The sequence below is a fragment of the Argiope bruennichi genome, chromosome X1 (assembly GCF_947563725.1).
Source record: "Argiope bruennichi chromosome X1, qqArgBrue1.1, whole genome shotgun sequence".
Taxonomy (NCBI): Eukaryota; Metazoa; Arthropoda; class Arachnida; order Araneae; family Araneidae; genus Argiope; species Argiope bruennichi.
In genome coordinates, this window is record NC_079162.1 from 127760922 (window position 1) to 127833010 (window position 72089).

Here is a 72089-nt window from a genome sequence, read left to right on the forward strand (position 1 = left end):
ACTGGTAGAGCAAATTATAAATTCAATTATAATTTTGAGTAGCGTTTATTTGATAAAGTGATGGAAAATATGCGGTTTCGTTTTCAGATGCAGTATTTCTATAAAAAAAATTACGTAACTTGAATTCTATTATTCGTAAAAAAATGAAGCAAACACAAATGTGGAGATCCAAATAAATAGGCTGTAGAACAAAACAATAAAAAAAAAACCCAAAACCAAAAAATGAAGCAAACACAGATGTGGAGATCCAAATAAATAGGCTGTAAAATAAAACAATGAAAAAACCCAATCTGCCTTTTCAATGCAGTAAGATTCCTTCAACCCTCGATTAGGCTTTAACGCTTATCCAACAGCATAGCTGCGGGAGAAATCAGCACCACGATTGCGTATGATGACTTACCTACGAATAAAATAGATTCGCCCATCCAATCATAACCGTGATGTGATAGCAGCTAGTGAGGAGATGCAGCTGTACTAGAATTGAAACTTCTGAAGGCGATTACGAACCAATTAACGGTATCTAATTACAGAACTAATATTATGATGCCATATTGTTTGTTTCTAATTATCAGAAATATCCTAACTATGATACAATGGATCGTTTTGTACTCGCTTGCAGAAACTCCGAAGTTGTGTGGTTTTCTGAATCGGAATTGCAAAATGGCGAATGAAGAAACATAAGCTGATGTTATGATTCCATTGTTATTGGATTCGCTGTTCGTCCAGCTGGTACAGACATAACCGGACGTCATCAGTATGTCCTAACTGGCCAATCTTTGCTAAATAATTCCAATGACTCTATTGGGGTAAGAGGTCAAAAATGCGAGTAATCCTTATTGGACTGTCCGATGAAATTATTTTCGGATTTATAAAGTGTTCACATAACATTTGAGACCAATGTATATATTGTCCATATGTAGTACCGTTGGCAGTAGAGATTCCGAATTTGTTTTTTGAAAAAAATAAGCTGATGTTATGATTCCATTGTTAATTCTTTCTGAAACGTTTATAGTTATCAGAAATATCCGACTGTTGGCAGTAGAGATTCCGGATTTGGTTTTTGAAAAAAATAAGCTGATGTTATGATTCCATTGTTAATTCTTTCTGAAACGTTTATAGTTATCAGAAATATCCGACTGTTGGCAGTAGAGATTCCGGATTTGGTTTTTGAAAAAAAGAAGCTGATGTTATGATTCCATTGTTAATTCTTTCTGAAACGTTTATAGTTATCAGAAATATCCGACAATTGTCAGTAGAGATTCAGGATTTGTTTTTTGAAAAAAATAAGCTGATGTTATGATTCCATTGTTAATTCTTTCTGAAACGTTTATAGTTATCAGAAATATCCGGCAATTGTCAGTCGAGATTTCGGATTTGTTTTTTGAAAAAAATAAGCTGATGTTATGATTCCATTGTTAATTCTTTCTTAAACGTTTATAGTTATCAGAAATATCCGGCAATTGTCAGTCGAGATGTCGGATTTGTTTTTTGAAAAAAATATGCTGATGTTATGATTCCATTGTTAATTCTTTCTGAAACGTTTATAGTTATCAGAAATATCCGGCAATTGTCAGTCGAGATGTCGGATTTGTTTTTTGAAAAAAATAAGCTGATGTTATGATTCCATTGTTAATTATTTCTGAAATGCTTATAGTTATCAGAAATATCCGACAATTGTCATTTGAGATTCCGGATTTGTTTTTTGAAGGGAAAAAAAAATAAGCTGATATTATGATTCCATTGTTAATTATTTCTGAAACATTTATAGTTATCAGAAATATCTTGACCGTTGGCAGTAGAGATTCCGAATTTGTTTTTTGAAGGAAAAAAAAATAAATAAGCTGATGTTATGATTCCATTGTTAATTATTTCTGAAACTAATAGTTATCAGAAATATCCTGATCACTGACTATAAGTGACTGCAAAAACTTCGAAGTTGTTTTCTGAATGTAAAAAGGTGAAGTATTCATTTTTTCCCTTTAAAGCTTCTTAATCAGTAGTTGATGAATCTAATATAAATTCTAGTTGCATGTTTTAGAATTTTATTTTATTTATTTATTGCATGTGTGAACTTAAGAAAACATTAGTTTAAATGCTTGTTAATTTTTTCATGTTTTATTTTATTTTTGTAATATCTATCTTTGGTTACCATCTGGTTCAAGCATTTTCTGAGATATAAAATTTGAAATCTTTTTAAAATAGTCATTATTGATTTATTTTGTTAATAATTTAAAATTGTAGCTGTCTGTTGACATAATTTTCAGTAGAAATTTCTGAATTTAAGGAACTATAGTTTTTGAGGAAAATGATAAAATTGAAGATTTTAACTAATAGTCACTTTAAAATAAATAAAATGTTTAGGGGAATGCGAGTTTTCAGATGGAAGAATTTATTTCAAATTAAAAAAATGAAACTCATTTTTTTAAAATAAGAATAAGAAAATAAATCTTTTGAATTGCATCTATTCAAATAACCAAGTTTTCAGTAAGTAAATTAAATATTATGTTGACAAATATGGAAATGAATGTATTTATCCACTACTACTTTTCAAATATTGTTTTAGAATTCTTATTTTATTGAAAACATTTGAAATATGGAAAAAAAAAATACTGCAATACTCCTTATAACTTGAACCAATTCTAAAGAGATTTTAAAGGATAATCTTATGCAAACAAAAAGTGTTTATACATTTATAAAAGAAAGCCTTTAACTGCGGAACAAATATATTTAAATGTTTCTTTTATTTGATGTTTCACTATCTGTTTCAATTTGTAATATTCTTATTGAGTTTGTTGAAAGATTACCTTGGCATATTATTTGATACAATATTAACGGTTTTGTATAAGATCTCACTAAAAGTTTTTGTTCCATTATGATTAATAGCAATGGAGACATTTTTCTCTGCATTTTAAAATGTATACCTCTGAAGTATTAGTGCACTAAGCATCTTTTTGATCCTTGAAATACTTTGTATAATTCAGATAAAAAAAGTAGATTTAGAAATAAATAAAATGACAACATTGTTGAATTTGTAACAAAGGTAGTAAATTTACCTGTGTAAATTTAAGGATGTGAAGGAAATAAATATTTTGTTATGTCTGGAATTAGTTATTATGACTTGCACCAAGTCGTGTTATGTTGTAGTTATAACTTTTTTTAAATTTAAAGCCTTATTTTTATGATAAAAATGGAATAGGTTAAATTAAAATCAAAGTGTGAATGAAGAGCTAAACTTTTGTAGGTAATTGCTTATTGAATCATAATTATTATATATATAATATGTATGTATATATATTCTTCTCGACGAATAGGTATTGGTGTTTCTGAGTGATTTTTTTTATTATACAAATTATTTCTATGATGATCTTTAATTAAACCCTTTCTAAAAATAATTTGACTTGAAAATTTCAACATTAAATATCTTTAACCTTTAGCTTATGGACGGTACAACTGTTATACCAGATATTTTTACCTTTCCTTCTGGTGTGGTACAACTGCTGTATCTGCAATGAGTTTAAATTTTGTTCTCTCACTTGAACTTTCCAGCTGAACCCTAATTGCCTCCTAAAGTCCCTTCCCCTTTGTGTCGCACCCCATAGTGTCAGGAGATTTCATCCAGCAGTTGTTATAATCATTGTTGGTACTAGTAAGTCTTGTGAACCCTGCTTTGGCAGCATTTTTTTTTAAAGTAACATTCCTAAGAGATATAGAATGAGTTTGCATAATTTCATTTGTGAGTAGTGCTTGATTGAAAACTTTTGTCTTTTCACCTGTTTCTTAATTTTTTTAACTTTATAATAATATATGTTTATAGTTGGGTTCATCCAGGAATAGGGTTCAAATATTTAGGGATAGATATTTAGACCAACTATTCATCTAAAAATTTGAACCATGAATTAAATTGAAAGAATTTATTAAACATTTGAACAAGAAGAAATACTTGAAGTTTCATTTCTGATGGAATGGTATTATGAAGATAATCGACACCTTAGACAAATTGTTACTTCTTCGCTCCCATTCGTCACAAATAATACAGAAACTCTAAATGGAACCTCGTTTTTATTCTCATTCTGTTATTGCATTTTACAGTGAAAAGTGACAATACACTTTGTTTTGTCTTCATGCTTACCTCCCCCCTTACTGGAGCCTTGGACCTATATACTTTCCTATCACTAATGTATTTGTCTAACACAGTATTAAATAATCCACGACTTACAATTTTTTCAGCTATAAATTTTAATACTTGAACTGGATATATTCCTGCTAAAAATGTGTTTTGATTTTGAAGTATGCTGTCCGTTTTACCGTTAATTTTCATAATTTATGAAAGCGATTGATTTAATAATTTATACTTAATTATTCATTAAAAGTTATAATTCTAATTTTAAAATGTTGAAGCAGGTTGTTAAAATATATCAAAAATAATAATTACTGGTTTTTCTATATCAGAAGAGAAATATTAAAAAGAATAATTAATATCTTCATTTCAATCCACTGAGAAGTTACTAGGCAATTTAAATTATTCCAGAAATATTTATATTGAAATAAAGTGAAGTAATTGCATCAAAAAGTTAAGAATTCTAGATTTAATTTTAAGCATTTCTGAAAGATAATCTAAATCGGCTGCTAGTAAAAATACTTGTATTTAATAACGATTGCTGATCATTTAGAATGCCAGATATATTGTTTTAAATTTTTTGCTAACTACTTTTCAGCATAATATCGCAATGTAATCTTATGTATCGAATTTTAAATAAGCCATATCTAATCTTAATTCTTAAAAATTAATTGTCTTACCTACGTATTAGTAAATTTTTCTGCATAAAAATAATGTTTTGTTATAATTCAGTTACTGATTGTCTGCAAAATTGAGCATATTTTTCAAAAATACTACACTGCAATGAGTAATTGAAATTCTCAGGAAAAAAAAAAATGCTATAAATTGTAAGAATTGACAATAGAATAGGAAAACTTTACTATAATTATATTAAAAACCGCTCAAATATTTTAGGAATAAAAATTATATTTGATTTCTGTGAGCGCAATATATTAATACTAAAACATTCAAACATATTTTAATCTACAAAACAGCAGATGATTGTTATCTGTGTTATGCACAAAGAAATGGGAATATTTTTAAAAAGGAATATAAACAATTAGGATCTTTATGCGTGATATATAAATTGTCATGTTTTATCAAAATTGATGAGTTAGAAAAATAACAAAATAAAATTCACAATGTGTTCAAGCTTTATAAGAATTAAATTTAAATTACAAATATGATTGAAAAATTTACAATATTTTGTTTAATGTGCTAAATAACAATACAGCAGTTATCCTACTTACAATTTGTTTAATATCATAATATTTAATTCAATAATTCCTCCTACAGAATTAGTAAACTAATGTTTCTGAAGAAGAAAAAAACTGCGATAAAAAGTTTTTCCCAGGGTTCACACGTGGTAAAACCGCAAAAAAGCAACCTGGTTACGACGGAGAAGGCAGATGACCAGTTATCACTACGGGTTGTCGAAATCGGAAAGGTTATTTCCAACAATCGCCTTTAAAAGAAGGGGAAAGCATCTTCAAGCTTTTCTCACTGAATGTCCGTATTCTAAGTAACTTTTCTGATTTTGGGTTCCTGAAGCTTAAAGGTTAAAATAGAGTTTGTAGTAAAATTAATACATTATTTCAGAAAGGATTATCATTAAATGTGAATGTACCCAAAAATATTTTCATGAAACATGAATTTAAGTATTTTCTCTACAAAATATATAAGGGGGAAAAAAGAATTAATATTGATGTATTTTATTCTGGAGGAAATGAGAAAATTTACATTGAGTCCAAAAATAAGTCAGATTTAGCAAAAATTAATTATACAAAAATGAAGACTGACATTTTCATTTTTTAAATATCTAATTTCACAAATTGCTTCTGTTTAGATACTGCTGTGCTATAGATATTTAGCATGTTAAGCATTAATCCCCCCACCCCTTTTTTTCTTCTTCTGTGAAATAATGAAGTTTATAAGGAAAGCTTAATTTAAAAAAATCTCCTGTAGATATTTAAAGTGAAAAAAATGTTGGGTCAGCAAAGAATTTTTTTTTTTAATGAAGAAAATATTTTGATAAAAAAAAGGGGGGGGGGGATAAAGAGTCATGTCTTTGCTTCTGGTGATATTTTGCTTGCCTTTATTGGTTTAATGTGCTTCATTGATTGATTGATGGAAATGTGATTTTCGGCAACAAAGACCGTTATCCCCTGATGCCAAAAGAGTGCATTCAATAAATATTGACAAACTTCAGAGATTGGAGAAGGATCTGAAGACGCTGCTTATTAAAAACAGCTTTTAGAATAAATGCTTTAAATGAAGACCAGTATTAAGTTTTACAAAAAGATTTGACCTACAAGTTGTGTATTTGGAACAAAACGAGATGATATGTTCAATGTTTTTTGCAAGATTACAATTTTGGCAGTGAGGATAATTTCATAGATTAAATCTATTCAAAGAGCTGGATTCATAATCATCTGAGTTAAAAGACATACAGTAATGATATCTTGTCTTCTATTTTTGAGCCATAGAGTAAGGGAAAACCAGATGAGAACATTGCCAATAGACTCTTGATATTTGCTATTATGGAAAATGTGACTTGTTTTCTGTTAATTAGAAATTAAATCTTCTGAAGCAATCCAGTTCAGCAATGAGTGTGACTCTGTGACTGTTTATGTGAGAATGTCCTGGAAACCATACCAAGCATATTTTCTGATTCAATTTTCCCATGCTTGAATTTTGCCAACTAATCTGTGAATGATTTTTGTAGATATGATTGTCAGGCATTTTAAAGCTTGAAGGATCAAATAGCTGTCTGTCAACAAAAGCAGATTGTTTCCCATTGCTGAAAGTTCATTCAGAACTTGACAATGTGCCAAGGCTTCTGCCGTAAATATGGAATTGATGGTGTGAATTGTATAGACGAAGGATTGCTGCCTAGTGATACCTGCAATAGAAGTGAAAGATTGAGGTTTGGATGTGTCTGTAGCGATAATATAATATTCTTGAAATTGTTTGCATGCAGTTTCTTCAAAGAAATCCAATCTATAACTAGGTAGAGCTCAGAGAAATATCTAATTGTTCATATAACTAGGTAGTTTTTTATTTTGAAAACTCTAATCTGAAAGATGAATTTCACAAAAATTGCTTTCATTAGAACAATATTTGTGGTCCATCTAGGCAGTACGAGTGCTATTCTAAGAGCTATGGTTTGTATCGAATTGAAGTTTTTGTATTGGTATATGCTGTAAAAATATAGACTTGAAATGGTTTTGGCTATGTTTAAGAGGTCCATTGTTCTGGAGTCATAAAATGTGCATCATATTGTGTCTAATCCCATTCTTTCCCTTTTAATGTTTGATTAAACTGCACATTTTCCCATTTATGATCATAAAGACACAGTTTTGAATTAAGTGTAAGATAAAGTTGATTTGTTTATTGTTATATAGTTAATTTCACACAATTAATCCAGGCAAAGTTAATTTTCAAAGATCAGTTCTGCTATGTATATGTAACATCATATGCAAGATTATTGGCTACTACACTATTTATTATGACATTTTTTTATCAATGCATAAGTTATTTATTGGTAAAATCTGAAAATATAAGACTAGATTTATAAGATTGTCCTCTCGTATATCTCACTCACAAATTTTTCCTCCTAATTTGTCACTTCAAAATGTTGAAATTCAGTTTTTTAGCATTCCTGTCATTTAATTGCACTGTTTTCTGTGGATTTCGTTTGAGCTCTATATGCTTTAGAATTTGGAAATGTATCAATGTGTGACTAGATTTGCAAGATATCAAAAACGAATCTGAGCATTGTTAGTAAATATAATATAGTGACAGATCTTAATTAATTCATTAGAAAATTTTATAAATTGTTTATATGAATTTTCAATGCATTTATCATGTAATGAAGTCTTTCCCTTTTTATTTACAGGCATTGCAGAGAAAGGAAGAAGGAATACGTCATATGTTTGTCGAGCGAGTGAAGGAGGAAGAAGCTGAATTGATAGATGCTTTGAGAGAAGTAATTGTTTATTTCATGTTTGAATTTTTGAAAACATTCAAATTAAATTCTATGCAATTTTTGCAAAAAGAATTTAATCATTAATAAAATTAAGAAATGGCAGCCTATTTTCCGTGCGATTCATATTTTCTCAAAGTATTTGCACAATTGCTATCTGGTTAAAAAATAGCATTAAAAATAATTTTGGGTAAAAAAGGAAGCAAGGCTTGTCAATTAATATATAAAAATAGAGAAAGTAAAAGTATTTTGATGACTTTTGAACTCTTCCAATTGACTCTCTAAAATTCTGTAGGCTGCATTATTTATAGTGGGATTGTTTTTGCCATATTTATAAATCTTTTGCATTGTTGATCTTTATATTATGAGAAGGATGAGAATTGGTATAATTTCACTATAATTAGCTAACTATTTTGCTTCTAATTTCAGTTATAAGTCTATAAGACAGGCATATTTTTAAATTAAAAAAAATAGAGATTACATTGTTTTTGGATAGTGAATTGTTAATATTCTTATCAGTATTACCTAATGTGAGATTTAACTGATGAGTAATGTCTCTAACTCAATAAAAAGAAGTGAGCTGTAGTTTTGTAAACGGTTTATTGTGAAACTCAACAAAGATTTATCAAATTATGATTTGATTAATGCTAATTAAATAATATAAAAGCATTATAAATTGTAATATTAGATCACACCCTTGCTTAAAAGGAGGTAAATGTCTACAATAATAAATATGAGAATTTCGTCTCATGCTTAGTAAAGTAACATCTATCTCTTCGTCCAACTCGTACAAGAACCGTGTCTGAAGAGTCAGGGGTTTCCTCTTTCGCCACTCGGGAAGGGGGGCACTGCAATTGAGCTTAAAAAAGTACCATATAAGAAATGTTTATTTTAACCTCAAAATGCCAAATAATTTAACCGAAATTGTTTTATACTTTAATTGTACCAATTTTGTCAAAAATAAGAATTGTCATATATTAATTATTGTTCCAAAATACGAATTGGAGCTTTTTTAGGTTTGTCTTATTTATTATTCACAGTTGTATAAAAGATTCACATTTATTTGCTGTATATTCATTCTCAAATATTTATTCAAATAGAGCCATATCATTTACTAGAACAAATAACTTGCAAGTCCACCAACAAAACACTAGAATGCAAATGCATGTTTAATGAGTTTGATATATCTTCCAGCTTGAACATTGTTATTGATATTTTAAATGATGGTTTATATCATTGAAGGAATATTCTAGTAGTTTATAGCTTTACGTTATTCTGGTGATATATCCAACTTTGCTGCCATTCCTGATGATTATCAAATGTTCATGTATGGTATTTGGCAATAAGACATAAGCTTATTTTTGAGACGGCATGCATTACAAATATCATAAAAAAATCGTTTTAATTTTGTAATAATTAATATACCATATTCAAAATTTGTGATATTTCTTTTTTATTGTACACTTGTTTAAAAAAATGTTCACTCTTGTTTCATTTTTTAATTATTTTGAAGTATGCATATCATTATTAATTTTTTACTTATAGCATGCATAGTTTGGTGGTTTGAAGAAACAGCATGCAGAAGAGAAGAAAAATTGGAAGAAGACAGAAAGAAATTAGATGAAGACATTATGAATTTTCTTTAAAAACTGGGAATTAAAATTTTTCAATCTAAAAATTGTTGATTTCTTAATACATTGTGAGAATAAAAGATAGTGGCCTCGCTCTAAAAACAAAATAACAGTATTTAGATTGTTAAACTACAAAAATTCATCCTTTTCCTTCTGTATTGATCGATCTAAATTACCCCAAAACTGAGGAAAAAATAACGATTACAAGCTACTTGAACACTAGTGGAATTACTGAAACTGAAAGAAAAAAAAGACACATTTTAGCAGTATTTTATGTTTGTGAAGGATAATAGAATTTTTCAAATAATACAAACGTTTTGTGAAAATTAAGAATTTTTTTTATCCCCCCCCCCTTCTTAATTAAGATGCCTAAAAGAAAGCAAAACTGTTTTGCATTAATTGCAAAACTAAAATGAAATAAATTAAAAAGCGAATATCCATTATCTCTTTATTGAAAGTATCAATCTGAAACTGGTGCATTAATATTTTTCACGATACAAAATTAAAAAAAATCCTTCTTTCAATGAACTTGAGTTGAAAAACACATTTTAAAAAGTACATTAAGCTAAAAGCTCGAGTAAATGAAAATAAAATTGTGAAATCATGTATCTAACTGCTTTTAAAAAAAGAAAATTATGTAAACCACAGGTAGAACAGTGGGACAAAATGATGTAATTAAACGATTTGATGGATAATTAAATTAATTTTATTTCCAAAGTATTGTCTCCAGTTATGAAAAAAAAATTATTTATTAAAATTATTGGAGAAATTTTATGCCAATTTAATTGATTTCAATTAAAGAGATTATTTTTAAATTGTAAGACAGTATAAAAATTTTTGTTGGAGTATATTTTTGAAAGATATCACAGATAAATATCAAGATATTAAATAGTTTTTTATTAATTGCAATTCTATTCAAGTTTTGAAAATTGACAGGTGTGCATCTTGTTTTAAATAGCCTATAAGTCCTAAATTTAAGCAAGATGGGGCAAAAAAAAAAAAAAAGGAAGTTTTTTTTTTTTTTTTTTTTAAATCTATACTTATAATAAAGCTACCAAATTTGGCACATGCATACCTTGGAGGTTGGGAATGGGCACCTGGGGTCCCCCTTTTTTTTTGAATTTTTAATTAGAATTTTAATCATTAACTAAAAACTAACTTTCCCGCCAAAAATTCTTTTCATTTCCCCACCGCCAAATGAGTAAAGCTTCAGTTTTTCCTGCACGCTAACGAGGATAGGCTTAACATATTTTCGGCCGATTATTTCAAACAATTCTGTTTATTTTCTTAGTGTTTGATGCATTTAAAATTAAACATTGTTAATGAATCGATTTTTCAGATTCCTTTTGCAGTACTTTTGAATTAAAATAAAACAGAATAAAGGAATTAAAATTTTCTAATCTGCGTAGCGTTACCCCAACTGGCGTAGAGAATTCACGTATGCGCATTTGTTCTGATTGTTGACAACTCTATTTTCAACGGATAAGGACTTTGTTTTGAAGGCATAACATGTCTCCGACCTATTATTTCAAACGATTCTGTTTATTTTCTTAGAGTTTTATGTATTTAAAACTAAACATTGTTAATTAATTGATCTGTTCATGATGAATCTGAGAAAATTTTGTAGAAAACGTATTGAGATATTACATAAATGAAGAAAAATATTCTTTAGTGCCCATAAGGTTTAAATACTCAGCGACTCTGTTTTTAGTACTCATATTTAAAAAAAAAAATGTTTCGTTTTAGTAAAAAAATTTTCTTATATTAATTGCAGTTTAACCATTTCCACTTTAATTTAAAGTATAAATTCTACGGGAGCTAACAGAAAATTAGAGAGATACATATTATGTTATGGCTGAAGGTCTTTATAATATTATGAATGCATTTATGACTATCAAAATTTGAAGTTTTAAAATATTTTGATGAAGAAGCTATTAAAATAGGAGTTACATAAAATACTTAATTATTAAAATTTTAACGAGCATTATGATTGGCGAACAGGCTGGCCGCCAAAGGCAGAAAGTAAAAGATAAATTGATTATTCATTCATCTTTATATATATCTAAAGCGACGGTAGAAATTTTTCTTTGGGTGATCTACATATTTAATTAAATGTAATTACGTATTTGATATCTAATTTGTTATTAATAAACATTTGTTATGATTAAATATTCGTATAGTATTAAAGTAAAAGGAATGCAAGACTGAATCACAAACAATATTTTTTAAAAATGAAGAATCAATAACATAATCCCAGATAAAGCGCACTGCATTGACATTTGGAGCAAATTTGCACGTTATTATTTAAATCATATAGCAAAATAAAATTGTTAAAATAAGTGAAAATAATAATTTTTATTAAACTTGTCTCTTAAACGATGTTTTACCTTAGTGGACACGAAATGAAATTAATTAAATCGAATATTAAAGTATTTTGTAAGATCAAATTTGAATTGTTCACTTAAGTATAAAATGTAAGAAGACAAATATGTATATAATTTTTAAACTGTCTAATATGCCTTTGACCTTCAGGAAATATGAACCAGAAAGTTCCCACTTATTCCACACTCCAGTCTATCCCTCTGAGAATTTGAATAAATCAAGTAGTAAGACGGTTATATTTGGCTTATAAACAAGCTACATATATGATTTGTAAATAGAGGTAATTAATTATTCTACTTGTTATTACATTAAATTAAAACCAATATCTGGTATAATTTTCCTGTAATAATATATTTTACTTAAAAATACAAGTTAAATATGAAATTCTGTCTATGGTAATTTTTTTTATTATAGTGCTTCGAATAAAAATTTAATTAACTGTGAAACATGAAATGTAAAACAAATAAGTACTGATTTGTTGAATATTCGAAATACTGTTTTGTTTTACCAGTGATGTTCTTGAAAGCTTAAAAATTAGCCTGTTTAAAAATATTTTTGCACTTCATTTTAGAAGAAAAGACATGCAAGCAAGTTTGAAATCAAATCTTTCTTAGCACCAAGCGACGCCGAATCTTCTGACAACATGAAGTTTAGGACATAATCTTGTTAATTAAGAATACATAACTATTATAAGTGTAAAAAAGACGTTTAAATTGTGTGTCAATATAATTTTGTTTATTTGAAAATACCTTAGTCATTAATTTAATTATACCATGAGATCAGCGTGCGTAGCTTCATAAAAAGTGCTTAAATTTGAAAACCATTTTTAAGCACCTTAAAAGTGCTTAATTTTCAGAAAAGGTCCTTAAAAAGTACTTACTTTTCTCGTGAAGTGAAGAAAGCGTTTTGTTTTGTTTCCCTATAAGTTGAAAATGACAATTCGAAATCATGGTCATAAAGGCTTGTTTACCGGATGTATCAAGAAAGAAATTTTTTCCCAATAAAATATCTCTTTATGTATAGTCTTGTCCAGAGCAACGTCCAGCATTAAACCATTGAAGTTAGGAGCATGTAGTTTCGGAAGTTATTTTGGGGGCATTAGAGGCACACTAAGAACGGATTTCTCAAACTTTTAATTCGAAGTTTAATTAAAAAATAGAATTTTAACGTGTTTTCATAACATCAAAACATATTTTGGCATAAAATTATTTTAACACCGTTTTAAAAGTTAAAAAAGAATAACTTTTGAATAATAAAAAAATTTTTTGGTTGAATGCAAATTTTAATTATTTTTTATTTTGAGAAATTAGTTTTGGACAATACGATGTATTGTCTTGAGCTAACTTGAAGAAAGACTTGCTTAAGAAAAGCTTCAAATAGCATTTTTACTTTTCCATATACAAAATTTAGTGAAAATATTGCAATCGTCAAAAAATTCGAACTCGAGATTTTAATGTATCTTCACTTTTCATATCTCCTTGAATTCAAAAACACATTTTCAGAAAGTATCTGTCTGTGACAAATATAACAAAGAAACACTTTGAGCTAGATGGTTGAAATTTGATATGTGGTCCTTACACTAAATTTGTAGATTTCGATCAAATTTTCAGCAACATCCGTTTAAAGGAAATCTGTTTGTCTGTCTGACTGTTCGAATATAAGTCAGCATGATAACTACAAAGCGAAGAGAGCTAGATACTTAAAATTTAGTACAGAGATTTAGTATCCATTGTATTGTATTTTGAGCCAAATCCAACAAGGGGTTCGCCACACGTCCGCCTGTATTTTCAAGAAATATGTAAACGGGTCAGTTCAAAAATATAGCAAATTTGGTATCTAATTTTGTGTCGATAACTGTAGCTTTGAGTCAAATTTTTGTTTTAATCAATTGGGAAGAATGCATCTAAAACTCAAATTTGCTTTTCGGATGCTTTCAACCGCATGCCAGAGATTAATCCCAAAACACTTGCCAACAATCACGTTATATATAGAAACAGTAAAAATATTTCATTCACGCCTAGTGATAATATTCCGTAACGTACGCCAATGTCACACAAGGCATTTCTCTGCAATATGCGAGAAAATTTTGGGGAGACGCTCTGGCTGATTTATTTCCGTTTAACTTCTAACTACAGAGCTGATTTTTTTTTTTTTACTTGTTTTCGTTAATTACGAAAACTAGGACTTGTCAAAGAATTTTCATTTCTTCGGAAATTAGATATACCGTTTCTTCTGCAATTTTTTTTAAGTAAGAATTTTTGTTTATAGATTAAAAAGCAGGTTTTCATTTAATTTTATGAACGTTAAACGTCCAAAAAAGACTTTTACTACACTTTTAAAAATAAGAGGCGATAAGACAATTTCTTTTTAGTCTGATCATTTGTAAACGCTGTTATTATTTTCCATTAAAAATGATTTTATAAACTTATTTAGAACATGACTTTGTTCTATTATCAATTTCATGACAATTTTGCCAGTTGTATGATGATGCCATATGAATGCTTTAGTTCTTAGCTCTATAAGATTGCAATTGAAATTACTTAATACAATAAATCAGTGCAGGGAGAAATTTACTCTTTCCATCCCAGCAATGTTGGATCTTAATTGTTGTTGCTTATACAGGGTGTCCCATAAATGTTGGGACAAACTTTAACTGGAGGTAGGGTACATCACAAAGATTCAGATTTGCATAGCAACCCGTGGTAGGAAACGCCATGCAAAAGTAGTATGACAGATACAAGAAATGAAGAGACACAAGATTGAGATCATCTGAAATGTTTATTGGTCAAAGATATTACATGTGCTGTGGTACATGATATTTGAAAATGTCACAAAAGATGTTTAAAGTTTCCCCCATTGTTAGCGATGCATGCGTTACACCGTCGGACCATAGACTTGCGAACTCTCTCAAATACACCCGGATTTTGTTGGATATCCGCAGCAGCACAGACGATTCTTGCAACTAGATCCATTTCTGAATCCACAGGTGTTGCGTACACAGCACTTTTCAGTGCACCCCAAAGAAAGAAATCAATATTGTTTAAATCAGGAGAGCGTGGTGGCCAGGAAACCGGTTCACCACGACCTATCCATCGGTACCAAACACCTGATTCAAATGTTTACGAACACATCTGCCATAATGTAGTGGAGCCCCATCATGTTGAAACCACATATGGTGTCTGATATGTAGGCACAGGGTCAAGTAATGTTGGTAGAACCTCTTGCAAAAAGATGAGATATTGTGCAGATGTTTTTGGCGAAAGCAACAAATAAGGTCCGGCTAAAGCGGCGGTCCAACGACCTGCCACCTCACGGATTTGGTCATAAATCTGACATCCGACCCACTGGGGGACCACACTCCCCCGTCGCCCGTGGAACGCCTGTAGCTTCCCGCAAAATGTCGGTAGAAGGATAAACATCAAAGAGCCGGAAAATCTGTTTGGGCTACGGGGTGGGGGAGGGGGTCAAAGAAACTGAGGGTTTTGAGCGGTGGAAAGGGGAACGCGTGCCGTCTGAAGATTTCTCCGGTCGTGGGTCCGCTGCCACAGACGGGGCTGGCACCACGAAGGAAGGGTGACAGTTTTATGACCACATCTGTGAAGATCCTCCGGTCGTGGGACCGCGGCTTAAGACGTAACCAACCTCACCAGCCCAAACATTCACTGAAAGGCGATGTTGGGCAGCATGTGGTCTTTCCCGATACAACCTTTCAGCCGCTCTTGCATTTCCTTCTGCCAATTCATAAATCAGGTGCATATCTGCCAGCTCCGTCTTCGTAAAACGTTCCATACTCCTCTGCGGGCGATCGCAGCTCACATGACTTAGGGATTGCAGGTCTGCTTTCTTATATGCTACTGTGAACAACGCCACCTAGCGCCGAGTGAAGGTGTCTCCGACCATGGGTTGCTATGCAAATCTGAATCCTTGTGATGTCCCTACCTCCCCTTAAAGTCTGTACCAATATTTATGGACACCCTGTATAAAAATCTTGGGTCATGCTGTAAACATATACAAAATATTTGGTCATGCTGAGCTCCTACACCACTATCGACATTTTCAGAAATGTTGTATCTATCTGATATTTTATTTTAATTTTAAGAAAAGTTGAAAAAGATCTTTATTGTTAATCGTTTAAAAGTTGACTTAATTTATTTGGTATTAATAGTCCCCCCCGCCCCCATTTTAATGATTATTTCTATGCTTTTGTCAAATTCAAAAAGGCGTAATTTTACAATAGAAAATGTTGTTCAAATACAGAAATAAATATTAAAATTTAAAAAAATAAATATTTAAAATTAATTTTTAAGAATTTTTTTTTCAATAAAAACTATGCATTATTATAAAATAGGGAAAAAAAATACTATGCTTAGAATATACGCAATTCATGTGTGCATACTTATACAAAGGCGCTTAATTTTGGGGGCTAAGGTGCTTAAAAAGCGTTTAAAAGTACTTAATTTTTGAAGCAGTTTTTCACTTCTCACCCTGTGAGATGTCTTTAAAAAGTATCCAATTTAATAATCTAAAATTTATATTAGAATTTTCTCGATTAAACACAACAAAGTGAATTTAATTAAACTGGCATTTATCAACTAAATATGTTAAATGGAATAACAAAATCAATCAAAAAGTGTTACAAATAATACATGTAAATATAAATTATCAAAAACAACATAATTATGTTTACAAGTTTGACAATAGGTATATATTTAATTTTTACTTTCGTTCTTCAAAGTTGAAAATATTTTTTAAAGGATATAAGAACAGCTCTTTAATGCGCTTAAATAGAATTATTTGATAAATTACGGTTATTCAGATTAATGAGATCAAAAATAAAATGACGCAAATACTTTAAAAGTCACTTATAATCTTTTGTCTTTTCTATTAGTATTATTTCACAATAAAATGGTTTTTTTTTTTTTTTTTTTTTTGCTTTTCAGAAGAATCCTTACATAACTTTTATTCAATCAGAAAGTTTATTCATTTCAATTTTCAAGCGGAATGAAATTTATTGTCCTTAAATCTTACTTGATCCGCTTCTGTCTTTCTTTTAAATATTAAATAAAAAAAATACGTCTTTTTATAGTGGCAAAAGTAACGATAAACTCAAATTTAACTAATATTTTGTTAATCATTAAAACTATTTGAAATTCTACGTTTTCAGAAGTGCAGGAAATAAATGCAAGATATATTTTGCATCCAAAAAATTAATACTAAATACGTTATCTCATAATATTTTGATGCTAGTATTTTATTCCATATATGATTATATATAACATTATAATACTTAAAATCCAGGCAGATTAATTTTATAAAATTTGAGGCATTTGTAAGAAATATTAAGCAGATAAAGAAATATCAATAAATTTAAACAAACACAAATGACCCTTTTCTTGTTAAATAATTTGGAGTTCATTATATATTAATTATAAAGTGAAATAAGTTGGTCTGTAGGCTTTTAAAATTCAATAGTTGCATTTACTAATACCTACTAAAAAGCATTTATTAGGAAAAAAATATTCTATTTATTAGAAATTTCTTATGATCTATAAGTTATAATGTATGAGCCGACGAGTAGAAATTCTAACGTACAACAATAATAGAGATTATATTCCACATTTAAATGCAGCGACTATTAACAAGATATTATTGCAACGGAGAACATTCTTTTTTTACTCTGAAGTCAGATTTTTTTGCCGGCGGCGGAATTTTTTAATGTATATTATCTATTACAATAATGTAGAAAATGATATTTGATTCAAGGAATGCATGATGAGTGTCTTATGAATATGAAATAAAATGCTGTAAACGTTATGAAATTATTGAATTCGCCCCTGAATTCATCGTTTTAGAGACAAAACAGAAAACTTAATGTAACGGAAAAAATACTCATAGGAATGAGCTGAAATTTTGCACGCTCAAAGCATAAAATGCCCATGTCCTTCGATGTAAGTTCATATTTATGTGTGTTGCAATTTAAAATTTTTCAACTAATTTTGAAATTTTTATCGTGTCTTAAAAATGCTCCTTAATAATAAATATGTATGTAAAATATATAGAGTATCTTATATTTTCATAAGAGAAAGAGTTTAGCTGAATAAACTATAATTTTTTAAGATGTGAATTAAAACTTTTTTTTTTATCATTAGAAGGTCAAAATTTTGTTAGCTCTTAGTTTCGAAACGAACTGACCTAGTTTAATGAAATTTGATTTTTGAGAAGAACTTTTGATGTAGTTTTAAGGTTTGATTAGAAAAAATGGGCATTATTAAAATTTTTGTTTGTTCTTGTCTCGTATATAGTTGATCTTTTATGACATTTTTAATTCGCAGATCTTTATCCGTAAGTTAATGCTTTCGAATGCTACTTTTTTTTAAAATTATTGTACGATGAATATTGCAAAATAAAGCTGGATAGCTCCGTTTTTCCTCACAACTCTATATCAGAATTTTCTATTACTTACACACATGTGATAACCAGGTGGCTAGCAAATTGCAAAATGAAACTCTCCTTATTGACAGCATTACTTGAAAGTTGTCTGTGAGTCAACGATAACGAGAAAACATTAAAACTTTTATCTCTTGAAGTGTGTTTCTTCCGGCCCTTTTCAATGTTGCAGCTTCATTCATTTGCCGAAAAACAATTGTTACTTTAAAGCCATAACAATTCTTGATATAAGATGTATTATCAATAGAATCAGTGGCCTCTTGTTTTGGATATATTATTTGATGAATGAGTACACCTTTATTAAGAGCAAAATACTGGTTGTCAATGCTACCGACTGGCAGCTTTGGAGCAGCTCTCAAAACATCATAAAACGCTTCTTTGTTTTTCTCACAAAGCTACTACTCTTAAATCATGGCATGGTTAATGTTGCAATCTCAAATAAGTGCTCACTGGCAAACTCTTGTAAATTGTTAGATGAAAAAAGTGCATATTTTTCTCTAGAAACGCTGCTTTGAACTGAATATTACAACACTTATTAAGAAAAACATTGTCTTAGTCATGCCATTTTTTTTAACTAGAGAAAGCCACATTTTGTAGCGCCAGTTACGATTCTTTGCAAAGATTTCTACATATATAGCTTTGTAGTAGTTGACATCCTTTTATGTAATTAAGCCAAATGCTAGTGAAGACAAACTTTATATATCAATAAAAATGAACAATGCATTTATTTTAAATCTCTTGCTGTATAATTCACTAAGCAAAAAGTACTTAATTTAATATATTTGTTGCTACTACTTGAAAGCATGTATCTGAAGTACCTCAAACATTTTGAGTATGAGCCACAAAACTACCCATTAAGAAATCTATCACAGAAACCTCTAACTTGCACAATACCTCCAACATTTTAAAGATTTTTTTCATTTGCATTTCATCACTATGCAAGAGCTTCACTGCATCTGTTTACGTTTAAACAGCAAATTGTGAAAAGCTGTCCCGCATAATTTCTGTATTACTCATTTGCTCTTTTTTAGTACACCCATATCTTGGATAAATAATTGACAAAATGTAAAAAAAAACATCTTGTTGAAAAAAACGTTGGAAGTATTTCTCTAATGCTTGTTTAATAAGGTTTAATACTATGGTTGCGGATTCAAAGTACTGTAGCCATAGTTCGAGATGTTTTCTCTTGTTGATTGAATCTACTTTGTCGATGAACTGTTTTTCACTCTTTCAAAGACTTAATTTTTTCCCCTACAATCAATAATGTAGGTTTGACTTCACAATTCTTCATTAGAATGCTGATTGATCCAAAGTACGAAGTAGTGGATGCGACTTTCAAAAACTTTCCAATCTAATAATGGCATTCGAAAACTTTTTTTTTTCATTTTCAGCTCTCTGTGGTGTTGAAAACAGCAACAAAAAAGTCATCAAGGAAGTCAAATATTTGATTTTTTAACTAATTAATTATATAGCAGAATACGTTGTATTCATGTAGAAAGCATATTCTTTTCTTTATTCTCAAGGCAATCTCATCATGTGCTAAGTCAATGAAAGAATGACAAAGCGTAAGTTCTTTATTGGAGTAAACCCTTTTCAGAAAAATTTGAATTAAATATATATGTCATTTCTTTAAAATGTTTACTTAAATTCTCTATTCTACCAATATATGTTGCCAGCAGCAAACAGATTAAATGCAATCACAGTCGTGTCACAAGCAATTAAAAATGATCTTTATGGAATACCGCATCGTCAAATGCGAATATCGGAAAGTCAATGTCACTCCCATAAAGTGGAGCGGTGATTTCGCACTTTGCAATGAAGTCACCGCTCCGATAAGTTTCAGTGATATGCAATTCAATGATACGATAATTCCAAGAATAACCGGTCTGTTCATTTCAGTGGGTAAGGGACTCCCCCTATGCATGATTGAACTCTTGTTCGAGAGCTTCCATTGGAGAGATCGTATCGATTGTTACTTTCTATCGTGATCCAAGACCTGTTATCGGAATATCTCCAGTAAGATCGTATCAAGGATTTGAATCACACCCCTCTTTGAAAAGTATTGATCACTGGTATTTGTGACTTTTGATATTGGTTACGTAATAACCGCTCGTAAAATATTCGTCATCCCTAATATCCTGTAGATCAGGAGGTACATATCCGATGGTAACGTTTTACTCTCATGCGTAAAAACCAACATTTTCACGGCGCTCCGGTCCGGAGCACCAGGCTCTCAGAGCATTCTTGTTTCATTAAGGTGGAATTTTAAGGTTCTTTTTAATAACTTGTTGTTGTTAAACTTTTGGCTCTTTACTTAATTTGAACATGCAGTAGCAACTTTACCTTAATTTTCGCTCCATAATAGTTTTTTAAACAAATTAAAAATTTACTACTTAACTAATTGGCTCAAAACATTCCTTGTACATCATAATATTTTTTGAGGAAAGAAGTAAATAAATCTATTCAGTATTTTAGATTTTTGAGGTGTACAGAAAAAAAAATCTCATATGAGTTTTATATACACTAGATTCCGCTTCGTAGTTTCAGCTGTTGGCATCAACGCGAATCCGCAGTCCGCATTGACGCTGTCAAATTAAACCGAAGCAGACAAAATTCTTCAGCATTTTATCACATATTTGCGGCTATATAATATGGATAAAGGTACTTATGTATTAATTTTAAATTACTCTGAGCACGATCTTTTTGTTATCTTTTCTTTTTTTTATAAGGCATCCAACTAGTAACATGCGAAACAATTTCCAATTAAAACGTTAGGTCGTTTAGTTAAGCTTTAATTCAGAAAGTCGACTGATATAGTTCTTTAATGTGAAAGCGCAATTTGTTATTGCTCAATAAGGCTATTCTCTCTTTATCAATTTTTTCCCCCTTCACACCGTATGAAAAATTATTTGCCCATTTTCGGTTTAAACAGATATTTTCATTCATTTAGTTTTGTTGAAATCTAATCTTAGCTTCTATTATCCTTGTTGAATCCTTTTCCCCTTTTCAATATTTTTATTTGGTGAAATCGATTTTTACGAGATATTTATATTTACTTTTTAAAGATAATCATTTGGAAAAGAAATTTTTAATATTTTTTCAAGGGAAATAATAAATATTTCTTAAGCTTTGCTCAAAAAATGAATTAACAAGGATTTAAAAATTTTTGCATATTAATGTTAACATTTCGAAGATTTTAGATATCCAATTCATCGATGAGTTGATTTCATTATAAAAAGTTTCTTAATGGTAGATTGTGATATTTTATCTATGAAATTATATATTAGTTTTCATTCGTCTGCATATTTTCTTCAGAAAACTTGTTATTACTTGAAGATGATATTTATTTTTTGAAGGTGCATATAATTTTTTACTTTTCCCTAGGTTTCAACGCAATGATTGTTTTTCCGGGAAAAATGAGTGATGCTTTAGAATTTCGACAATATTTTATTTGGAAAAGAAATTTACAGTTTACTGCAGATTGAATGTGGAATGCATTTAAATCTCGGTTAAGAAAAGTTCCCAGAAATATTACAGTAAGTATTAAGCAAATGGTATTATACATGTTTTAGTATGTTTAGTATCACTGTACATTATAATATTTTGAGATTTTAAAATCCATGTAATTCAAGGGGCTGAATTATATAATATTGTTTGATAATACATATTGGGACATGTTATTGTGTATCACTGCTCAATATCTTTCTGTTATTCATTTTGTAGTAGCTATTTAACTGTTGAATAGTCTTAGATTTCTAAAATGTTCTTGGATGTCTTTTCATTTGTTTGCACTGTAAATGTTTACATGCTAAGAAAAAAATTGCATATTCTTTGCCAAGTTGTTCCTTTCTTCCTATCTACTGTAATATTTGAAATGAAACATTTAATATTTGAAATTAAAAATGAAATATGTTCAGATTTTAAAAGTGTAGAAATGAGGAAAATCACAACTGCTTTATTTTTAATATTTGAAGTAGCAATGATTAAGGTGACTTTTTGTTATTTTGGCAAAAGATATACTGCTTCTAGTAGTTATCCATTTCACTTGTGCAAATCTCACTAAGCAGAACTCACAATACGCATATTAAAATATGTTAATAAATGTTAATTGTAAGAATTTTCAATTCTAATGTGACAGTAACAGGGTTACACAATCAGCAATTAAACCCATTTTCATGCACCATTCAACACACGCTTTCGCTCCCAAACGTTCTAAATCGAAAAAAACCCCTCAATTTAAAGGATTCCTCATTTGTCTCATTCATACCAGCCATTTTACACCACAAGAAAAATCGTAGAAAGTAAGAAAAAAAAAAAAATACTTTACAAGACTTGGAGAACAGAATAAATCCAATCGTCAATTAACTGAAGAGAAAATCTTGAAATTCTCCACGAAAAGCTGCCACCACAAGAGAAATCGAAGAAAGTAAGAAAAAAATACGTTACAAGACTTGGGAAGCAGTAGAAATTAGAAATTCCCCGCGAAAAGCTGCACTTATACCTAATTGGTTGATATTCAAAGTCAATTCATACCTGATTAGTTGATAATTACATCACCGACATCAACCCATTCTCTTCACAGGGTTGCCATACATTGGAGGCGTAGAGGAGTTGCCATATTGGCAACTTTAGCTTTAAAATTTGGCTCCAAACTTGGCGGTACCCGTCTCTAGGATTTAGCCAAAATATGGTTTATTGAAAATTTTTAGGAACCGTAATAAGAAATTGCAATTAAAATTTGATATTCTAAATGCCTTACACTGTCATGGAGATAATGAAGTACGTCATGTGCTCTGGAGCAAGGACAAAAGGGCGGAAAGTATGTTTTTAGATCATTTATTTAATACTGTGTTAAAACAAAATCTTCTTTTTCATTTATTTATTTTTGTACTATTGTTGCATAAAATCATATTCGGAAGTTATGCAATATTTAATGGCAGGATTCAAATTAGAAGAAAGACTGCAAGAAAATTAATAACTGCATTGTTTTCAATGGTTGCAGATCTCCTTTGTGTTTAAGATAATTTTGAGCTAAATCTTAAAAAAATTGCATTGATTTTCCAAGATTAGTTGTAATTGATATGCATTCCGTTTTATTAAATTGACTTATTTATGAAAATCGATCAATTTTGTGCAAAAATGCATAACTTATCTTTTGTGGCTTAGACTAGTACTTTCAAGTTCCATCTTTTAATGAAAACATAAAAGCAAATTGTATTCCTGATTATAAGTGAAATTAAACATTATGGACATTTATTTTAATATTTTTCTGTTTTTCATATCATAGAAATTTTAATCAGCTCTCTTTACATATCGTGGCATTATCACTTTTTTTTCATATTGATGTCATTCAATGAAAATTTTTAGAATGTTTCCTTTCATTCAACCCATTTAAAAAATAAAAAAATTATTAAGGGGTTTAAAACAAACTAGTTCAAAATTCTAAGAAAATGGTTAGGTGAGAGTTTAAGTTGTATATAAGTTATTAATGTTATTACTTGTTCACAAAATGACTATAAAAAGTTTTTAAAATGATAAAATCTAAAATTATTACATAAATTATCTGAATACAAAATGGTAATAAATGATATTTCAGGAATTTTAATAGTACAAATTTTGAATGTTTGCTGCTGCAACACTTATTCTTCCTTTTTTTTTTTTTTTTTGAGAATTTAGCTAAAAAAAAAAGTTTTTATGTACCATTTTAACTAAAATTCTCAACATCTTCCTTTTATACCTATGATTGGAACAAATTTTAATTTAAATTGATTAAAATGAAAATATTTTTTAGAATTAGAACCGAGATTTTTCTTTTCTATTAAAATTTTTTTGATAAACTGAATCAATATTTAAATCACTCTAACTTAAATTTTTTCATTCTTAAGTCTAAATTTTTACTGTCTGTTACTCTTGATTTCCCAGTTTACTTGCCAATTTGTTATTCTCCATCTTAAAACAACAATAGTATTTCTCTCATTTACTTTACATTTTGATTGGCTGAATTCTCTGCCATATTCACCAAATAGTGAATCATAGAATTCCCTAAAAAATTCTTACTCAACAGTAGTTCTTATTTTCAAACGCTAGTTCCTTGATTTGTGTTTGGCTCAGTTCATCCTATCGTGTTGACTTCAAAGTAGATTTTCATTAGTCGAAATATCTTGTACGATTCACTAATGCACAACACTTAATCCTTTTCATGTTTGTTATTTATATTTTAGCTCCAATATATAATTGTATTTTAAACCAATTTTAAAACATTGATCTTTTGCATTGAATCAAAAATAAAAGAATAAAATATTACCATTCTTCATTTACCATTCAAGAATTGGTATTTGAAACTATCTGGAAAATTAGATCTACTGTAATTTCCTTAACCAGTTCAGTTAGCATAAAAAAGGCTGTTTTTTTTTCACATTATTTGTATTTCAAAACAAAAATAGTTTTTGTTCTTTTAATCTTAAAATTCTACTTTTTAGAATATCTGCTTTTCATGGGTTCGTTGTAGATCATGTTTGTATTTGTTCTTCAGTCTTCTTAATAATTTGTTACTTATTGAATTCTTAAGTTAATAAATATTATAATCTCGAAATTATTAAAACAAAGCATTTTTCTTCGTTTGGTGAAAAAATTTTCAAAAATATTCAGAAAATTCTTGTTTAGAATATTTTGAGCAATACAAGAAGCTGCATTTAAAATATGAGAGAAGAGAGTGTCTATATGAAATGTTGCTAAAAATAAAATATCTTTTATGTGATTAATGTATTTTCATTTAACAAAATATTGTATCATGAAAACTATGTCAAATTATTTTCTTCCCTGTCGGCTTTCAGTTTTCGTTTTCTTTCAGTAATTATAGTGTTCCAGTAATTATATGAACAAAAGTGAAATCGTGAGAACAGTAAGGTGCTAAATGTTAATGAATCATGCAAGATATTTTGACCAATGAAAATCTTTTTATAGGTTCACATTAATGAAAGAGCTAGGTCTAAAGAGATAGGTGAATACTATTTTTAGACAATCAACAGCTGTGCAATTTAACCTTTATTTTATCACATTAAACAATTGTTCATATTTTCTCAATAATTATTTTACTGTTTTTTTTCCATACCTGATTGATGAATTGCTGTCTGTTTTTCATTCAAACCTAATTAAAGAAAAAAATTGTAATTTAATTTTATGGGGAAAATCTTGAATATATGGTAATAGATATTGAAGCAGCATTATATCTTTGTAAAATCGATCGATGGTGAAACGAGCTAATGAGTGGAAATTTAGAATTTTAAATTATGCCTTATTCTAGTAAATATACATATGGTCACTAAAAGTGCAATAGCTAAAAAATGTACAATAAAATATACAAAAATGTCTTATTTATTAAGGATTAGCTCCATGAAACTGATGGCTGAAAAATCTGCAGAATTTGCAAAAATTAATGCTCAAATAAATAAATTGGCAAAAATGAAAAAAAAAAGAAATAATAATAAACTTCTTTTTAATGCTTTTTTTGTTAAATAATTATTAAATGATTTGTATCATAATAACAAAAATGTTAGTGTTTTATTTCGCCCGAGTGTTCAATTTTGTGCGACTTGCAGCTAAAGAGCATACAAGGTGATCAATATTCCCACCCCTAAATATGTAAATTTTGTCTTGCTAAATTCAGGGCAATAAATAAAAAAAAATTGTCTTTTTTATATGAAATTGTACAGCTGAATTGCATATAAAATTGCAGTATAATCATATTGCATTTTTCATCGTACTTTTCCCAGACTAGATCATCTCTATATGTTGGATGAGAAAAGGAAAACATTTTAAGTCTTGTTTTGGCGTATCCATAAATAGATGCATGTTTTGTTGAGTAAATCGAACCTTGATTCGGAAAAGATTGTCCCAAAAATGATTACTTTAACAGACTGGGATGGATCTATGGTATTCTTTTTAGAGTTGAAATGTTTGTTTTCTTCCTTTCGATTCTAAGGTCATTTAGACTAGTACCCTTTCCAATGTTTTGAAGTAAAATTCTCCACTTTAAACACTATGGTTAAATTTAATTAAGTAAAATTATCAATAATAATTTTATCTCTTCAAAATTATTTTTTGTTAAAAATTTGGTAATTCGATATCCATTGGTCTAGGATATTGGGTGCAAATAGCCACATACACATTCAATTTTATTATTAATAGAGATAATAGCTGTCGTTTGCACCCAGATGATTCAACTATCAAACTAACACCTTTTACTTATATATTAATTATTTCATCTAATTATTTGCAGAACAAACCAGTATTATCTTTTTCTTAATTTTCTATTAACACCACACAAGACAACACAAAACATTAATTCAGATGGCAATAAATTTTATTATTATGGGTTTCGATTCATAATTTGCATTGTGATTTCCCACGTCAGTTATTGCCAAAATCCGTACGGCGTGTGCCGGGGTATCTTTGTTTTACACTCGTGATCACGTGACTGGTTGGGAGTGCGCATACGCCAACACTGATTAATACTCAATTTCAATTTTTTTTAGTTGGAATCATCTTCCAAATTATGTCTGCTGAATTTGATAACATGTCAAATTGCTTACTCTGAAGATAACCAATGTTCATGCATCCATACATATTCTCGAATTCGGTGTTATTATTAATGGACATTGTGATGAAAAACAATTTATATTCTTTGTTGCTGTGTTTTAATTAAGTAATTTAGTTTTCTAAATTATTTGAAAACTTTCTGAACTAAATCATTTATTGCTGGCACAGAATTGATATATCACATATTTAAAAAAAAAAATTTATTTACTAAGCATCAACAAATTTCTGTGGAAAAGATGATATGGCACAGATCTATCTCAGTTGAGCAGCTGGTATTAAGTAGATTATGCATTGCTAATTTATATGTGGGATATTATATATCGTAAAGAAGTCCTAGAAAACACTCAACTCATTTCGTGTAACAGGGATCTACTCCTAAGCTTCCAAAACTCATGAGAAGTAATGAGATTTATGTATGAAATTTAGTTAGTTTTCTATCTAATATACAAAATTTATCGAGTAAAAGTTACTTTACTATAGTTATTTTGTAGAAATTAATTTTGTTGTTACTATTTTTTTTTTAAATCTTAGAATTCCAGTTCAATTTTAACACTCTCATATCAAAAATTTTAGATATCTTGTATAATATTTGCCATTATTATATATTTTTTTCTTTTGTTCTGTAGGTTGCTCTTCAATTTAATTCGGAGCTTTTACAGGCTATTATAAAACGATCGATGATATCAGATTTTAGGATATTTCTGATAATAGTAGCTGCTTTAGTAATGGGTGTAATTAAGATAAATTTATAATTAACTGTACAATCATAACATGGGTTTTTCATTGTGTTGATATCAGTGATCGTTTTGTAATCGCCTTCAGTCGTGAGCCTCGGGAGTAAGGTCTGCTGGCTGTTGGAATCATATACTTGAAATAGTGTTAGAGAGACTTTTGGCGCCAATAAGTAAGCAGAACGCTCCACCTACTAATTTTGTAGCGCCACCAAGTGGTAAAAATGATGTAACCTTTTAGTGTGTGTTGTGAATAAAGCAATGGAGATACAGTGCAAGAGTTTGTATTTCATTTATATGTCACTGAGTTTTCAAAACTGAGTTATCGTGGGCCAAAACAGAGACTGCAACCCTATTTTGGAGTACAACAAGATAAAATCACGTGACTTCTTAAGATAATTTGTATTCACTGTAACCGCATTCTCCATTATACACTGCTTGACAATTGCTAAGGAACAAGTGATTTATGCAAGTCTCAGACAGCTGACCAATAAAAGAAAATTCAAGTTGAGAGGGCGTGGTAGACCAGGACTCGTTATCTGTATAAAAGACATTGCATACAAGCTCATGATTCATACGAAGATTCATGCTGTTTGATGTTTGACCCAAAGTAGTGCAGGATGTTACAAAAGTTTTTTCTCTGAAATTCTGTTTGGTTCTTGCAATAATTAAGAGCAAAATGTCAGCAAGATATCATTTGAGTGCCTACGATCGTGGACGAGCAGTTGGACGACTGGAAGCAGGTCAAAGTGTTACCACTGTAGCTGATGCCATGGGTGTATCAGAGTGTCATCTAGCGATTATAGAAGGCCGCTGAAGGTGGAAATGCTTTGCAAAAGCATGCCGGGGGTCGTGGTAGGAACACCACACCTTTAGAGGATCGCTATGTAGCCCTTGTGGCAAAAAGGAACAGAAATTTAACTCCTGGCCAGATAGCTGCAAACCTTGCAACCGCTACCGGTATGCATATTTCTGCAAGAACCATCTCACGGCGATTAAATCAAGTTGGTTTGTATGCACGGAAGTCTGTTCGTTGCATCCCGCTTCAACCATGCCATCGTCGTGAGAGATTACGCAGGTGTAAGGAACATGTTGGTTGGGATATCCAAAATTGGTCTAGAGCAGTGGTTCTTAACCTTTTTAAGCCGCGACCCAAATTTGAGAAATATGTTCATGTCGCGACCCAAAAAAAAGTCAAATTTTTTTCATTGCTTTATTTCAGATCGTATTTTTAAAAAATCTTCAATCCTACGATGATGATTTTTTTTAAACTTACAAATTTTTTATATATTTTTTTAATAATAAAGATAAACAAAAGTACTTTTCGATCCAAGGAAAATTTAATTAATAATCAAGTGTTTTTAATAATTTTTATTGACCAAATTAAAATATATTTATAACTTTTTGAAAATAATTGACATTTTAACTTATTCCTAAAAAAAAAAAAGAAATATCAATACATATGTTAAGTCTTATAAATTTTAAATGCAAGTCATACAGTTTTAATGAGAACCTTGTGCTTGAATACATTTTGAAAGATCTTTAAACCTCGGTTGAATGCTTGTCAAGGAGCACCTTATATCTATTTCAGGATTTAACTTGTTCTGGTAATTGTTTTTGATTACACACAGAGCCGAAAAACCAGCCTCACACATATATGTTGTTGCAAAAGGATCTTATATTTTTTGATCTTGTTAATCACATTCATTTTCGATTGTTGATATTTATTCAAGTCGTCATTTCTAAAATGTCTGAAATTTGGTGTATTACTAACTTTTTTGGTTCGACTCAGCGCGACCCAAGAAATATGCTTCGCGACCCAATTTTGGGTCGCGACCCATAGGTTAAGAACCGCTGGTCTAGAGTGATGTTCTCAGACGAATCTCGTTTCAGTGTGACAAGCGATTCTGGCCATCAATTACTGTGGAGAGAGCGTGGAACACGTTATGCACAGCAGTTTGTTAGTGAACTTGATCGGTACGGCTTAGGCGTGATGGTGTGGGCAGAAATTATGCACAATGGCAGAACACCGCTTCACATCTTTGAGCGAGGAAGCTTTATATTACAACGGTATTGTAGAGAGGTTACTCTGGATCATGTTCGTCTTTTTAGGGGTGCTGTAGGTCCAGACTTTCTGTTTATTGACGATAATGCGTGGCCACATAGAAGCGTTGAGGTATCGGACACACTGCAAAGTAAAAATATTGTCCGTGTGCAATGGCCTGCTTACTCTCCCGACCTAAATCCCATTGAACATGCCTGGGATACTCTTGGCAGACGTGTTTCACAAAGAGTTACCCCTCCCTGACAGTGTAAGAGCTCAAAATCGCCTTGAGAGAGGAGTGGGACAATATCCCCCAAGAACTCCTCGATAGTTTAGTGGAGAGCATGTAGAACGGATGCAAAATGTGCATTAGTGTCCGTGGTCATCACACATCTTACTAAGGTACTCATGTCTGTATCATTCTGACCTGAAGATCAATTTTTGTGGGGCTGTTTGAAAATCATCCAAGGAGCATCTTTTTTATTTTTAATTATTCGATGTGTCGATATCTGCACCATTTTGAACTATCATAAATGCACATCCTTCCTATTAAATATGTACTTAGTTCCATTTCTTCAATTATTGTCTGTACTTAATTATTCCCAAAAACGTAACTGTTCCTTAACAATTGTCAAGCAGTGTATTTCAATGGCAGCTTATTTCTCGCTTTTAACTGTTAAATTTTAAAGCTTATTTAAGCCATGATTAATTCTTGCTGTACAATTGGATGCAAAGAAAAATCTTCTAAGGATAGTCCTGTATCATTTCACAGCTATGTACAATTAATATATTCTATTTATATCCATTTTAAGTTAGTTTAAAATTTCGTAACTTGGATCAAACAGTGATTTTTATGTTATAACAGAATAATATTTCTTAGTTTGGTTTAATTATTGTATTTAATTTAGTTAACTTGTTATTAAACTTCATTTAAACTGATATAACTGCATTATACTTTGCTACTCGCTTCATTTTAATCTCGAATGTGTTGCACGCACTTGGCTGCAAGCTTGGCATGATTTTTTTCTCGCCAATACAAATGTATATATAAACATTATTGACCGATTAATAATTGAATATTTATTTTAATAATATTCAAATAAATTTCCTTATTATTTCCAATATGTTGTTTCTTTTTTACCATAAACATTCGAATTGTATTATACCGTGAAAGATATTAAATCATCATTGTGAATGAAATAGTGAAACTAAAACGTAAGTTTTATTGAAAATGTTATATAGTAAAAATTTCATAAATGTATTAGTAATAGTTGCATGTTTTTATAAATTTTAATTAAGATCTACAAAGAAACTAGTGGATATTCTAAAGATGAGAAACTATTTAAGAAAGAAGTGCTATCTTTACAGATAAAAATTTTGTCTGAATGTCAACATTTATTAATAATTTGCGGTATGGGCATACCCTAAAATTGCCGTTTTCGTAAAAATTTTGAATTTCTTTATTATTTTATATTAAAATCAACACATTTAAGATTCAAAATATGATTTACTTTTGTTTCTGCGGTAGTTAGAAGCAAACTTACCAGCAAAATTATGAAACAGAAGTGAAATATTTAAAACTGATACTACAGTCTGTGTATTTATTTTCTATAGGCGGTTCAAGGTCACATTTTCTACTGCGTTACTGGCACCAGACAACCAATAACGAGGTAGAAAATGTGACCTTGAACCGCCTATTGAAGATGCACAGATTATAACAAGGGGAAGTCACGAGGTTTAAAATTGAGTTCGATTTTGTATAATGGAAGTATACATTTAGAATGTTCATTCATGAAAATATTAAGGCTGAATAGCCAGACAATTTCGAGGAAATAGCCCTGAAACTTTCAAGATAGCATATATACTAATAATGTTTTACCGTTAACGAGCGCTCGGATAGTATAGTGGTTAGGGCTTTGGCGTAGCGTTCAAGAGACTCGAATTCGAACCTGGGCTTGTATTTTCTGATTTTTTTTCTAAATAATTTCAAAATAATTAAGCAGTTTACAAACATATTTAATTAATATCTTTTTCATTTTTTATGCAAAAATAAATATTTATTCTCCTAATTCTTCGATTATAATTTAATTTTTAGAAAGAAAAATAATTATAAATACAAATGCATTTTTTTTAAATATGCAGAAAAAAAATGACTTGGGTCACTTTTATAATCTGTTTTTATAAAAGATGTTTTTATCTGTTTGAGATAATGATAGAAGTATTTGAAGATGCAATGTAAAATTAAAACATGTTTTTAGGTAAATAAAAGAAATAAAATGTTTACTTAAAGAAGAAAATTAATCACTTTTAATGAATGCAAAAAAAAAAAAAAAAAAGTAAAAAGCTAAACATGATTTAAATCAACAAACTCAACTATTGATGTTATGAAGAAGAAAAATTATTTTTGAAACCAGTTTGCTTAGTAGAATGATAATCTCAAAACAAGAAAGTTAATAAATAAATTTTTCAGGAAATGAAAATCGACCGGACCTAATGCCGGGAAGCAAAAGATTGCGCGATATATTTTGAGTATGTCAAGATTTGCGATATGTCGCCAAAAAAGATATTCTTACACTCAGATTCTCCCTAAGTCACGTGACTCATGTTAGGCACACCTGTTTCGATAAGATACATATGACTAGCTCTCTCCATTTATATATGTAGGGTCGTGTTCCCAATCGAAAAAAGACTACACGTTTGCCTTTTCCATATTTTAATAGACGAACACAGGACTACACGAACATAAAGCAAAAAAAACAAAAGTACAGGGTTCGTTGCAATTTAGGTTAACATAGAATGGCTGTTATCCTTCAACTTCGACGCTCACACTCTCCCGCTTCATGCGCCTCTTTTCTGCCGTTTGTCTCACTTCTCTGTCTAGTCGGAACACTAGTGCCATCTGCAGGCGAGGGAGAGACAGTAGCATAGTGGCTCATATTACAGGCCGTCCTGACATTTTCCACAGCGGAGAGGGAATTTGAAGAAAAATCTGAAACGAACAAAAAAAAAAAAAAAAAAAAAAGACAGACAAAGTACGCAGACAATAACATGGATAAAAAAACAAATGTTTCTTGTTTAGTGCAGTAAGTTGGTGTCTCTGCACCAAATTTTCATGTTATCGGCTGCAGTGGAGGTGGAGTTTGGTCCGTCGTGCTGAACAATTTTTTTAACATCATATCGGTCATTAGGCTTGACTTGTAGCACTTCATACAGGGCCTAAAAATTTTGGTCGCAGTTTTAAGCCAGTTCCAAACTGGGTTCTTCGTATTGCCACCAAGTCACCTTTCTTATACTGATGAGCAGTTTTCCGGTTCTTATTGTAAGTAGATCGATTCTCCTCTTGAATTTTTAGAATGTTCTTTTTGGCTTCATCCCGGATATTCTCAGGATCTGTTATAAAAGAGTTGATGCTCTCCTGTTTAAGAAGCTCATGGATGTGTAAATCTTGCTTGGTTCTGAGCTTTACGCCTGTTAAAAACTCAAAAAGTGTTTTTTGTGTACTCCTTGAAATTGTAGAGTTTGTAGAGTTAAGAGTCTTTTGTACTGCGGGGACAAATTTGAATCATTTGGTGAGTTTATCAAAAGAAAATTTGGTTGAAACTGGAATAAATGTACCATGAATTTTTTTCACTTGTTCATTACCGCCGGGAATTCCGGTTGTAATACTTAAATGTTGAATGTTTTTCGGTGTCACAATATTCTTGAAACTCTTTAGATGTGAATGCACTACCTTTTATCTGTTATGATCGGATTTAGGTTTCCGAATGTTATTTCTTGTTCTTCGAGTTTCTCTATGGCGTTTTGTGAAGATGTAGATTTAACAGGATAGATTCAAGTAAATTTTGTGAATGCGTTGACTACTGTAAGAATGTGGTTGTATTTTTTATTAGTCGAAGGCAGAGGTCCTAAAAAGTCAACGTGGTATGTACTGAAAGGTACGTCGTCTTTTGGAATGGGGTTTAATAATCCTTCACTTTTACCTCCCTTTTTGTTCACAAAAGTATATTCAATGCAATTGGATATGACATCTTCTACGCATCTCCGCATGTTTGGGAAATAAAAGCTTTGTTTCAGACTATTTTCTGTTTTATTTATACCGAAGTGTCCTTTAGAGTGGAAATTTTTACGACTTCAGCTTGCATTTGTTGAGGGACCACTAGACGATCAGAATCGTTTACAATTTTATACAGTATGTTATTCTTCGGAATAAAGTCGTTAATTTGTTTGTTTGCCATAAGCAGTTTAATGGAATTGATGTATTCGCCAGCTTTTTGTACAATTTTAGAAATCAAGTCATCATGTGTTATCATCATAATAGGATATCGGCTTAAACAATCTACATGATTCAGTTGCTTACCTGAGCGATGTACAATTTCATAATGAAAATCTTCCAAAAACAGAGCTGAATCTAGCAATCTAGCAATTTTGGGTGTCAGCTGTTCTTTGCTCATACTTTTTTGAAATGTTGAACAGTCTGTTATAATTTTAAACTTAGTGCCTATCAAATAATTGCGGAATTTTTTTAAAGCTTCAATAATCGCCAAAACTTCAAGTTCGTAACTTGAGTAAGTTTCTTCTTGGGGGGGGGGTGTGTGTTTTTGCTCATGTAGTGAATTGGGTGAAGCTTATTATCGTCAGATCGCTTCAAGAGAATTGCACCATAGCCAAATTTGCTTGCGTCAGTGTGCAATTCTAATTCTGCACTCTGTCTGTAAATATGCAATACAGGATTTTCAGAAAGCTTTTGCAGCAGGATTTTCAGAAAGTTATGAATGCTGATTGTTGTTCGGGACCAAAATAGAATACTGTGTTGGGACGAAGTAAGTCGCTTAATGGCTTGGCTATTAGTGCGTAATATTTGATAAATTTTCGGAAAAAGCCAGTGAGTCCGAGAAAACTTTGAATTTGTTTGACGTTTTGGGGCTGTGGAAGATTTTGAACAGCTGCGGTTTTATCCAAAAAAGTGCTGATTTTACCATTTTCTATTATATAGCCAAGGAAGTCGATTTTGGATTTTTAGAATTTACATTTCTTCAAATTTAGCTCCAATCCGTATTCGGATGCTGCTTTTAATACTATGACTAAGAGCTGTATACCTTCCAACTCATTGGAACTGGGTATAATGATGTCATCCATAAAGATAATAACAATGTCTTCTTCCAATCATGGAACACATTGTTTATGTATCTTTGAAAAATATGTATCTTTGCATAGGCCAAATGGTACTTTGTTAAATTCGTAGTGGCCGTCATGTGTGACAAATGAGGTATATTTCTTACTGTCTTCCTCAATTTCCACATGGAAGAATCCATTTTTTAGATCAATAGTGGAGAAAACTTTATCTATCGTTTTACCTATTTTTAATCTTTAATCTTTAACCTATCTTTAATCTTTAATCATTAACCTATCTTTAATCTTTAATCATTAACCTATCTTTAATCTTTAATCATTAACCTATCTTTAATCGTTTTAGCATTCAGTTTACGATAATCTATGCATAATCTTAAGTTGCCTTCTTCTTTTTTTTTTTTTTTTTACATAACACTAGTGGAGAACAGTAATCGGAAGGAGGTTTGTAATTGGTAATCAAGAAGAAAATTCGTTTCTAATATTTGAGTCAGTAACATGAATTAAATCAAAAGTATATTCATCAATCACATTCGCGACATGAAATAGAAAATGATTATCATTATAGTTAACAAAACGAATGCCATCTGTATCCCATGTGAATTGAGTTTGTTTAAAAAAATCAATGCCAAGAATTACATCAATGGGAAGTTTAGAAAGTGATGACACACTGAGGACGTGAATGGTTGCAGGCAAGGTAATATTTTGAATTGTGATTGGTCCTTGAAGGAACCGACGCTTCGAACTTTGTCATGGCCTATTCCTGAAAAAGTTATTTGTGAGGTGGGGAGCCAATTTTCAGGTATGTTTCCTCGTTGGTAATGGTTGCTTGGGAGAGGGCAACCATTGACCTCGTTGGGTTGCCAGGGTCACAGAGAGCAGTTAGTGAAGTACCAGTAAGTGTAATTTGAACAAGCATGGGACTTTGAGAAAAATCTTGCATAGAGATTTGGCTTACATTTCTGTGAGATGTAGAAATTTTAGGATGGGATTTTGGTTCAGAATTCCTGGAGTTTTTCGGGCAGTCAGCATGAACATGGCCAAATTTTTTGCAGCCATAACACAGTTTACCATGTGGTTCATTCGTACAAGAGGAACTTTTATGTCCTTTCAAACCACAGGAGAAGCAAACTGGTTGTGGGGCACGTTTTCAATCAAATTTTGTTGAGTGATAGGTGTCAGAAGTGGATCAAATTTTCTGTCCCCGCCGTGCCGAATACGTTTTGAAGCATTGAACAGTTTCTCATAAATTTTTAATTTATCTTTGAATTCACTGATTGACTTGCATCCATACAAGATAATTTTATTGTTGGACGAATCTGGAATGCCGTTAATCACATTGTCGATTAAGGAGGATTCATCAAGAGAGCCTTTGTGAGCTAAATCCCGCATAGCCAAAAAGTATTCTTGCAGTGTTTCATATGGTTTCATACGTTGAGATTCCATTAAGTGATGTAACTGAATGCTGTTAATTTTATCGGAAAACTCGTCTAATAAATGTTTTTCATTTGTTCCCAGGTGTTAATACCGCGAATGGATCTCATCAGAGTTAGCGCAGGGCCTGTCAAACATTTCTTGACAAAAACAGCTTGATGAATGGGGTTGGTTATTTGATGTAATTGGAAAATGTCTTCGACATCAGAAATAAAAGTTTCAACACTGTAACTATCTTTAGATGAAAAAGGCATAATCGAATCTACGATGTCTTTCAGACTAAAATCTTGAAAAAAAGTTCTCTGCATGCTTATAGAGGAAGAAGTTTGATCTGTATCTGCAGCAAGAACGGGTAATTCACAATTGGAATTTATTTGCGACATAAGGTTTTCGTTCCGCGAATGTTCGCGATTAGTTACATCATTTCCACAGGTAACTTCTGTTTCAAGGTCATCTATTTCGCTAGTGTCGTTGATTTCGGTTTGCAATAATGAAAAGTCACAAAGCGATTTCAAAATTGAGTCGCAGCATTTATCTGCATCAGTAGAAAATTCTACATGAAGTAAATTGCAAATAACGATCAGATCTTTAAGTGTAAACTCTCTGAGAATCTTTAGTTTCGTTTCGTTTCGTCAAATCGGAAGTCGGATGCAAAACCTGAAAATTTCCTTAACCGAGAATGGTTTTGTCTATCACCATTAAATATTAACCGATGCAAAAGTTTTATATGGCTGGTGCTACCGTGTTTTAGAGAATGTGCTATTTTGGAATAATCGCTTAAAGTAGCCATTATTCAAGATTTTCAACCAATTATCACACACAATAATTTTGTATTCAAAGATTGAAATATTAAATCAAGCTTCAAAATATCAAGAACTTGAATGTATATTTTCAAATCAAGGTATATTATTTCAAGGTACGTAATGTATAAATATGTTACTTCAATAAAATGGTATTGATTTCAAATATGCAATAGAATAAGTAATACACAATTTAATATTAATGCTTAAAAAATTCTTCAAAGAGTAATCTTCAAGTATATTACTCATATAAACACAGAACAATTTTAATATTGAAAATGTTCTTCAAAAAAGTCATAAATCTTCAAACAGTTTCGTTTTCAAACTAACTTTCTTTCTCTCATTAAAACGAAAGTCAGAATTCAAATTTGTATCAGCGTAATAATACTTCACAATTTTAATCAATTTTTTCTTAAAATCAATAAAGTAACTTCAAATCAATAAAATAAATAAGTGATCTTCAAATATAATAAAGAATGCAACACATCACAATAACAATTCTAAAATATTCTTCAAATAATATTTATCATCAAATAGTTTCGTTTTGAGAAGGAAGTTTTTTTGTTTCTTTAAAAAGGAAGTTAAAAATCAAAGAGCATTAAAATCACGAAATAATACTTCATAATGTTTCAAATTACTTCATCAAAATATAATTCTCCAAGATGGAATTATTCACCAAATATTTCATCAAAACAAATTATCATCATAAATTCATAACATTGTGGAAGAAATCATCAAACGATTCTTCAATTCTAGCTAATCATTAAATATTAAATCATTGTTTTGTACTCACCCGACTTTCGAGTGCTCCAAAGTATTTCTCCATCATCGATGGTGTTAACATGGCTCGAAGTGGCTTTCTTGATGATGGTCTAAGGGAATTTTCTGCGGTGGGAGGTGGAAAGCGTGTAAAGCCATTTTCTTCTTCGCGTAAATAAGCTCAACACCCGACCGATAAATACATTTTATTTTACAGTTACATTCAATTAGATTTTTAAAAATAATTTTCACTTTATTCCTTCATTTTGTTTTCCTTCTATACTTTTGTAATAACAGGTACTTTCCCCCTTCCAATTGATCAATTTTCTTGCTAGATTCGTTTTTATCAGTGGAAGAATTTTTAGAAAAAGTTCCGAGTTTTCTTTTATTCTTAGAAACAGTTATATCAGATATACTTTTCACTTTATCATTTTTCACTTTACAATAATTCCTAAATAAACTGTTAATTGCTGCCCTCAGAATTATAACAAGTAAAGGAAATGTGTCTTGCCCATCCAAACAAACTTCTGAAGAAAGAAACATATCTTTAGTTATTAAAATATTTTTCACAAGATTAATGATCAAATTTCGTTGATTAGGAACTTCGATAAATTTATTCTCATATTTTTCACAAATTAATTTTTGAACAACTATATACGTATGGATTACAGCATTTAAAACTACACTCACGTCCATAAATTAAGGATAATTCAGAGTCACGCGGAAATTGAACTCTAAAATACATATATCACCCGTAAAATGACTACACACGTCTTCAAAAATCATATGCAAATTGCAGGAAGCCACCAGATGACACCGATAGTACGTCACAATGACGAGAGTGTAAGAGAGTGATGTATAAGGAATACAGGAAAAGAAGTAAAAGTATTCGCAAGCGCTTTATAAGCCTTTCAGTACAATAACCGCATAGTTATGACACAAAGGACGCATTTGCATGATTTTTTACGTAGTAGAATTATCGGCCGTCTGGAATGTGGGCGTACCCAGCTGGAAGTATCCGAGGGACTTGGAATCGCCCAGAGTGTCATCTACAGGCTTTGGCAACGATTCCAAGATGATGGTAATGTGAGTAGACGTTACAGCACAGGTCGCCTCCGAGTTACAAGGCCGAATGAGGACCGGTATTTGGCAGTTACTGCCAAAAGAAACAGACGGAGCACAGCACCACACCTGTCTCGTCAGCTCGCTTCAGTCACTGGTTCGACAATTTCAAGGCAGACCGTGTGCAGACGCTTAAAGCAGATTGGTCTAAATGCTCGTAGCGCCTTTATGATGTGTTCCACTTGCTGCAACTCACTGTTGCCTGCGGTTAGCCTGGAGTAGAGTGATGTTTTCCGACAAGTCCAGGTTTAGCTTGCAGTCTGATTCTCGCCAGACTTTCATATGGAGAGAGCCAGGTACCCGTTGCTACCAAGAGAATATCGTTGAACGACACCGTTACTGTGGTGCAGGATTGCTCGTTTGTGGAGAAATTATTCTGGGTTCCAGAACTGACCTGCATGTTCAAATTGGAACCATGACAGGCCAAATCTATCGGGACATCATTCTGGAACAACATGTATGTTTGTTTCGGGCGCCATGGGCCATAATTTGTGTTTATGGATGACAACGCCCATCCTGACCGTGCAAACATCGTAAACAAATGCCTTCGATCGGAGGATATCACCCGTAGGGACTGGCCAGCATTCTCACCGGACTTGAATCTAGTAGAGAATGTGTGGGACGTGGGACATGATTGGCCGATGAGTTGCAGCCCGTCAACCCCCTCCTACATGTCTACCGGAACTCCGGAGAGCATTGCTTGATGAGTGGTGTAATATTCCCCAAGATCAGATCGATAATTTGATACTCAGTATGCCTAGGTGTTGTATGGACTGTATTGCATCGTCTGGGTGACATACTATGTAGTAACCATCATCCCAACCATGTAATATTGGTCTTTGTAAATAGATTTTTTAATTTGCTCCAGGGGTCAAAATATCGCAATTTTTATTAATGATATCAAACATATAGCATCTTTTTTTGCTTTTTACCTTTTGTTTAATAAATGGGATTTACAAATAAGTCACATTTGTTTTGCTTCTGACTCTTTCTTTTTCTGAACTTGCATTATCCTTAATTTATGGACATGAGTGTATTTCATAGGGATATAATAAGCCATCTTTTCTTTTACATCTATTAGTTTAAAGTTGCGTTATTAATTTTTGGTGACAATGTAAACACTTTTTTTTTTTAAGGAGCACGAGAACAGTAACCAGCCAAATATGCTATTATTAGCAAAGTATCTTCTATTTTATCTATATCAGATTCTTCAAGAGATATATAAGAGAAAATTAAAAATATAAGTTCTTTTCCATCATCATTACTCACATCAAATATATTAACAGTTACAGCACCTTTATTATGAGAGGCAATTTACAATTCATGGGATTATCTTAATTAATTTTTAGTCTCATAAATTTGTCTAACAGAAATGTGATATTAGTTCTCCAGCCATACTTCTATATTTCCCAAATCAAGTTACCACTTTATCTGTATGAATTTTACAAATTCATACAGATTCATATTAGCCAAGAGAATATTTCTTTTTTAACGTCTTGCTGCAATAATAAGCTATTTCAATGAATTTTAAATTCGAAAAAAATTTAAACCACTGCTTAAAAATCACGGTTATATGTATATACATAACAAAGGGTTATTAGTTGACATCAAAAGGAACTGTAACATGGAACCATATTGAGACGGTAAAATTCGCAAAAAAACAAACAAACAAAAAACAACAACAAGTAGGCTCTGAGTCCAGAAGGTATTGTTAAACACATAATGCTTGCATGTACGGATGAGATTATCCATCGATACTTGCGAGATCCTAGGCATGCTAGTATACCATGGAAATCTTGAGAGGAGAGGTTTAGTGAGAGGGTGGGCAGCAATCCTCAGTGATTATGTCTTGGTGCTTGCTGCCCAAACACCTGAGTGGAGCAACGTATGCTTGCTGGCCAAATATTTGAACAAAACAGCGGACATTGTTCTTCTGCAACACTCCCTCCCAGAAATATTTGTTGCAAAGTGTGGCAGCTTCAGCGAAAACATATTGCTCACGAATAATGGCGCATCAACCACTTTTTCTCGAGGTGCATAATCACTTCAATGTTGCAAATCGCAGGAGGTGGATTGGACAAGTGGGACTCGTTGTTTGGTCTCCAAATTATTCGGATCGTAATTTGTGTGACTTTTCCAACAGGTCCACCAAAAATCACTCGTTTATGCGATACATATGGACACAACGAAGGATTTCATAACGTAGATTGCTGTCGCTGTGTGCAGACATCAAAAGCGTATTTGTTATCTTCGAGCACATCTGGAAAAAACGTTCTTACGTCGTCATAAATTGTGCAATGGAAACCACTTCCAACAATTCTTGCAATAATTAATTAAATAAATCTCTTTATGACTATTATTGTGCTTTTAATCGTTCCAGCATAACGTCAAAACTTGCGAGCATTTTCTGGTATTTTCATCCTCTCAACTTGGTTTTTGATACTATGTTCTATTGCAATTTTTGTTCCTTTTGATGTCAAATAACAATTCTCCGAGTTTGTTGATGCGCGAACAGAGCTTCCCGTATAATTCAGACTGTAGCCGTTTATCCACTATGGACTGGTCGGATTTCCTTTTCTTGTATATAACTCTTATTATTTTAGAAGCCCTACAACGTTCTCTTGATAATGCTTATGCATTTCCCTGATTTTTTTTTGTTTATATTTTTATAAGTCCAATTATTTCACAAGAAACAGCAGTAGTATTTGAGAATGGGTTCTCTCCTGCTTCATTCTGAAGTCATCTGCAATTATAAGTGCAAAAAATATTCAAAAATTTTAAAAAGCATGCCTAAACGCTTATACTGAAACGTATTCAATATGAAAAAATAAGCTGAATCTTCATGTCTTGATCATCAACAATGGAAAAAAGCTAGGTTGAAATATTAGGTGCAACAATGAAAAGAGATTCACTTCAAAGATGAAATATTCTGCCGTAAACTGTGCCTAAAATATTTTTTAAATTAATTAAAAATAGAAAAGGATTAGACGGTAAAAAAATTAACTTTGAAAAGATAATTTCTTGAATTTTAAGAAGATACAAATATTATTTTTGAGCGGTAATATTTTTGGAAGTCATCGCTTAAAAACGTTAACATTTCGTTTCATTTTAAATTAATTAAAATTCCAATTAAAATCTCTGCAAGGTGCGCATTTCCACCCTCCAAAGTATTATGAGAACAACTTTGTTTCCGCGTTTTTTCCCACCAAAATTTGAGGCTCTATTGAAGTGATTACCTATTCATAATTCAAAATGCTGTCTGTCACTGTTACATTTTCATAAGTGAAACAAATGCTGATCAGACTGATCATGTGGCATCAATTAAAACAAATGGTAGTTAGGAAGAGCAACGTCTGTAGAGTTATGCGGGCGGGATAAGACTTAAAATTTTAGCGTTTCCAAGTTTGTATTGACTAGTTATGAGACATATGGCAGAACATTGTCATACCACAGAATAACATTGTCGTGTCTCTCTTAATGCTGTCACTATTTCTCCTTCAATGCTCTGCTCAAACGCAAGAATTGCGTTTGATACCGACCCTCTGTGATAGTTTCACTTAGTTTCAACAGCTGATCGTATCGAACTGGTTCCGCCAAATGCAGAACATAAATTTGGTAACTTGAATATTTGTTCTGACCATCGACTTGAAGCGATGTCCAGGTATTCCCCAAGATTTTCTGCGCCTGAGATCATCGGAGTAGACACATTTTTCGTCGCCAGTCACAAAACGATGTAGAAATCCATTCTGATTCTGTCTTTGGAACAGCTGTTCACAAGCAAAGAAAGGCCGTTCAGCATCTTTCGCCTTCAACTCGTATGGAGCCCTATTTCCTTACTTCTGAATCATTTTCATGGCTTTTAAGGCTTTCGAAATGACTTTTTGCGTCACTCTTAATGATTTTGCCAATTTTTCTTGCGTTTGGCACGAGTCTTCATCATGTAATGCCTCTAGTTCGAAATCTTCGAAAATTCTCTTTCCTTCATCGCCATACCGGCCTTCAAAACCACCGCTCTTAAAATGTGAAACCACTCACGTCATTATCTTTCATTAAGAGCATTCAATGCCCTCAACCGCAGTTTTCTTCAAATCGAAGCAGAAAATCAGTTTCTCGCAAAATGACGAGAATTTGGTTCGAAAACTGATAACTTCGATGCAGAATAAATTTATGATACAAACACAAATCCAATTATGTGGTGCTATCCTTATGTAGATAGAATTCTAAGCTTATCATGTATCATTTTTGATCTGCTTATTTTGACCAGCACTTAGCGCTGCCTTTTGAAAACGGTAGAATCAAAGTAGTATATTTAATACACATGTACCAATTTTCATAGACTACACTGAAGTGCCAGAAAAACTGGTACACCAGTTTAATATCGTGTAGGGCCCCCACGAGCGCGCAGAAGTGCAGTAACACGGTGTGGCATGGATTCAGCTTATTTGTCAATATATTCTGTAGACAGTTCACACCGTGATTCCCGTAGGGCAGTCCCCAAACAAATATGAGTGCTAGGTGTGGAAATCTCCTAAGGAGAACACATTGCAAAACATCCTAAATAGGCTCGACAATGTTCATGTCAGGGGATTAGGTGGCCAAGAGAGGGAACGAAATTCAGAAGAGTGCTCCTCAAGCCACAGTCCGTAACTACTGTAGACTTGTGGGGTGGCGCATTATCCTGTTGGAGTTGTCCACGTCCATCGAAATGACACAAGACATGAATGAATACAGGTGGTCAGAAAGGATGTTAATGTACCGTTGACCTGTCATGGTCGAATATAGGTGTATGAACGGTTCAATTTCATGTCAATTGCCCGTGCCCCATACCATCACAGAGCCTCTACCAGCTTGAACAGTTCCTTGTAGGCCTGAAAGATCCATGAATTCATGGGATTTTCTCCATCCATCCTCACGGCCCTCCTCCCGATACAATTAGAAACGTGACTCGTCAGGACGGACAACGTTTTCCCAATTATTAAGAGTCCCATGACGATGTTGGCGAGTCCAGGCAAGGCGCAGAGCTTTGTGCCGCTGAGTCAACAATGGTACACGAGATGGTCTGCGGCTGCGAAAGCTCATATCAATTAGGGTACGTTGCACAGTACGTTGACGCTTGTTGATGGGCTTGCATTCAAATCCGCAGCAATCCTCAAAGAGGAAGTGTTAAACTTCTATCTCGTGTAACGATTCTTTCCAGCCATCGATGATCCCTCTCTGTCAAGGTCTTTTCCCGGCTACACCGCTGTTGGAGATTTGAAGTTTTTCCAGAAATCAAATATTCATGGTAAACCCTTGAAATGGTCGTGCGCGAAAATTCAAATTTCATCGTTACTTCGGATATGCTGTGCCCCATTTTTCGTGCGCCGTCGATTAATCCCTATGAAAATCACTTAAATCTTGATAACCTGCCATTGTAACAGCAGGAATCGACGTAATGGCCTCCTCAGACACCTGTTGTCTTATATATGCACTGTCGACCGCATCGCGTTACGCTGATTGGTCCATTATTTGCATAGGACCTGCTATACCAGTTTTTCTGGCTCTTCAGTGTAGATCGAATAATTTAGCCTGTAGAGCTCCAAAATGTCTTATACTGAAAGCACTCAACATGAAAAAAAAAAAAAAGCCGAATCTTCATATCTTAATTTTTATTAATGTTAAAAGGGTAGGATGAAATATTAGAAAGAATAATGAAAACTAATCCACTTCAACAGTGAAACATGCTGTTGTAAAACACGCTTAAAATATTTTTTTAAAAAGATTAATTAAAATTAGAGAAGGAAGTCTACAGCAAACATTTGGTGATATTGAAAAGAGATTTTCTTAAACTTTAAGGTGAAATAAAAATTATTTTTAAGCAATAACATTTTTAGAATACATAGCTTAAAAATGTTAAAATTTTGTTAAAATTTTTAATTAATTAAATTCTAATCAAGCTTTTAAAAAAAGGCTCTGAAGTATGCATTACCACTCCGCAATATTATATATATATATATATATATATATATATATATATATATATAATATACTAAGTTACTAAGTTTAGTTGTTCTATGTCAACCGGTCTGGTCTGCGGAACGCCAAAATGTGCAGATACACGAACATACATTTATTGTATTGCAATTAGGCAAAAATAGAAGGGGAAAAATATTTTTTTAAACTTCTTTGCCCTTCAGGAACTGAGAAGTTCCTGCTGAGGGGAAAGCTTTACTGTTACTCCCTCCTTAAAAATTTGAAAAAGTCAAATCATCCTGCTTATAAAACAAGTTACAACAATGATTTTTCGTAAATGAAAGTAATTTATTATTCTATGAATTATTACATGAGATTACCGCATATGACAGGGGTAATTTTCTAGAAATAATATATTTTGCATAAAAATATTAGCATACTATGAAATTCTTTTTATAATATATATATATATATAAAGGGTGCGGTATAAATTCGTGCAAACTTCAAAAAATCATAATAAAAAAAAAAGTAATGCTCGAAAAAAAATTGCGGTTTGCGGGAATATGTTTAGAGTGCTTTTGGATTTTGTTATTTCCATTAAAAAAATGTATTTAAAAAATGACCGACTGATGGCGCTCACACGTCACACCGAGACTGTTTATGCAAATCAGTATAGCTATAAAACACAAGGCTGGAAATGAATCTGTCATTCGACGCCAATAGCAAGCTATCGCTACCGGATCGAGCATTAATGGTGAAACTGTTCTATAAGAACGGTCAATTCGCGACTAAAGCATTGCGATAGTTACGAACGGTGAAAGGAATTAAAGCGAAGAAAAACCCAATTTCATAGAATGGGATATTGAATTTAGTTCGCCGTTTTGAGGAAACGGGAAGAGTAGAGGATCGTCCACAAAGTGGTAGACCATCCGTCAGCGCTGACCGCGTCCTTGTTATCCCAAGGGTTATGAGAAATGTGGCAGCCGAGACTTCAACGGGAAGTTCCAGTGCACGTGAAGCAGGTAATATAACAGGAATACCGGAAAGGTCTATTCGACGCATTCTGCACGAAATCTTGAAGCTACATCCGTACAAGATAGAGGCATTTCACCAGTTGTCGCCAGCAGATTGAGAGAAAAGACAAGACTTTGCAACATGAGTGCTCGCACAAATGGAACGTGACCCACAATGGTTACTGAACATCATGTGGACAGATGAAGCCCACTTTTCATTGCATGGTGACATGAATACGCAAAACAGTCGTATCCGGGCAGCATCAAACCCTCATGCGTACACGACCACACCACTACATTCTCCACATGTGACTGTTTGGTGCGGTTTTACTGCGTCCTTCATTCTAGGCCCTTTCTTTTTTGAAGAGCGTTGTGATGTATCCGGTTGGAAAACCTGTTCCGTCACAGCAGAACGCTGTCTTAGGCTTTTGTACGTTATGCCTGCTTTGCAGCAAAGACGTGCGTTGTCTTCCGTCATCTTCATGCAGGATGGTGCCCAGCCCCACGTTGCTAATCCCGTTAAGACGTTCCTCCTAGACACATTCACTAAGGAGAGAGTGATAAACAGAGGATGTAAGAATGAGTGGCTCTCACGTTCGCTAGATCTTTCTCCAGCGGACTTTTGGTTGTGGGGATACCTGAAGTCTCGTGTCTACCGGGGCTCTCCTGCCACTTTGATGGAACTGAAAGATGCCATTCAATTGGCCGTTAGTGGCATCGATGCCGACATGTTACACGCAGATGTAATAGGCGTAGTTACGCGCCTCACTTACTTAATACCTTGTAGTGGCAGTCATGTTGAGCATCTTTTGCTTAATAAAATGTACTATAATGTTACTGTGCTCTGTTTTCCTGATTTGCATAAACCGTCTCGGTATGACCGTGTGAGCGCCATCTATCAGTCATTTTTAAATACATTTTTTAATAGAAATAACGAAATCCAAAGGCTCTCTGAACATATTCCCTCAAACCACAATTTTTTTTCGAGCATTACTTTTTTTTATTATGATTTTTTGAAGTTTGCACGAATTTATGCCTCACCCGTTATATATATATATTGAAGACATTGAAGAGACTTTCGATTTCTTGACGTCGTTTTATTTTATCCAGGAGAAGCACGCATTGTGTACAAGCATGAGCGATGAACACACAACACAGAGGGAAAAGGGAGAAGATGAAGGCCAACTGAACATTTTATACCTGGTCTTATATAACATGAAATTTCCGCCACGTGTCCATTCAATACACGTGTTGACCTTGAAACGGCCAACGGAGGGACCATTTTCACTCGGCACGTGGAATTGATGGCGCATCATTTTTACAAAGCTTCAGTTGAATTAATTAAATAGAAAAAGTGAAATGGGATCAGGAAAAAAGAGAATATTTTAGAATGACTTTGACATGGGCTGAATTAGGCAAAAATTTAGGAAATTAATTTGAATTAAATTAGATATTAAAATATCATTACATATATATATATATATTCAGTGCTGTTAAACTTAAAATATAATTACAATTTAGTTTAATACTCAAAACACCGTTCAATTTTATGCTTTATTTTATCAGAGATGTTGTTAAAAGCCTATGCGACTTAGCCTTTTTTGTAAATCCATTCTATGCGTTTCATTTTGGAAGAGTAAACATATAAGAAAGTTCAAAGCTTTCTAAACACTGATAAAAGTAAAATTTTGTGTAAATGTAAAACTTGAAACACAATCTTTTAAATTAAATATTCATAATTATTAAGTATGAAAAAATTTATATAGCTCTTTAATATATTTTTTTTGTTTGTTTAAAAGTACTGTGATTATTAATATTTTCTTTTTTCCAACTGGATACTATAGAATATTGCAATTGTTCTGACTTAACAACTGTATGATAACACCATCTTCATCTTCGACGACGCATATTGCTACAGTACAAGATATTTTTTACCTCAGTAGTTCTTACACTTAATATTGCAACTCTGATTACGCAGCTTTTGTGTTGATAAATAATAAATGAAATTGGTTTTATTTGGATTTTTTTAAACTTTATTTGGCGCCTTTCTTAATAAATTTACTCCTAGACAAGTTTTTAATAAAAACTCTGTCAATTTTGAATATTGTTTTCGAATCTTTTTAAAGAAAAGTTAATACTGTTGTTATGACTTGAAAATAGCACGGAAATTTGTTTATCTCCAATCCTACGCACTGTTGCATGTGTGAAATATTCTTCCGTTTTGACCTATCAATTCTTGGGGATCTAAAATTGATCTTTATTTCTATTGTAATATTCCAACGTTCAGATCTCCTAACGTTGAACACTAATTGCTAAGGTCGCTTGTTAATGTGAATCCATGCTGTTAAGGAATGAGTTAGGATTTCTTTCTCATTGTTATAATTTGAACACCGACCTTCTGGGGCCTTGTTAGGGAAAATAAGTTTTTATCCATGTTGCTAGCATGCTGTGCATCACGTATTAAGTGTATTTTGAAATTAATTGATATTGAACTAATTAATTTCATTTGTAAAATTGATGAGAGTACTTAAAGTTTAAATATTTAATCTGCAAAGTGCAGATTTACGTACGTTGTTTCTAATGGCACTTGTCATAGACAAGCCCGCTGACAAAGTCAGCGATTTTAAGCCGAGAGAACGTCTCTTGTTTTTCAGTAGCGCCATCTAGAGCCAAGAGTACGTCTTAGCTACTCACGCGTCACAACGCTTTTTACGGAGCGGACTTCATTAATGCATTTCATTCACAGATCGTAATTTAGACTTGAATCAGAGAACGATCACCTCTGAACCAGTACCCTCTGTGGTATTACTCTCGACATGGAGGACTTTGTGACCACGACAGATTTATGCGTGCGCTAGCCACCACATGCACACCCGGAAAGCCTTTGGCCTGCGAGGCTCAAACTCACATCCAACGCCCTACCAACCAGGCTATCTCGGTCTAGATTTATGTATATAATGCTGTGCATTGAAGGATGAATATACTAAATTTGCATAGGATATTCTTTTTTTGGCTAAATTGTTATGTAATTTGTGTGCTCAGCTAAAAATGATTAATTCTAGAAATGAGTTTATTTAAAATATAATCTAAGTTGTGTTTCTTGATTTAATGGTAGAAGGGGTTAAAGTTAAAAATTTGACAAAGTTTAATTTCTATTTCATTAGGTATAAATGATAATATTATTATATTGTCTTTTTGGAGTGTCAGTCATAATGTATTTGGAGTGAGATGAACCCTCAATGTTTATTTAAATTTTCTTTTATTTTGTACTTAAGAGTTATTGAGCTTTAGAATGTGTGCATTTTGTCGAGTTTGAATTAAAATACCAAGTGTGAAATTTGATGTAAGATAATTCAGATTGATTTCTTTACATACATTTTAATAAATGAATTTTATTTGTTTAAACTTTCGCTTTGTCATTCTTTCATTGACATAGTACATGATGAGATTAACCTTGAGAATAAAGAAATAAATATTCTTTCTATATGAATACAACGTATTCTGCTATATAATTAATTAGTTTAAAAATCAAATATTTGACTTCCTTGATGACTTTTTTGTTGTTGCTGTTTTCAACACCACAGAACATTGAAAATAAATAAATAAATGCTATTATTAGATTGGAAAGTTTTTGACAGTCGCATCTACTACTTTGTACTTTAGATCAATCAGCATTTTAATGAAGAATTGTGGAATTTCTCCATTATAAAAAATTGCTTAGACTGAAGATTCAATCCTTCACATGCTTCCAGTCATGCATATGGAAGATCTATCTTAGAACACGTTACAATGCCTAATAATTGACATTTCAAACACAAATTACTACCCTTCTGTACAGTTTTGAAGTCAAACCTACATTATTGATTGTACGGAAAAAAATTAAGTCTTTGCAAGAATGAAAAACAGTTCATCGACAAAGTAGATTCTATCAACAAGAGAAAACATCTCGAACTATGGCTACAGTACTTTGAATCAGTAACCATAGTATTAAACCTTATTAAAAAAGCATTAGAGAAATACTTCCAATGTTTTTTTCAACAGGATATTTTTTTTACATTAAGTCTTGTCTATTATTCAACCAAGATATGGGCGTACTGGAAAAGAACAAATGAGTAATACAGAAGTTATGCGGGACAACTTTTCACAATTTGCTGTTTAAACATGAACAGATGCAGTTCGGCTCTTGCATAGTGATGAAATGCAAATGAAAAAATCTTTAAAATGTTGGAGGTATTGTGCAAGTTAGAGGTTTCTGTGATAGATTTCTTAATGGGTAGTTTTGTGGCTCATACTCAAAATGTTTGAGGTGCTTCAGATACATGCTTTCAAGTAGTAGCAATAAATATATTAAATTAAGAACTTTTTGCTTAGCGAATTAGCAAGAGATTTAAAATAAATGCAACATTATTCATTTTTATTGATATATAAATTTTGTCTTCACTAGCATTTGGCTTAATTACATAAAAGGATGTCAACTACTACAAAGCTATATATGTAGAAGTCTTTGCAAAGAATCGTAACTGGCACTACAAAATGTGGCTTTCTCTAGTTAAAAAAAAATGGCATGACTAACACAATGTTTTTCTTAATAAGTGTTGTAATATTCAGTTCAAAGCAGCGTTTCTAGAGCGTTCTAACTTTGAAGAACGAAAGTAAAAATTAAATATATACCTATTGTCAAACTTGTAAACATAATTATGTTGTTTTTGATAATTTATACTTATGTTGCAACGGGAAACGAACAAACTTTATTCGTTTTCGTAGTTTCCTGTAATTCCTTTTTTTTATTATTATTTGTTTTTTTATATATATATGATGCATCTGTTCATTTCCGGTCTGGTGGCGCCAGAAGGGATTATTATTTATATTGGGTTTTTTGTAATTTAACAGTTGTCGGTTAGAACTCCCTAAGGAGTGCTTGTAATTTATAAAACTGCATTAAAAATGTTAAACAAAACGTACTCACTGCTTTTGTCATGTGGAGAAGTTATTGGATATTTTTAGGGTAGGCGAGCTCTATCCCGGACATTTTGGTTCGAACTTTGATCAGCAGAAAGGTATGTGGATTCTTTTTGTTGATCAGTAGAAATTAAAGAACATCAAATCCGCAATATGGCATCCCTGCCGGGATCAGAGCTTGATAAGTTTTTGATAAAATTTTATGAATAAGCATTTGAAAATCGAAACTTCGATTTATTGGAACATTTTCGAACATGTTTAGAACTTTATTTAGATTTGAAAATTAGAACATTTTAGAATTCAAGAACAATTTTGGTTTCAATTTTGAAATATTAGAACTTTTTCTAACCAACTGAATTTGGTGCTTAGAAAATTAGATTTCCTTTTAGAATTACTTGCAACTTGAAGCAATAAATAGAACTTTTGAAATATTTATGAATGGTTGGATTTCTGACACTAGCATCAGGAATATTTTTAGAAACGAAACTGAATTTTTATGAAACTTCAATTTAGAATTTTAGAATATTTGAATTTTTATGAAACTTGCATTTAGAATTTTAGAATATTTGAATTTTTATGAAACTTGAATTTAGAATATTTGAATTTTTATGAAACTTGAATTTAGAATTTTAGAATATTTGAATTTTTATGAAACTTGAATTTGGAATTTTAGAATATTTGAATTTTTATGAAATTTGAATTTAGAATATTTGAATTTTTATGAAACTTGAATTTAGAAAATTTGAATTTTTATGAAATTTGAATTTAGGAGTTTTGAATATTTGAAATCTTGTGAATTTATACTTTTGTATATTTATAGAAACTGAATTTTAAATGTGCTTTCTATTTGAAATTTTGAATATTTGATTTTTTGAGTATTTAAAATGTCGGAACAACAGCAATTTGATTTGTTAAAACGAAAACGGAAGTCTTTACGCACCGCGGTAACGAAAGCTGTAAACGATTTAGAAACTGAATTGGCTAATGAACAATTAAATTCTGAAAAGTTAGAGGAATTTTCGGAAATTCTTAATTGTAAATTCGAACAATTGTCTATAGTTGATCAACAACTTGAGCCTCTTTTTAATACAGATAATTTTGAGGAAGAATTTGAAACAGCGCAAGAATATAGAGATAAAGTTTTACTTTGTCTGCTCCGCACTAAAAAGAAAATTAATCATGTTGCTAAGTTGAACTTGGATAATTCGTCATTAGTAGAAAACACGGCTTCGACTATTCCAACAGAAAACTTTCTTCCCCAGAATGTTGAAAGTATCAAAATTAAAATCCCCAAATATCATATAGCCAGATTTTTTGGCGATGATGCCTCTAAGTGGCTGACATTTTGGAACAGTTTTGAAACGGCTGTACATAACAATGAGTCATTAAATAAAGTCGACAAATTTAATTATTTAAAGGCTCATCTTGGAGGATCTGCATTAAATACCGTAGAAGGATTTCCTATTTCAGCAGCTGCGTACGATGAAGCAGTTCAATTATTGAAAGAACGATTTGCAAGTACTGAAGTATTGGTTCAAGCCCATATGAATAAAATATTATCTTTACCACCATTAAAAGATTCTAACGACATTCGGTCCTTCCGACAATTTGTTGATAACTGTAATGTTCAATTGAGAAGTTTGGGGTCTTTAGGTATTTCAACCTCACAATATGGAAGTATCTTGTGTCCAATAATCATGAAACTTATTCCGGCTGATTTACTTTTAGAATACAATAAATCAAAAAAACAAAAACAAAATTCAGGTTCTAAAATTGAGGAACTGTTATCCTTCATTACTCATGCCTTAGCTGCCAGAGAAAAAACGCAGTCTATTAACAAAACAAATAAATTGTGTATTGAATTGCGTAATCGACGTATGGAGTTTAAATCCCAGGATCGCGAAAATAAAAGAATAAATCAAAAAGGTATCTTTACTGCTACTGCTAATGAACTGTTAGTGACTCCTCTCAATGAAAATAGAAACAAAACGAAGAATAGCTGTGTCTTTTGTGAATCGATGACTCATACTACGAATAGCTGTGGACGTGCGATGACAGATCTTTCTCTACAGGAAAGAAAGAATATTTTATTGCGAAACGGTTGCTGTTTCAATTGCCTTAAAATAGATCGGCATCTTAGTAGGAATTGTCCCATAAATAAAACGAAATGTGAATTTTGTTCAGGATTACATCACAAATTTTTATGTTTTAGACAGCAACACATAGAAAGAAAAAATCTGGTTCAGACTGGGTCGACAGATCTAGGTAATCAGAGTGAAGGAGAAGTTTTTTTACAAACTTTGGTTGTTTACATCAAAAATGGTAATTGTGAAAGTCTAGTAAGGGCAATTTTAGATACCGGAAGTCAGAAGAGTTATGTTTCGCAATACATTGCTAAAACTTTGGGTTTGAAGAGCCTAGGAAAACATAAGGTAACGCATGGACTTTTTGGCGGTCAACAAATGACTGAAATGCATGATAGATATTCTATTAAATTATGTAGTCTGGATAGAAATTTTGATTTTACTTTGGAAGTTAACGATCAGAAGAATATATGTTTAGGAATATCTAGAATTACTGACCATCGTATTTTAAAGAAATTAGAGCAACTTGATATTTTTATAAGTGATTCTACTGTGAATAACAAGCATTGCATTTTTGATAAAAACGTTGATGAAATTCATATTTTGTTAGGAGCGGACATAATAGGAAAACTATTTACGGGTGAGATTAAACAAGTATCTAAAGGTCTCACAGCAGTAAATACAAAATTGGGATGGACTGTTATGGGAAAATCGAACTCTAAATCCACTTTTGAATCCAAAAATTCATTACTGGTGCATTCTTTGCTTACAAATCAGACAAAAATTTCGGACCTATGGGAATTAGATTCTTTGGGAATTAAGGACCCAAGTGAAAAGAAAACGAAACTTGAGTTGCAAGATCTTACTTTAAAACATTTTGAGAATACGGTCTCGCAAAATGAAGATGGTAGATATTATGTATACATTCCTTGGATCGATGGACATGATAAACTTAGTGATAATTTTCAACTAGCCGAAAGAAGGTTGAAAAATACTGTAAGATCTCTAAAAGGTAATGGTAGACTATTAGATTATGAGCAAGTGTTTTTTGAATGGGAAAATGAAGGGATTATTGAAAGGGTTAATGAAAATGATCATGACAAAAATAAGAAAATTCATTACCTACCACACAGACCTGTGTTCAAAGAAAACTCTACAACCAAAATCCGCCCTGTATTTGATGGGTCCGCTCGTCATGGACACTTTTGTTCTCTGAACTCTTGCATTGAACCAGGACCTAATTTAATCGAAATAATACCTGCAATCTTGAATAGGTTTCGTTTAAGAAAGATAGGAGTAATATCGGATATTCGTAAAGCATTCTTGCAAATCGCTTTACACGAAAACGATAGGAACTTTCTACGTTTTTTGTGGTGGGAAGGTGGCGATCATGAAAAGGTTATTATTTATAGACATTGTCGAGTAGTCTTTGGAGTATCATGCAGTCCCTTCCTGCTAGCTGCAGTATTAAATTTTCATCTAAAACGGGCACCTGCGCATTTGAAAGCTGCAGCTGAAAAGCTACTAGACTCTATGTACGTTGACAATTGCGTAACGAGTGTGGAAACATTCGAAGAATACTTGTCTTTTCTACGAGACTAGAGAATTGTTGGCATTAGGAAATTTCGACTTACGTGGTTGAAGACATAGTAACATGCATTCACTTATTTTGGAGGAAAGCATTGATCAACATGATCTCTATTCGCCCGAGGTACAAGTTCTTGGTCTTTTGTGGAATGTGGAAAGAGATACTTTGTCCATCTCTTTCAAAGAGCCCGTTCTTGAAGAAGGACCCGTTTCGAAAAGAAAAATACTTTCCATTACTCATCGAATTTTTGACCCAATTGGAGTCACCTGCCCTGTCACTCTAATTCCCAAACTGATTCTGCAAGAGTGCTGGAAGATGGAAGCGTCTTGGGATTCTCCATTGCCTGAAGACATCGAGAAAAAATTTGAAATTTGGCAGCGTCAACTTAAAGACTTGAAAGAATTAGAAATTTCACGGAGGCTGTCACACCTCGATCTTAAAGACGCCAGCTTGTCACTAGAGGTCTTTTGAGACGCTTCAAAATTGGCTTACGCTACGTGCGCATTTCTTCGAGTTGAGAAAGATGGCAAGGTGACCTGCCAATTAATCCAAGCACGATCAAAGGTTGCTCCTTTGAAAGGTATTTCTATCCCAAGATTGGAACTTTTATCTTGCATGATCGGAGCAAGGTTAGCTGATGCGATAAAGAGAGATTTGCATTTGGAAGATATTGAAAGCACTTTCTGGTCTGATTCAATGGATGTTCTACATTGGATAAAAAGAGAAGGCCCATGGGCTACCTTTGTTGCTATAGAGTGGAGGAGATAAGAAAACTATCTTCTGTGGAAAATTGGAGACATGTACCTGGTATTTCTAACCCAGCTAATCTCCCATCGAGAGGATGTACAGTGAGGACCCTCATCAAAAGTCATTGGTGGGAAGGACCTGATTGGATCAAAAGGTCGAAAGAAGATTGGCCAAAATCTGCTCATTTTCCAAATATGGAAGTGGTTAATTCAGAAAAGAAGAAGACTATTGTAACCGCTTCTGTTTTACAACTTGAGGAAAAGTATTATCATCGATTTTCATCGTATGTTAAAATTGTCCGAATTACAGCTTGGCTTTTAAGGTTTCTTAAGAATCTGAAGAATGGGAGAAATCGAAGAACAGTAGGTCCATTGAATTATGATGAAATCAAGAAGGCTGAACGTATTTTGCTGAAACAAGTGCAGTTAGAAACCTTTTATGATGAGAACGACAAAAGGTTAAAATCTTTACAAGTTATCAAAGACTCTGAGGGAATTCTAAGAGTGAAAACCAGAATATTTTTCAGGGAAGACCATAGGGATTTTCGTCTACCCATAATTCTTCCTTCCGATCATCCTGTTGTCATGACTCTCATAATGTATAAACACGAACATCATGGACATTCTGGAGTTCAAATGCTTATGAACCATCTTAGGGAAAATTACTGGATTTTGAAGTCAAGAAAAGCTATTAAAAAAGCTATAAAGTCCTGCATCATTTGCAATAGATTTGATGCAAAACCGGTTTCTGTTCAGGAGGGCCTATTGCCTCAAGACCGTGTGAGAGATGCTGAAACTTTCGAAATCGTGGGATTAGATCTAGCTAGACCTGTCATCCTTAAAGAAGAAAGAAAGGCTTGGATTTTGATCCTAACTTGCGTGGTTTACCGTGCAGTCCACCTCGAATTTTTAACTTCAGTATCAACTGAAAATTTCCTACTAAGTTTGAGGAGATTTATTGCACGAAGAGGTTGACCATCTGTCATCTATTCAGACAATGGTACAAATTTGAAAGGTGCTCATCGTCTACTGAAGGAAGTTGATTTCGAAAAACTGAAGAATATTGAAGAACTAAGTCCTATTTCTTGGACTTTTATACCTCCAAATGCCCCCTGGTGGGGAGGATTATCGGCCTTATGAAGCGGATTTTAAGAAGAACTTTAAGAAAGACATCTTTAAATCATGAAGAAATGAACACAGTTCTTTGTGACTGTGAAAGAGTAATGAATTCAAGACCACTTACTTATGTTTCGGAAGATGCCGAAGATTTGGAACCCCTTACTCCAGCAATGTTCCTGCACAATATTAGAGAAACCGGTGTGCCTGATTTAGACCTAATTGAAGAAACTAAGTTTAATAAAAGATTGGCCTACCAAAACAGAATCCAAAAGGATCTAAGGAAACATTTTCGATCGGAATACTTGGGACAATTGCGAGAAATACAAAAGGTAAAAAGAGAAACTGCTTTATGTATTGGAGACATCGTTTTGGTTGAAGATAATACCTAAAGATTGAACTGGAATTTGGGGAGGATTTTGAAACTGTTTCAAGGAAAAGACAATAGAGCTAGAGTAGCTCTAGTTAAAACCAAGTTTGGTTCTTTTCTGCGTCCTGTGCAGAAATTATATCCACTTGAAGTGAGCGAAAATGATAAACCTGTTGAACACAATACTAATTCTCCTCTAATTTCAGGTGCTAATAGACGAGAGACTTTTCCCATCTCTTTAGATAGGAAGACTTCCCTGTTAGAGTCCCCTGATGGTCTTCCACTTCCTTCTAAAGAATCTGACTGTGGAACCGACATGGAGCCGACGATGGATTCTTCGCCTCTCCTTCCGAATGAAACTTCTCATCCTGTCTTACCTGACGGAACTGAAAAATTGGAACCAAGGCGATCCCGTTATGGACGATTGCTGAGACCTGTCCAAAGACTATGAACTTTTATTTGAGTTTATGAACAGCTTATAAACTCAAAGTGGGGAGTGTTGCAACGGGAAACGAACAAACTTTATTCGTTTTCGTAGTTTCCTGTAATTCCTTTTTTTATTATTATTTGTTTTTTATATATATATATATGATGCATCTGTTCATTTCCGGTCTGGTGGCGCCAGAAGGGATTATTATTTATATTGGGTTTTTTGTAATTTAACAGTTGTCGGTTAGAACTCCCTAAGGAGTGCTTGTAATTTATAAAACTGCATTAAAAATGTTAAACAAAACGTACTCACTGCTTTTGTCATGTGGAGAAGTTATTGGATATTTTTAGGGTAGGCGAGCTCTATTCCGGACATTTTGGTTCAAACTTTGATCAGCAGAAAGGTATGTGGATTCTTTTTGTTGATCAGTAGAAATTAAAGAACATCAAATCCGCAATAACTTACATGTATTATTTGTAACACTTTTTGACTGATTTTGCTATTTTATTTAATATATTTGGTTGATAAATGCTAGTTTAATTAAATTCCCATTGTTGTGTTTAATCGAGAAAATTCTAATATAAATTTTAGATTATTAAAATGGATACTTTTTAAAGACATCTCACAGGGTGAGAAGTGAAAAACTGCTGCAAAAATTAAGTACTTTTAAGCACCTTAGCCCCCAAAATTAAGCGCCTTTGTATAAGTATGCACACATGAATTGCGTATTTTCTAAGCGTAGTATTTTTTTTTCTCCCCTATTTCATAATTATGCAGTTTTTATTGAAAAAAAATTCTTGAAAATTAATTTCAAATATATTTTTTTAAATTTTAATATTTATTTCTGTATTTGCACAACATTTTCTAATGTAAAATTACGCCTTTTTTAATTTGACAAAAGCACAGAAATAATCATAAAAATGAGGGGGGGGGAACTATTAATACCAAAAAAATTAAGTCAACAATAAAGATCTTTTTCAACTTTTATTAAAATTAAAATAAAATATCAGATAGATACATTTCTGAAAATGTCGATAGTGGTGTAGGAGCTCAGCATGACCAAATATTTTGTATTTGTTTTCAGCATGACCCAAGATTTTTATACAGGGTGTCCCATAAATATTGGGACAAACTTTAAGGGGAGGTAGGGGACATCACAAAGATTCATATTTGCATAGCATACGAAGACGGGGCTGTCAGATATGCACCTCATTTATGAAATGGCAGAAGGAAATGCAAGACCGACTGAAAGGTTGTATCGGGAAAGACCACTTGGTGCCCAATATCTCCAACTGTTTGTTAGTGTCATTATGGTACTTTTAGAGTATTTGTAGAGCGAAAGAAAGTTTGAATCTGAATAGTGAATGTTTGGGCTGGTGAGGTTGGTTACGTCTTAGCCGGACCCTATTTGTTGCTATCCCCACAAACATCTGCACAATATCTCATCTTTTTGCAAGAGGTTCTACCAACATTACTTGACCCTGTGCCTACATATCAGACACCATATGTGGTTTCAACATCATGGGGCAAAACCCCATTATGACAGATGTGTTCGTAAACATTTGAATCAGGTGTTTGGTACCGATGGATTGGTCGTGGTGGACTGGTTTCCTGGCCACCACGCTCTCCTGATTTAAACAATATCAATTTCTTTGTTTGGGGTGCACTGAAAAGTGCTGTGTACGCAACACCTGTAGACTCAGAAATGGATCTAGTAGCAAGACTCGTCTGTGCTGCTGCGGATATCCAACAAAATTCGGGTGTATTTGAGAGAGTTCGCAAGTCTATGGTCCGACGGTGTAACGCATGCATCGCTAACAATGGGGGAAACTTTGAACATCTTTTGTGACATTTTCAAATATCATGTACCACAGCACATGTAATATCTTTGACCAATAAACATTTCAGATGATCTCAATCTCGTGTCTCTTCATTTCTTGTATCTGTCATACCATTTTTTCATGGCGTTTCCGACCACGGGTCGCTATGCAAATCTGAATCCTTGTGATGTACCCCCCCCCCTTAAAGTTTGTCCAAATATTTATGGGACACCCTGTATAAGCAACAACAATTAAGATCCAACATTGCTGGGATGGAAAGAGTAAATTTCTCCCAGCACTGATTTATTGTATTAAGTAATTTCAATTGCAATCTTATAAAGCTAAGACCTAAAGCATTTATATGGCATCATCATACAACTGGCAAAATTGCCATGAAATTGATGATAGAACGAAGTCATGTTCTAAATAAGTTTATAAAATCATTTTTAATGGAAAATAATAGTAGCGTTTACAAATGATTCAGACAAAAAAGAAATTGTCTTATCGCCTCTTATTTTTGTAAGTGTAGTAAAAGTCTCTTTTGAACGTTTAACGTTCCTAAAATTTAATGAAAATGTGCTTTTTAATCTAGAAACAAAAATTCTTACTTAAAAAAAGTTGCAGAAGAAATGGTATATCTAATTTCCGAAGAAATGAAAATTCTTTGACGAGTCCTAGTTTTCATAAATAACGAAAAAAGTAAAAAACAAAATCAGCTCTGTAGTTAGAAGTTAAACGGAAATAAATCAGAAAGAGAGTCTCCCCAAAATTTTCTCGCATATTGCAGAGAAATGCCTTGTGCGACATTGGCGTACGTTAAGGAATATTATCACTAGGCGTGAATTAAATATTTTTACTGTTTCTATCTATAACGTGATTGTTGGAAAGTGTTTTCGGTTTAATCTCTGGCATGCGGTTGAAAGCATCCGAAAAGCAAATTTGAGTTTTAGATGCATTCTTCCCAATTGATTAAAACAAAAATTTGACTCAAAACTACACTTATCGACACAAAATTATATACCAAATTTGCTATATTTTTGAGCTGACGCGTTTACATATTTCTTGAAAATACAGGCGGACATCTCTTTGGATTTGGCTCAAAATACAATACAAAGGATACTAAATCTCTGTACTAAATTTTAAGTATCTAGCTCTCTTCGCTTTGCAGTTATCATACTGACTTATATTCGAACAGTCAGACAGACGAACAGATTTCCTCTAAACGGATGTTGATGAAAATTTGATCGAAATCTACAAATTTGGTGTGAGGACCGCATATCAAATTTCAACCATCTACCTCAAAGTGTTTCTTTGTTATATTTGTCACAGACAGATACTTTCTGAAAATGTGTTTTCGAATTCAAGGAGGTTTGAAAAGTGAAGATACATTAAAATCTCGGGTTCGAATTTTTTGACGATTGCAATATTTTCACTAAATTTTGTATATGGAAAAGTAAAAATGCTAATTAAAGGTTTTTTTTAAGCAAGTCTTTCTTGAAGCTAGCCCAAGACAACACATCGCATTGTCCAAAACTAATTTCTCAAAATAAAAAATAATTAAAATTTGCATTCAACCAAAAAATTTTTTTATTATTCAAACGTTATTCTTTTTTAACTTTTAAAACGATGTTAAAATATCTTTATACCATAATATGCTTTGATGTTATGAAAACACGTTAAAATTCTATTTTTTAATTAAACTTCTAATTAAAAGTTTGAGAAATCCGTTCTTAGTGTGCCTCTAATGCCCCAAAAATAACTTCCCAAACTACATGCTCCTAACTTCAATGGTTTAATGCTGGGCGTTGCTCTGGACAAGACTATACATAAAGAGATATTTTATTGGGAAAAAATTTCTTTTTTGATACATCCGGTAAACAAGCCTTTATGACCATGATTTCGAATTGTCATTTTCAACTTATAGGGAAACAAAACAAAACGCTTTCTTCACTTCACGAGAAAAGTAAGTACTTTTTAAAGACCTTTTCTGAAAATTAAGCACTTTTAAGGTGCTTAAAAATGGTTTTCAAATTTAAGCACTTTTTATGAAGCTACGCACGCTGATCTCATGGTATAATTAAATTAATGACTAAGGTATTTTCAAATAAACAAAATTATATTGACACACAATTTAAACGTCTTTTTTACACTTATAATAGTTATGTATTCTTAATTAACAAGATTATGTCCTAAACTTCATGTTGTCAGAAGATTCGGCGTCGCTTGGTGCTAAGAAAGATTTGATTTCAAACTTGCTTGCATGTCTTTTCTTCTAAAATGAAGTGCAAAAATATTTTAAAACAGGCTAATTTTTAGGCTTTCAAGAACATCACTGGTAAAACAAAACAGTATTTCGAATATTCAACAAATCAGTACTTATTTGTTTTACATTTCATGTTTCACAGTTAATTAAATTTTTATTCGAAGCACTATAATAAAAAAAATTACCATAGACAGAATTTCATATTTAACTTGTATTTTTAAGTAAAATATATTATTACAGGAAAATTATACCAGATATTGGTTTTAATTTAATGTAATAACAAGTAGAATAATTAATTACCTCTATTTACAAATCATATATGTAGCTTGTTTATAAGCCAAATATAACCGTCTTACTACTTGATTTATTCAAATTCTCAGAGGGATAGACTGGAGTGTGGAATAAGTGGGAACTTTCTGGTTCATATTTCCTGAAGGTGAAAGGCATATTAGACAGTTTAAAAATTATATACATATTTGTCTTCTTACATTTTATACTTAAGTGAACAATTCAAATTTGATCTTACAAAATACTTTAATATTCGATTTAATTAATTTCATTTCGTGTCCACTAAGGTAAAACATCGTTTAAGAGACAAGTTTAATAAAAATTATTATTTTCACTTATTTTAACAATTTTATTTTGCTATATGATTTAAATAATAACGTGCAAATTTGCTCCAAATGTCAATGCAGTGCGCTTTATCTGGGATTATGTTATTGATTCTTCATTTTTTAAAAATATTGTTCGTGATTCAGTCTTGCATTCCTTTTACTTTAATACTATACGAATATTTAATTATAACAAATGATTATTAACAACAAATTAGATATCAAATACGTAATTACATTTAATTAAATATGTAGATCACCCAAAGAAAAATTTCTACCGTCGCTTTAGATATATATAAAGATGAATGAATAATCAATTTATCTTTTACTTTCTGCCTTTGGCGGCCAGCCTGTTCGCCAATCATAATGCTCGTTAAAATTTTAATAATTAAGTATTTTATGTAACTCCTATTTTAATAGCTTCTTCATCAAAATATTTTAAAACTTCAAATTTTGATAGTCATAAATGCATTCATAATATTATAAAGACCTTCAGCCATAACATAATATGTATCTCTCTAATTTTCTGCTAGCTCCCGTAGAATTTAAACTTTAAATTAAAGTGGAAATGGTTAAACTGCAATTAATATAAGAAAATTTTTTACTAAAATGAAACATTTTTTTAAAAATATGAGTACTAAAAACAGAGTCGCTCAGTATTTAAACCTTATGGGCACTAAAGAATATCTTTCTTCATTTATGTAATATCTCAAGACGTTTTCTACAAAATTTTCTCAGATTCATCATGAACAGATCAATTAATTAACAATATTTAGTTTTAAATACATAAAACTCTAAGAAAATAAACAGAATCGTTTGAAATAATAGGTCGGAGACATGTTATGCCTTCAAAACAAAGTCCTTATCCGTTAAAAATAGAGTTGTCAACAATCAGAACAAATGCGCATACATGAATTTTCTACGCCAGTTGGGGTAACGCTACGCAGATTAGAAAATTTTAATTCCTTTATTCTGTTTTATTTTAATTCAAAAGTACTGCAGAAGGAATCTGAAAAATCGATTCATTAACAATGTTTAATTTTAAATGCATCAAACACTAAGAAAATAAACAGAATTGTTTGAAATAATCGGCCGAAAATATGTTAAGCCTATCCTCGTTAGCGTGCAGGAAAAACTGAAGCTTTACTCATTTGGCGGTGGGGAAATGAAAAGAATTTTTGGCGGGAAAGTTAGTTTTTAGTTAATGATTTAAATTCTAACTAAAAATTCAAAAAAAAGGGGGACCCCAGGTGCCCATTCCCAACCTCCAAGGTATGCATGTGCCAAATTTGGTAGCTTTATTATAAGTATAGATAAAAAGAAAACTTCCTTTTTTTGCCCCATCTTGCTTAAATTTAGGACTTATAGGCTATTTAAAACAAGATGCACACCTGTCAATTTTCAAAACTTGAATAGAATTGCAATTAATAAAAAACTATTTAATATCTTGATATTTATCTGTGATATCTTCCAAAAATATACTCCAACAAAAAATTTTATACTGTCTTACAATTTAAAAATAATCTCTTTAATTGAAATCAATTAAATTGCCATAAAATTTCTCCAATAATTTCAACAAATACTTAATTTTTTTTTTCATAACTGGAGATAATACTTTGAAAATAAAATTAATTTAATTATCCATCAAATCGTTTAATAACATCATTTTGTCCCACTGTTCTACCTGTGGTTTACATAATTTTCTTTTTTTAAAAGCAGTTAGATACATGATTTCACAATTTTATTTTGATTTACTCGACCTTTTAGCTTAATGTACTTTTTAAAATGTGTTTTTCAACTCAAGTTCATTGAAAGAAGGATTTTTTTTAATTTTGTATCGTGAAAAATATTAATGCACCAGTTTCAGATTGATACTTTCAATAAAGAGATAATGGATATTCGCTTTTTAATTTATTTCATTTTAGTTTTGCAATTAATGCAAAACAGTTTTGCTTTCTTTTAGGCATCTTAATTAAGAAGGGGGGGGGATAAAAAAATTCTTAATTTTCACAAAACGTTTGTATTATTTGAAAAATTCTATTATCCTTCACAAACATAAAATACTGCTAAAATGTGTCTTTTTTTTTTCAGTTTCAGTAATTCCACTAGTGTTCAAGTAGCTTGTAATCGTTATTTTTTCCTCAGTTTTGGGGTAATTTAGATCGATCAATACAGAAGGAAAAGGATGAATTTTTGTAGTCTAACAATCTAAATACTGTTATTTTGTTTTTAGAGCGAGGCGACTATCTTTTATTCTCACAATGTATTAAGAAATCAACAATTTTTAGATTGAAAAATTTTAATTCCCAGTTTTTAAAGAAAATTCATTATGTCTTCATCTAATTTCTTTCTGTCTTCTTCCAATTTTTTTTTCTCTTCTGCATGCTGTTTCTTCAAACCACCAAACTATGCATGCTATAAGTAAAAAATTAATAATGATATGCATACTTCAAAATAATTAAAAAATGAAACAAGAGTGAACATTTTTTTAAACAAGTGTACAATAAAAAAGAAATATCACAAATTTTGAATATGGTATATTAATTATTACAAAATTAAAACGATTTTTTTATGATATTACTAATGCAAGCCGTCTCAAAAATAAGCTTATGTCTTATTGCCAAATACCACACATGAACATTTGATAACTACTCAATATCATCAGCAATGGCAGGAAAGTTGGATATATTACCAGAAAAATGTAAAGCTTTAAACTACTAGAATATTCCTTCAATGATATAAACCATCATTTAAAATATCAATAACAATGTTCAAGCTGGAACATATATCAAACTCATTAAACATGCATTTGCATTCTAGTGTTTTGTTGGTGGACTTGCAAGTTATTTGTTCTAGTAAATGATATGGCTCTATTTGAATAAATATTTGAGAATGAATATACAGCAAATAAACGTGAATCTTTTATACAACTGTGAATAATAAATAAGACAAACCTAAAAAAGCTCCAATTCGTATTTTGGAACAATAATTAATATATGACAATTCTTCTTTTTGACAAAATTGGTACAATTAAAGTATAAAACAATTTCGGTTAAATTATTTGGCATTTTGAGGTTAAAATAAACATTTCTTATATGGTACTTTTTTAAGCTCAATTGCAGTGCCCCCCCCCCCCGAGTGGCGAAAGAGGAAACCCCTGACTCTTCAGACACGGTTCTTGTACGAGTTGGACGAAGAGATAGATGTTCCTTCATGAGACGAAATTCTCATATTTATTATTGTAGACATTTACCTCCTTTTAAGCAAGGGTGTGATCTAATATTACAATTTATGATGCTTTTATATTATTTAATTAGCATTAATCAAATCATAATTTGATAAATCTTTGTTGAGTTTCACAATAAACCGTTTACAAAACTACAGCTCACTTCTTTTTATTGAGTTAGAGACATTACTCATCAGTTAAATCTAACATTAGGTAATACTGATAAGAATATTAACAATTCACTATCCAAAAACAATGTAATCTTTATTTTTTTTTAATTTAAAAATATGCCTGTCTTATAGACTTATAACTGAAATTAGAAGCAAAATAGTTAGCTAATTATAGTGAAATTATACCAATTCTCATCCTTCTCATAATATAAAGATCAACAATGCAAAAGATTTATAAATATGGCAAAAACAATCCCACTATAAATAATGCAGCCTACAGAATTTTAGAGAGTCAACTGGAAGAGTTCAAAAGTCATCAAAATACTTTTACTTTCTCTATTTTTATATATTAATTGACAAGCCTTGCCTCCTTTTTTACCCAAAATTATTTTTAATGCTATTTTTTAACCAGATAGCAATTGTGCAAATACTTTGAGAAAATATGAATCGCACGGAAAATAGGCTGCCATTTCTTCATTATTATTAATGATTAAATTCTTTTTGCAAAAATTGCATAGAATTTAATTTGAATGTTTTCAAAAATTCAAACATGAAATAAACAATTACTTCTCTCAAAGCATCTATCAATTCAGCTTCTTTCTCCTTCACTCGCTCGACAAACATATGACGTATTCCTTCTTCCTTCCTCTGCAATGCCTGTAAATAAAAAGGGAAAGACTTCATTAAATGATAAATGCATTGAAAATTCATATAAACAATTTATAAAATTTTCTAATGAATTAATTAAGATCTGTCACTATATTATATTTACTAACAATGCTCAGATTCGTTTTTGATATTTTGAAATCTAGTCACACATTGATACATTTCCAAATTCTAAAGCATATAGAGCTCAAACGAAATCCACAGAAAACAGTGCAATTAAATGACAGGAATGCTAAAGAACTGAATTTCAACATTTTGAAGTGACAAATTAGGAGGAAAAATTTGTGAGTGAGATATCCGAGAGGACAATCTTATAAATCTAGTCTTATATTTTCAGATTTTACCAATAAATAACTTTTGCATTGATAAAAAAATGTCATAATAAATAGTGTAGTAGCCAATAATCTTGCATATGATGTTACATATACATAGCAGAACTGATCTTTGAAAATTAACTTTGCCTGGATTAATTGTGTGAAATTAACTATATAACAATAAACAAATCAACTTTATCTTACACTTAATTCAAAACTGTGTCTTTATGATCATAAATGGGAAAATGTGCAGTTTAATCAAACATTAAAAGGGAAAGAATGGGATTAGACACAATATGATGCACATTTTATGACTCCAGAACAATGGACCTCTTAAACATAGCCAAAACCATTTCAAGTCTATATTTTTACAGCATATACCAATACAAAAACTTCAATTCGATACAAACCATAGCTCTTAGAATAGCACTCGTACTGCCTAGATGGACCACAAATATTGTTCTAATGAAAACAATTTTTGTGAAATTCATCTTTCAGATTAGAGTTTTCAAAATAAAAAACTACCTAGTTATATGAACAATTAGAGATTTCTCTGAGCTCTACCTAGTTATAGATTGGATTTCTTTGAAGAAACTGCATGCAAACAATTTCAAGAATATTATATTATCGCTACAGACACATCCAAACCTCCATCTTTCACTTCTATTGCAGGTATCACTAGGCAGCAATCCTTCGTCTATACAATTCACACCATCAATTCCATATTTACAGCAGAAGCCTTGGCACATTGTCAAGCTCTGAATGAACTTTCAGCAATGGGAAACAATCTGCTTTTGTTGACAGACAGCTATTTGATCCTTCAAGCTTTAAAATGCCTGACAATCATATCTCCAAAAATCATTCACAGATTAGTTGGCAAAATGGGAAAATTGAATCAGAAAATATGCTTGGTATGGTTTCCAGGACATTCTCACAAAAACAGTCACAGAGTCACACCCATTGCTGAACTGGATTGCTTCAGAAGATTTAATTTCTAATTAACAGAAAACAAGTCACATTTTCCATAATAGCAAATATCAAGAGTCTATTGGCAATGTTCTCATCTGGTTTTCCCTTACTCTATGGCTCAAAAATAGAAGACAAGATATCATTACTGTATGTCTTTTATCTCAGATGATTATGAATCCAGCTCTTTGAATAGATTTAATCTATGAAATTATCCTCACTGCCAAAATTGTAATCTTGAGAAAAACATTGATCATCTCGTTTTGTTCCAAATACACAACTTGTAGGTCAAATCTTTTTGTAAAACTTAATACTGGTCTTCATTTAAAGCATTTATTCTAAAAGCTGTTTTTAATAAGCAGTGTCTTCAGATCCTTCTCCAATCTCTGAAGTTTGTCAATATTTATTGAATGCACTCTTTTGGCATCAGGGGATAACGGTCTTTGTTGCCGAAAATCCCATTTCCATCAATCAATCAATGAAGCACATTAAACCAATAAAGGCAAGCAAAATATCACTAGAAGCAAAGACATGACTCTTTATTCCCCCCTTTTTTTTATCAAAATATTTTCTCCATTAAAAAAAAAAATTCTTTGCTGACCCAACATTTTTTTCACTTTAAATATCTACAGGAGATTTTTTTAAATTAAGCTTTCCTTATAAACTTCATTATTTCACAGAAGAAGAAAAAAAGGGGTGGGGGGATTAATGCTTAACATGCTAAATATCTATAGCACAGCAGTATCTAAACAGAAGCAATTTGTGAAATTAGATATTTAAAAAATGAAAATGTCAGTCTTCATTTTTGTATAATTAATTTTTGCTAAATCTGACTTATTTTTGGACTCAATGTAAATTTTCTCATTTCCTCCAGAATAAAATACATCAATATTAATTCTTTTTTCCCCCTTATATATTTTGTAGAGAAAATACTTAAATTCATGTTTCATGAAAATATTTTTGGGTACATTCACATTTAATGATAATCCTTTCTGAAATAATGTATTAATTTTACTACAAACTCTATTTTAACCTTTAAGCTTCAGGAACCCAAAATCAGAAAAGTTACTTAGAATACGGACATTCAGTGAGAAAAGCTTGAAGATGCTTTCCCCTTCTTTTAAAGGCGATTGTTGGAAATAACCTTTCCGATTTCGACAACCCGTAGTGATAACTGGTCATCTGTCTTCTCCGTCGTAACCAGGTTGCTTTTTTGCGGTTTTACCACGTCTGAACTCTGGGAAAAACTTTTTATCGCAGTTTTTTTCTTCTTCAGAAACATTAGTTTACTAATTCTGTAGGAGGAATTATTGAATTAAATATTATGATAATAAATAAATTGTAAGTAGGATAACTGCTGTATTGTTATTTAGCACATTAAACAAAATATTGTAAATTTTTCAATCATATTTGTAATTTAAATTTAATTCTTATAAAGCTTGAACACATTGTGAATTTTATTTTGTTATTCTTCTAACTCATCAATTTTGATAAAACGTGACAATTTATATATCATGCATAAAGATCCTTATTGTTTATATTTCCTTTTTAAAAATATTCCCATTTCTTTGTGCATAACACAGATAACAATCATCTGCTGTTTTGTAGATTAAAACATATTTGAATGTTTTAGTATTAATATACTGCGCTCACAGAAATCAAATATAATTTTTATTCCTAAAATATTTGAGCGGTTTTTAATATAATTATAGTAAAGTTTTCCTATTCTATTGTCAATTCTTACAATTTATAGCATTTTTTTTTTCCTGAGAATTTCAATTACTCATTGCAGTGTAGTATTTTTGAAAAATATGCTCAATTTTGCAGACAATCAGTAACTGAATTATAACAAAAAATTATTTTTATGCAGAAAAATTTACTAATACGTAGGAAAGACAATTAATTTTTAAGAAGTAAGATTAGATATGGCTTATTTAAAATTCGATACATAAGATTACATTGCGATATTATGCTGAAAAGTAGTTAGCAAAAAATTTAAAACAATATATCCGGCATTCTAAATGATCAGCATTCGTTATTAAATACAAGTAATTATTATCTTTGATAAATTTTAACAACCTGCTTCAATATTTTAAAATTAGAATTATAACTTTTAATGAATAATTAAGTATAAATTATTAAATCAATCACTTTCATAAATTATGAAAATTAACGGTAAAACCGACAGCATACTTCAAAATCAAAACATATTTTTAGCAGGAATATATCCAGTTCAAGTATTAAAATTTATACCTGAAAAAATTGTAAGTCGTGGATTATTTAATACTGTGTTAGACAAATACATTAGTGATAGGAAAGTATATAGGTCCAAGGCTCCAGTAAGGGGGGAGGTAAGCATGAAGATAAAACAAAGTGTTTTGTCACTTTTCATTGTAAAATGCAATATCAGAATGAGAATAAAAACGAGGTTCCATTTAGAGTTTCTGTATTATTTGTGACGAATGGGAGCGAAGAAGTAACAATTTGTCTAAGGTGTCGATTATCTTCATAATACCATTCCATCAGAAATGAAACTTCAAGTATTTCTTCTTGTTCAAATGTTTAATAAATTCTTTCAATTTAATTCATGGTTCAAATTTTTAGATGAATAGATGGTCTAAATATCTATCCCTAAATATTTGATCCCTATTTCTGGATGGACCCAACAATAAACATATATTATTATAAAGTTACAAAATTATATTAAGTGAAAATATGAAGGGATTTATAAAGTTAAAAAAATTAAGAAACAGGGGAAAAGACGAAAGTTTTCAATCAAGCACTACTTACAAATGAAATTATGCAAACTCATTCCATACCTCTTAGGAATGTTACTTAAAAAAAAAAAAAAAAAAAATGCTGCCAAAGCAGGGTTCACAAGACTTACTAGCACCAACAATGATTATAACAAATGCTGGATGAAATCGCCTGACACTATGGGGTGCGACACAAAGGGGAAGGGACTTTACGAGGCAATTAGGGTTCAGCTGGAAAGTTCAAGTGGGAGAACAAAATTTAAACTCATTGCAGGTAAGGAAAGGTAAAAAAATCGGGTATAACAGTTGTACCGTCCATAAGCTAAAGGTTAAAGATATTTAATGTTGAAATTTTCAAGTCAAATTACTTTTAGAAAGGATTTAATTAAAGATCATCATAGAAATAATTTGTATCATAAAAAAAAATCACTCAGAAACACCAATACCTATTCGTCAAGAAGAATATATATACATACATATTATATATATAATAATTTGGATTCAATAAGCAATTACCTACTAAAGTTTAGCTCTTCATTCACACTTTGATTTTAATTTAACCTATTCCATTTTTATCATAAAAATAAGGCTTTAAATTTAAAAAAAGTTATAACTACAACATAACATAATGACTTGGTGCAAGTCATAATAACTAATTCCAGACATAACAAAATATTTATTTCCTTCACATCCTTAAATTTACACAGTTAAATTTACTACCTTTGTTACAAATTCAACAATGTTGTCATTTTATTTATTTCTAAATCTACTTTTTTTTATCTGAATTATACAAAGTATTTCAAGGATCAAAAAGATGCTTAGTGCACTATACTTCAGAAAATTAATGATGTAATTAATATGATCTGCTGTTAAGGTAGTACAGGAGAAAAGTTTTAGAGACAAAAAGAAGAAAAACGAGCAAAAAGGGCATTAAAAAAAGTTCATGGTTACTCACTAAAAGTAGTAGTGGATTATTAGATTTTTTTAAATTTAATTTTTTGAAACTTTTTATGGGAGGTATACATTTTAAAATGCAGAGAAAAATGTCTCCATTGCTATTAATCATAATGGAACAAAAACTTTTAGTGAGATCTTATACAAAATCGTTAATATTGTATCAAATAATATGCCAAGGTAATCTTTCAACAAACTCAATAAGAATATTACAAATTGAAACAGATAGTGAAACATCAAATAAACGAAACATTTAAATATATTTTTCCCCAGTTAAAGGCTTTCTTTTATAAATGTATCAAAATTTTTTGTTTGCATAAGATTATCCTTTAAAAACTCTTTAGAATTGGTTCAAGTTATAAGGAGTATTGCAGTATTTTTTTTTTTTTTTTTTTCATATTTCAAATGTTTTCAATAAAATAAGAATTCTAAAAGAATATTTGAAAAGTAGCAGTGGATAAATGCATTCATTTCCATATTTGTCAACATAATATTTAATTTACTTACTGAAAACTTGGTTATTTGAATAGATGCAACTCAAAACATTTATTTTTTTATTCTTATTTTAAAAAAATGAGTTTCATTTTTTTAATTTGAAATAAATTCTTCCATCTGAAAACTCACATTCCCCTAAACATTTTATTTATTTTAAAGTGACTATTAGTTAAAATCTTCAATTTTATCATTTTCCTCAAAAACTGTAGTTCCTTAAATTCAGAAATTTCTACTGAAAATTATGTCAACAGACAGCTACAATTTTAAATTATTAACAAAATAAATCAATAATGACTATTTTAAAAAGATTTCAAATTTTATATCTCAGAAAATGCTTGAACCAGATGGTAACCAAAGGTAGATATTACAAAAATAAAATAAAACATGAAAAAATTAACAAGCATTTAAACTAATGTTTTCTTAAGTTCACACAT

The 72089-nt window shown here is 31.5% G+C and overlaps 3 long non-coding RNA genes across 4 annotated transcripts in view; 2 read left to right on the forward strand and 1 right to left on the reverse strand.

The window, feature by feature from the left end:
* Positions 1-437: 437 nt before the first annotated feature.
* On the forward strand, positions 438-9883 carry LOC129958720 (uncharacterized). Of its 2 annotated transcripts, XR_008783291.1 has the most exons (4): positions 438-516; positions 620-1957; positions 7995-8084; positions 9627-9883. It is a non-coding gene; the product is annotated as an uncharacterized LOC129958720 (long non-coding RNA). The 2 variants fall into 2 exon arrangements; XR_008783290.1 differs by having other exon boundaries at positions 443-1957; positions 9627-9808.
* Positions 9884-11496: 1613 nt separating this feature from the next.
* LOC129958954 (uncharacterized) lies at positions 11497-28145 on the forward strand. The gene is made up of 3 exons (XR_008783353.1): positions 11497-12374; positions 21926-22077; positions 27766-28145. It is a non-coding gene; the product is annotated as an uncharacterized LOC129958954 (long non-coding RNA).
* Positions 28146-64372: 36227 nt separating this feature from the next.
* LOC129958360 (uncharacterized) overlaps positions 64373-72089 on the reverse strand; it is a 9134-nt gene continuing 1417 nt past the window's right edge. Inside the window, exons 2-3 of the long non-coding RNA XR_008783215.1 lie at positions 66072-66161; positions 64373-64523 (exon numbers count right to left, since the gene is read on the reverse strand). This is a non-coding gene — a long non-coding RNA (uncharacterized LOC129958360). The remainder of the gene's footprint in view (positions 64524-66071; positions 66162-72089) is intronic.